This window comes from Thermobia domestica, chromosome 5 (genome assembly GCF_964235325.1).
Source record: "Thermobia domestica chromosome 5, izTheDome1.hap1.1, whole genome shotgun sequence".
Lineage (NCBI taxonomy): Eukaryota > Metazoa > Arthropoda > Insecta > Zygentoma > Lepismatidae > Thermobia > Thermobia domestica.
In genome coordinates this window covers 111,752,981-111,825,069 of record NC_137458.1, presented here as the reverse complement: position 1 = coordinate 111,825,069, position 72,089 = coordinate 111,752,981, and positions in this window count along the sequence as shown.

The following is a 72,089-nucleotide window of genomic DNA, read 5'->3' as shown; positions in this document are numbered from 1 at the left end:
AGAGAAGTAGTAGTAGTACATATCCGTATAAAAATCACTGCCGTGAATAAATTCTGAAATCTGAATACATGCATATTTATAATTAGTATTAGTATGTAGTTTACATCAACAATAATCCACGTTAAAATTGTGGACACTGGTTTTATAGTAATATAAATAATGACTTCCCTAAAACTATGAAGAAAGAATGTTATGTATGACGCAACAATACTCTTATTTGAGCAAAATGATGATAGTCTCAATATCATTACAGGAATCGTTACAGAAATCTGACGCATGTCATATACTCTTTATTTAACAGATGTAACCTTAAGATTACGGAGAAAAATATTCCAGCAATTAAATTCTTTTCTTTGCTTACGAAGCATGAGTAGATGCCTAGGCTGATACTACAAATAGATGAAATGCGCGTTTACTGAAAAGATAGGTTCTACTGACATACTGTAGTCTATATACTCTTCGTGTGCTCGGGCCTAGGAGAGAGGAGGAGATAAGATTTCACATCAGGTTACGTCCGCACAGTCGCACACCTTCATTTTAATTAAAAGGGAAAGGCCAAGAGAAATCAATTTTATCTCACTTTCCTTTGAGGCAGTCGGACACAAATCATCACACTTATATGCAAAAAGCACTTTTCAAATAGGATTATTCGGGGAGTCTCCAGTTCTAAAGGTGGGGGGACATATCTCCCAATTTCCCCGGGATTTTTTGTCCGTACCTACAGCTGAGACAATTTTCCAGAATGAGGAGAGGGGCATATTCTCCTCTGGCATTTATTGAAATTTGTGTCCAAGTAGCGGATGTGGAATTAATACATATTATGAGACTACTAAACGCATTACAGCACGAAGTTAAGTTTGAACTAACAGAATACGATTCTTTCTAGAAAATAAATGTACCGGTAAAAGCCAAGGAAAATCAATTCCATCTCACATTCCTTTATGGCAGACGGACACAAATCATAATACTTATCCCAGAAAGCACTTTTCACGTCAGATTATTGGGGTGACATGTCCCTCTCATCCTCTCGGGATTTGCGCCAGTGCCCAACAATATTTTCTTGAAGTCGGAGCCTATGGTTGGTTATTTCCAATTTGGTATTTATCTGCTGCGTTACTTGTTCCAATCTGCTGTTCTACTTCTTGTGTCACTTGTTCCAATTTGGAATCCAAGTTTTATGTTCTGGTTAAATCTAGAATCCAATTTGGAATCCATCTGCTGTCTATTTGTTTTGCCATTCGTTCCAATCTAGAATCCAAGTATTGTGTTACTTCTTCCAATCTTGAATTCAATGCAGAATCCATTTGCTGTCATATTTGTTGTGCCACTCGTTCCAATTTGGTATCCAATTTGGAATCCATCTGTTGTGTTATGGAATTCGTCTGCTGTCCTAGCTGTCGTAAAAGATTAATTACATCCGTTAAAGTTTCAATTTCTGGAATATCGACATCTTCAACTCCTGCATTGGTATTCATTTTAGGTTTTCGGTATATTTTTCTTTTGTTAGGTAGTAATAGATAATTTGTGATGCTGAGTGAGATAGTTTACTAATATTTCTGTCTAATCTCAAAGTTCCACGGTTTCGGAACCATAAATATATGTAACGTTAATTATATATATATATATCTTCAGTTACGTTACATTCTCTGATTCTAAACGTATATATTGAATATTTAAAGAGATCACGAGATTATCATGAATCACACAACACAGTTATGCACTTTATATATATATATATTCACTTTCAATATATATCGTGTTTGTCACATTAGAAATATACATTCAATCATTACAAGATGGTTCTTCGTTCTATCTATCTTTTTTTAGTTACCACAACGACGACATCAAACAGATAAACAACTTGTCTTAGCAAAGAAATTAAGAAATATCTCAACAGGATGCAAACACTTAAATTATTTCCTTATATTTTTCTTCTTTTCTTAAATGCTTGTGCCTTTAAAATATCACTTTTGCTCGTAAATATTAACATACTTAGTAAGTACATACAAGCATATACATTATCTTTATAAGTGGAAAGATATTGAGTTCTCGGCATACAGAATCTGTTTCAATTTCTTTGCGAGAATGGCAGTGGGATTGCTTTATTTCTGCCAAATAGTATTTTCATTCCTTTACATTCCAAATTATGAACCAACTACACAAAACTTTGTATTTTTAAGAAAAATGGAAAAGTAGAATTATCATTAATTAACATGTGCTATTTTTTACACATAAGTAATGATCGATGTGATGTTTACTTGTGTGTTCAATTATGTTTATTCCCTCTCTTTGCAGATTGGAGGAACACACAGGGAGGGATTAATTGTTTAAATAAAAATCTATCTCCGTTTTGAAGTCATGTTTGTATTTACCAAAAAAATATTTCATGAAACTGCAATTCACGGAGTTCCAGAAATAGTGAAGAAAGGACGCTCAATTTGGGAGAGGTTAGTGAAGTAAATTTATTTTGCCATCTTTTAACTTTATTCTACAAACTAATTATATTCCACAATAGTAGTATTAGTGTGACTTGACTTCACTTCTGTTTACTTGAGTCCCTGGGCAGGAAGCCATGGTCCAGGGGTGCATAAGGTACTCTGGTGTACCTCAAGAAGGGCGTATAGGTCCTCCAGAAGTTCCCTTTTATGGGATTAAAATTGCCAAAAATTTAAATATCTGAGATTATTCACATATTGTATCCTCTTCGATGAGGTTTTATTATTTTATATGGTTATATAATTGAGTACAAGGGCTCAAGGCAGGAGCCCCTTTAAAATTTCGTTAGGAATTATTCTTAAAATTAGAAAGTGTCATATTTTAAAATTTGGTATGGTATTATAGGAAAATGGTACGTACTTCGTGATTCATCTCGTTCTCTTACATGAGTATAAAATTGTCAAAACGGAAGTTTTTTTAACCTTAGGCATCGTCGTCTTTAATGTTAATTTATTAGGTTATGGATGAGTGTACGGATGCATGACAATGTACATTAAATTTCGTGCCCCCTCTTTTAAAATTTCATGAGGAAATATATCGATTCACTCTTAAATTTTTTAAATTACAAGACTTGAAAAATTTGTTAGGTATTACAGGACTACACTATGTATCGCGTGATTCATATTCTTTATATATATATATATATATATATATATATATATATAAAAGTCGAAAGAATATAAATTAGAATTTTTTGACTCAAGGATCCTCTTTAATGATGGTTTATTACATTATGGATTAGTAAATTGTCCCATTTCTTTCATAGAAAATGGGATACATTAATGTGCCGTTTAAAAATTTCGTGGGGTGTATCGGTCCTGCTATTGAATTTCGGAAATTCCCAAATTTTTAAATTTAGAATAGTAGTATAAGACTATAGTATGAAACGCTTTAAGTTTGGTGGTACAACTTATGTTTCATAACTAAATATTGCCGAAAATATAAATCTGGAAGGTTACTAACCTCATGGAGCTTACTCTTTAATAGTGATTTACGTTATGGTGGTGTAGGGGTGCAGGGTATGGGACATATTAACGTACCACTCTAAACTTTGGGGAGGATGACGTGTAGGCTGACATTAAATTTCGCATATTTTAAATCTTAAAAAATGGTGTGGTAGTATAGCACTATACTATGTAAGTTTGAGTGATCCATCTCGTTTCCTTCCATGGGTATAAAATTGTCAAAAATTGGAAGGTTTTTGACCTCATCTAACATCCTTGATGAATATTTGTTAATGTTATGACTGAATACAGGGCTCCATTGCCTTTCATATAATATATTAAATCTCACCTTTGACATTTCAAGAGATGTGCGTAAGAACACTTCCATAATTTTAGAAATTCACAAATTTTTAAAATTTGATGTGATAGTATGGGACTATAGTATGTACCTCCGTAAGTTTTGGTTTTATCAAGTATCCATTTATAGATAAAAATTGCCAAAGATATAAATTCGAAAGGTTATTGACAAAATGAATCATCCTCTTTTATGACTATACGTGTTATGAATGAGTATAGGAATGCCCACTGGACATGAGTACATTATTGCACCTCTTTAAATTTTTGATAGGGGTATAGGTGAGAGGGATACATTGTCACGCACCTTAAATTTATGGAATTGTGATAAAAATCGGTTGGTAAATATTCTGTCGTACTCGAATATATGTTCTTCTAAATTTGATTGTGGAACGTGTTTACCCCTCTAGAATATTTTAACAATAAACTGAGGACAACATAGATCTTGGAGGTGTATATTGTGATTACAAAACAAAATACTATTGTGAAACATTTATTAGTTTTTCGTCAGAACACACCACATAAATTTAAACATGAAATATAGCACACCTTTTTTCTTTAACATTTGACTAAGGTCCCTTTCAATTAACACGCTTATAGCTAAACTAGCCTTTATTGAAAATTAAAGCATTTTTTCAATTTTCATATTTGAGCACTTTTATTTAGAAATAAAGTAGGACCGGTTTGGGTACAAAACCTCGCGGCCAGAACCTCGCGGCGACAACCTCGCGGACCAAAACCTCGCCTGGCCAAAACCTCGCCTCCCAAAACCTCGCGGCCCAAAATCTCGCCAGGCCGAAACCTCGCCTGGCCAAAACCTCGCCGCCCAAAACCTCGCGGGACAAAATCTCGCCGGGCCAAAACCCTGCCTGACCAAAACCTCGCCGCCCAAAACGTTGCGGAGCAAAATCTCGCGGGGCCAAAACCTCGCCTGGCCAAAACCTCGCGCCCCAAAATATCGCCATACCCAAAATCTCGCCTGACCAAAATGTAAATGTTCCAACAGATGATAAGGATGACGGTATAAAAGACGCTGTTTCAGAAGAAGTATCACGGGTATTTGACCAAGTCCCGCGATACCATATGAAAATTCTATTTCTGTATTAGAGGATTTCAATGTGAAGGTAGGGCGACAGGATGTTTTTAAACTGGTTATAGGGAAAGAAAGTCTGCATAAGGAAACTAATGACAACTAACGAGGTTAGTTTCGTGAACTTTGGAACATCCAAAAACTTAAAATTTTAACAAAAATCTAATAATATTTATGAAAATATGAAACAATATATGAGTTTTTACGACGTCCTTTGATTATGTCCTATAGGTTAAAGGAGACGTAGATGACCAGGATGAAGGAAATGATCGAATAAATAAAGTGGGAGGAAACGGGAATAACCCGAGAAAGCCCACGCACACGATGTTTTGTATATTATTATTATTATTATTATTATTATTATTTGTAATGTGGAATTGCATATTAGGAAACACATTGGGTAAATTTTAAAGAAAAGTTTCATTCGCTGCGAGGTTTTGGCACGGGGAGATTTTGGGCGGCGAGGATTTGGCCCAGCGAGATTTTGTCCCGCGAGGTTTTGGGCGGCGAGGTTTTGGCCCAGCGAGATTTTGTCCCGCGAGGTTTTGGGCGGTGAGGTTTTGGCCACCCGAGGTTTTGGGCGGCGAGGTTTTGGCCACGCGAGGTTTTGGCCCGGCGAGATTTTGTCCTGCGAGGTTTTGGGCGGCGAGGTTTTGGCCACGCGAGGTTTTGGCCCGGCGAGATTTTGTCCCGCGAGGTTTTTGGGCGGCGAGGTTTTGGCCACGCGAGGTTTTGGCCCTGCGAGATTTTGTCCCGCGAGGTTTTGGCCGGCGAGATTTTGGGCGGCGATGTTTTGGCCGCGAGATTTTGTCCGTATACCGTAGGACCTCTTGGTAAAGTAAATTTTCCAGGTTAATATTGTTCTTTTAAAGACCAATTTATGAAGAAATTGGCCCTTTTTTATACCGGATTGTACCGGAAACCTTCTTTTACAAGTTTACAGAATATTAAGACATTCTGTTAACATATAGATGAATATTGAAGGCACTTATAAGTTAAGTTATATCTCTTAACCTAACCCTTACTTGCAAGTGTTAGAGTGATTCACATTCGGAATGACTTGCTCAACATCGGTCCTAATTCCTTCCATTGTAAATAAAGGCAGCACCGTTCAGTACAGTTAATGAGATTTTTCTTTCACTCTTCCCAGATGTAAATAATCGTACTCTTAGAAAGTTAACATTAAGAAGTACGATCTTTTTCCATTTATTGCGGATGATACTTTACATAATATAACCTCAACTTAAAATTTTAAACCATACACAAGTAATAGTCCACAGTAAATGAACACATACTGTTGACCATACTAACAGAGATTTTACTTACACTACGTCTGGTTATCTTTAATAAGTAAATAATTTACATCTTTACAAATCCTTGCCATATGCTTCCTTACAACAATATCTAGCAATTGAATACATTTCTCACTGCAAAGGAAAAATATAAAATATAAAAAACTTCTAATCCAACGATATGAGTATATAACATACATGTTTCCTAACTAAGTGGAAGTTACAGTACCATTTTCAACATAGGGCTTTACATGATTAACGTTACGTTTAGTTATAACATTAGGTTGATTACATTTCATCAAGCACAATGTATTTAAAGTAAGTTTATTTATTATTTCAAAGGGTGGATAATATAAACGAGATAATTTTGACGTATAATGTTTTACTAATGAAGCTTTTTCAAATTTCATAACTAAGACATTATCACCTTCAGAATAATTAATGAGTTCTGTGTTTTCATTGTAAGGTTTTTCTATTCTGCACTAGTCTTTATTAATGTTGATGATGACTTTTCATCCTTTCCGTTTTATAGCGAGGTCGTGTTAACTTGTTGAAATATAATTCTCACAGGGCATCAAGTAGCATGTGAAATATTCTACTGAGGCACAACTAAGCTGGTTCATTCCCTGTAGTCTCACTTTTACTTGTACTTAAGGGAACTGTTTCCGTTTCAGTAGGTCAGTCCAAATGTGTTGAGGTTCATTCAGGTATATATGTAGCACGTTTATATAGTCCTATTTACCCGTTCACAAAGATTGCTACTAGGATTATATGGAGCAGTGTTAACATCTTGGATACTAATACTGAATCAGAACTGTTTCGTTTGTTGACTGCAGAATACCTGTACTCGATCGTGAATGACTTTCTGCGGTCGTGCAACCAACAAGAATAATTTGATTAGATGCTTGTAGATAATCTTAAATCTAAGGAATGCAATGGTTGTAATATTAAAAATCTTGTACTAGCATTGGTAATAAAAAGAATATGTGGATACGGTCCACAATTTGACAATTGTTATTTAGGGTTGTTACCTTTCCGGTATAATAAACACCTTGCTTCTTTCTGTTAGAATCGTTACAAAATTGACACTACTGACAATTCCTCAAGTATTCTTTAACGTCACTAAACAAAATTTTCGAGGTACAACTGGAGGTTATCTTAATTGCAGTTCTAGAATAATCCACCCATCTCATCAGTATGGACATATTTCATTATAGGACAACATACCCTTTAGGACGACAATCCCCATCCTTAGTTTCTTTCACTGCCGGTCTTCTTTATTAAGATATTATTGTTAGTAAATTCTCATTCTGTCGTTGTCCTTGTACTCTTTGCATGATAGTTCTAATCTCAGGATCTTCCATTTAATGATTTCAAACGAATACTAAACCACGGTAAATTCAAGAAGTTTGCAAAACTGATATTATCAGGTTTCCCGTCAAACTCACTCAATTCATTTATTGAAAGACCATTGGTATAAAATTTCACCTTATTGGGTGAAATTAAATCTGCAAAAAAAGTTTGTTTACTTCTAAGATGAACTACATTACAGGAATATTTCGACAACTTTTCAATCAATGTTCCATATTTACGCTGACATTTGCGATTCAGTAAATGCCACGTTACTAAGTAATTATCACCGGACATCATTAAGGGTTGTATGAAATCAATTTAAAATTTTTCAAAAGAAAAAAGAAAGCGAATTCAAGTAGGTATATACTTTTAGACCAAATTAGTAAGGAATATTCTATGAAAAAACGACACGGGACATAAGTGACCGTTATCATCATATTGAGTATGACCGATATTTGTTATATGTATTGTCCACATGAATCACAAATGCTTTATTCCTTTTGGTACTTTTAATACATGATCAATTAATCCTTGTTTAATTCTTTATAGGCTTCATCTTGTCTCTGACCATATTAAAATGTTGCCTTACTCGAACGTAACCGGTGAAGAGTTTCCATTATTTCAGCATATTTTCTAAAATAATTAGAATATCCACAAATTCTGTTTATTTCCTTTCAATTTTTAGTTTGGGAAAATGATTGATTGTTTCAATCCCTTCAGGATATATTCGAAACTTTCCAGCCTCAAATTCATCACCAAGAAATTTACCTTAATTAGTTTGGAGTAGCTGTGCTTTTATTTTGCCACAGTAATACCCTTGTAGAATAAGTTCTTTCTGTTAACCTTATCCTTACTGCAAATTTCAAAATGATTTATATTTGGAACGGGTTGGTTAACATCGGTCCTTGTTCTTTCCATAGCCAAAAGGCAAACAGGCAATCAGATTTATCTCTCTTTCTCCTCGGATGTAAATAATCATGCTCATACAAAATTAATATTATAAAATAAGACTTTTCTTCCATTTATTGAAGCTGTTACGTTACATTTGGTACTGCTTGTTATCTTTTATGGGCAAAAATGTCAAAATTCAAACTTTGGAGGCTTCAAACCTATTATATCCTCTTTCATGAGAATTTACTGTATTATATGCTTAATTAATAAGTTGAGTAGTCAATACTCTTTCATAAGATACGGTTACATTGGATCACACAAACTCGCATGGTTACCTTTTAAATTTGGAATTGGTAAAAATATATATTGGTAAATGCTTTCCATATCCCAATTTATGCAAATAAAAGTGTCAAATATAATAGCCAAATGTAACATTTTATATTGGACGGGAACATTTAAATTTTGGTTGGAAAAATGATTTAGCATTATGTAAAGTTTCAATGTTGCCCTTAATGTTCACTAATATAGATTATAACATTATCATATGGATCACACAAACTCGCATGGTATTTTATTAAACATGAGTACCTTGAGACCAAGAGAACTACATTTGATCCACCGTTAAATTTTGGAATTGTCAAAAAAATAAAAAAAAATCGTAATATTGTACTCTAACAGTGGAAAATTTGGATTATATAACTTGCGTTCTTTCTTGGGTAAGAAATTGGTAAAGCTCGAATTTGAAGATGTTGTCCTAATATATCATCACTCTAAAATTTAGGGAAAATTTATAGTCTAAGGTTATTGGTGTAGAAGTTTTAGCTCTTCAAACCTGATAGGTAATTATTAAAATCGATCGATATGAAATTAACAATTTTACATTTTTCACTTTACTTACAACTCATAGTATAAGATCGTTAGTGAAAGTTTTCTTTAGTGGAATCTGATTTGTTAATTTGTACTTGAGACTTTAATCTCTAGACTTGAAACCTGATAGGTAATTATTGTAACCTGTTGATATACATAATAAATTAACACTTTGAACCCTAGAATTGTGAATGCGTTAAGTGATTGTGACTACACCAGTTACTAAATTCATTGGTGTCAAAAACTTAAGATATGATACCTTGTGTGTAATTATTAAAATTGATTGATACGCAACAATAATTTCACACTTGGAGCTTTAGTCACAATTTACAGTTTAATACCAGTAGTGCAAATTTATTCTTATTGCAAACTGATTGCCTGTTCAGTTTAAAGTTACTCTTGAGGCAATTTGTTTGGCTATACACATTCACATATTTGATTCACATATGTATTATTTTAAAAACGAAACTCTTGCTTAATATTTTAGGTCAGTGTTTGATTTTTAAAGTTTTAGTTTTCAACTTTTGTTTGAAAATTATTAGTTTGAAATGTTTGTTTGAAAATTCTTTTTTAAAATTTGTTTAAAATTATTAGTTAGAAACTTTTGGTTTGAAATGTATCAGTTTGAAAATTTTGGTTTAATTTTTATCACAGTTTTATTTTTTGTTTAAAAATGTGTCTAAAATTTTCAAACTTGAAACTTTTTGCACTGGATGAAAAATTTTGATTTAATATTTCAGTAGTTTGAACTTTCAGAATAGTTTCTTCTTGGAATTTTAATTTGAATATTTATCACCACCAGAATATTTGTAAGCAATGAAAAAAAATACAAGTGTAGGGAAATTTTTTCAACAGTTGGGAGTAAATGGCAATACCGTTCACAAGAAATGCATTATCATGATGTAATAGTAATGTAAAAACAAGTTTACGCGACGTTAGCAGAACGCATGACATACATTTATATTGCTTTTTAAATCTTTTGGATCTACATGAAATGAAAAACACAAATAAATTAAATTATAACTTTATTTACAAGTACATACACATTATTTGTTTAACCACTTTCATCCATACCAGGTAAATGGTTCAAATATTGTTGGTACTATTTGTTTTGCATTCCTGCTTTAGTTTGTCCTCAGCATATAATTCGAATTGAAGTTTTCTCAGGTGTATGGCAATACATATAGAGGTGAAAAATCAATGTTAATATCATCACAAATCAATTGCATATCAATGTATGTACGCATCTAGGTAAACTATCGGCAAGGTTCTCATCGTTTACATATAAGTTTTGGGATATGCATTACTCATTTCTCAAAATAATACGTTTTCAAAGTACACTTGTTTTGGACTACAATTCAACAGAATGTTTCTGAAGATTCAATAAATTTTGAAATTCGGTCCATTCAGTTCTGTAACAGTTACTCAATACTGGCAGGGATATGCTATGTAATTTTCTTTTGTACAAGCACCTTTTTCTCATCAAGGATTTACTTATCAAGGTAGTACTACTTCATGATTTGTGCCTACTGGTTTCACAATTGTCATATCCAGTTCACCATGAAAATAATCACTAATATGGTAATGTTTCCCATTCTTTAAAGTCCAATTGCATACCAAACTCTTCTGCTTTGCCAAATCTCATCACAGGTTCAAACGAAGTAGCACTGATACAAATAATCACATGTTTAGTTTTCAATGTATTTAGTGGATAATAATTCACAAACAGAAATACTTTAACGTTAGCACTAGATATCTTTCTAACCAAAGTGCTCTTGCTCGAATGATTTAATAATGATCAATTGGTTATTGTTTAAATGTTAATGGTGCCATGTTGACGTAGTAAAATACATCTTTGAAATGGAATGTTGCTGTTATTGTAAGATCCTTGAATACATACAGATTCACTAAGTATTAAGATAGGATTGTGTACTAAATCGGAATTGATAACTTCCAAATAATCATTTGTTGAGCATGTATACAGATCTAGTGTTTAATAAGGTGGTTACTTCTTCCTATTTGGTGACTCTCATGGATATATGTCTTGCAGGTAAAATAATTATTTTAGCGTTTTCAAGAATCACTAATAATCTTAATTAAAACTTTGTAGGAATAATTTGGCTACATAAGATCCCATAAGTTACATTCTGTTGTAAATTGGTAACCTTAGTAAAAGATTTCACCAGATCACGCGTGTTTAGAAACTGTAAACAAGTAGCTGTGATGGCATTATAATGAATACTATTTCAAACGAATATTATATATGATAATTATGATTACACGTCATAAACGGATGATACAATTCTGCTGATGTTGTATATACTTATTCTGAAATGTACTATTGTATCATGAAGAATTTTTCTATATTTTTAATTATAAACTGTTCCAATTGTTTTCGTACATTTAACATTTTTCAATGCTCAACACATGTTGAAGTTAATTTTTTAAGAAAGGAAGTTTCCTGCAAGTGCCAATAACCAAAATATTTCATAAACATTTTCAACTAGTGCGAATATTTTCAAGTTAAAAAATTTTAGGAATAGGTGCTCAAACAAAAGAGTACATTTAATAAACCAAAATTTTCGAACAAAAAAATGAAGCCAAAATTTTTAAAATAAAGATATTGAAACAAAGTTTTAACAACATTTAAAAAAGAATCAAAACAAGATTTTTCAAACTAAAAATTTTCAAAACAAAAGTTTTAAACTAAAGAATGTGATTGAAAAATATTAATCAAAATATTTGAAACTTTAAGAAATGTAAAGGAAAAATTTGAAAGTAACCAACCAGTCAAACTTCATAGAAATAACTTCCCACTGATCAGCCAATTAAAATGGATTTAGACAATAAATATTAACTGCAAACCTAAGATTGAAAAATTTTAAAACATATCGAAAAAATATGAAAATTTTGAAATGATCAAGCGATCAAATTGCATCAAGAATAAGTATTCAGTATTCGACCAATCAGTTTTCTTCAAGAATATCTTTTGAATTACGATATTAAAATGCGAGTAGTGGCTAAAGTTTAAAGTGTGAAATTGTTGGTGTTCTGTATCAATCGATTATAATAATTACATATCAGGTATCCTGTCTTAAATTTTTGACACCAACGACCTCATCTATTAATCGTAGTTACAATCCTAGGGTTCAAAATGTGAATTTGTTATGTATATTAACCGGTTACAATAATTACCTATCAGGTTTCAAGTCTACCAATAACTTTTACACCAATGATCTTAGACCATGAGTTTTTCTTAAGCTTTAAAATGATAAGATAATATATTGGGTTAACGTCTTGAAATTGAATTTTATAAATTTTTACCCATGATAGAGAACAAATTAGTTCATCCAAATATACCAGATTAATTACGAATTTTTATTTATCTTTTTGACAATACCAAAATTTTAGGATGGAGCAATGTACTTCTCCTGGTCTCAGGGTGCTTATGTTCAATGAAAGACAACAGGACCTTGTATTGATGCATTTGGTTATGTTAGAATTTATCTTAGTGAACATTACCTCATACTAATCCATTTTCCTGCCAGATTTAAAGTGTTATTTTCGGTGATACATGTTTGACAATTTTGTATTCATTAAATAGGGTAAATGCAGAAACAACCACATTTAAGGAAGTACTAGAGAACATTTACCAATATATATATATATATATATATATATATATATATATATATATATATATATATATATATCAATTTCAAAATTTAAAAGGTGAGTCAAGGTATCCCTTCCAAATTAAAAAGGAGTGGGTAACGTAGCAATATGCTATGAAACAGAATTAACCTATGTACTCATGTATTTAGCATATAATACACAGAAACTTCGTGATAGGAGATACACTAGATCAAAAAAATTCAAATCTGAAATTTTGACAATTCTTTACCCATTGAGGGAACAAGAATTCTAGTCTACTACCTTACTATACTACTGGTGGATTGCTTTTCAAACTACGTAAAATGACTTTGTCTCAGCATTACAAGTTCTTAGTCTAACATCTTGGGGCAAGCTTAATTACCTTTCATTTTATACTTGGTGGTAGAAACTTTTCGCTCACCCTGCATATTTCTTTCTTTCTTTTCTCATTGATATTTCATAAGTAACAATTCAACAAAACGAAAATGTGTTAACACAGGCTAATTTTCCAGGTTATTCTGGGTAGTTTGCGTAACATCGTGCATTGGAGTTACGCTCGTAATTATCTTAGAATCTTGGGGAAAATATCAAGACAATCCAACAGTAATAACTATTCAGAGAAACCGACATGAATGGAAATTCAGATACCCTTCTATTATTTTATGCAAAGATCCAGTAACAAGTATGAGAGAAGCCAAGAAATATGTTAAGAAGTAAGTAATAATATACAAAATATGTACTTATATGTAAGTCTTAATTAAATATTTACAATTTTTGGTACATAGAAACTTAAAATTTTTGAATATTACAGTTTGTAAATGTGTTTTCTTGATATGTTTACTTTTCTGTTAATTATTTTTACAAACATACCTGAATTTATGTTGATAGATGATATGAGCATTTTGTTGATAGATGATCTCGTACGTATACGAATTAACAAGTTAATGTTATTTACAAGTCTATCTTCTACAAAATTATATGTGTAAGTTTCTCTATACACATATAAAATGCACAAAACTTTTCCAGCTGGCATACTACATAATGTAAGTGTTTGGCTTCCAGAATGTAGAAGGTTCACTTCGTATGTAATAAAGCCCATTCTATCACATTTATGCATTAGTTGTGTGTATGTATTCTGAAGAACATATAAGGCGTTCAGCGTTGTAAACGTGAATTTAGTAAACCTTATTTTGGAAATAAATGAATTTTACGCTTTGTTCATAAGGCGGAGGTTACAAATCTTTCCTTTATCAATTAATTCTGGGAGCACATCCGATGGCGAGTCATTTGCTTGCAGTGTTCAGAGTGCCAAAGAGAATTTGATCGAGTGTTGCTTTATCAGTGTGACAACGGAATGGGAATGTTGAAGCTCGTGGATTTACGATTAGAAATATCAAAGCAAATAAAGAACAAATTATTAGTAACATTTCCCTTCATTCCATGGCTTCACCTGGTGTTTTATCCAAGTTGTTATCGAGGTCATTACATAAGTTGTATCACATCTATATCAAAGCTATAGGAAGTTATTTAATTATTGTTTATTAGGTTTTAACTTTCAAAAAAAATAACATACGTGATGACAGGACCAAACACTGTTGCAGCAACAAGGCTCGAACAGAGGTCCATATGTATAGACGCATTGCAATAGAAGAATCTTTCGACACGGTGTTGGTTATAAAATTTATCCAAAACTTTCGAATATTTAAATTGGAAAATTAATCGAATATGGACGTCTTATGCTAATGGGAAATGTAAGGGTAAATCTTACGGAAAAGGTAAATGTAGATCACCTCTGGTTCGAGGGATTCTCGGTTCGATCCCTGTCATGACTCTGTGCAACTTTTTACCGGCGACTCTGTTCTTAGAAAGTAAAGTTGCTTAAAGAATAGACTAAAGTCTCACAGTTTTACGGCTCCGGTACCGGGACTGACTCTCCATGATCCTGACGGTACGGATGCAGTTGCACCAGACCAGATACATAAGTCATTATTTATTTTGTTTTATGGAGTGTCCCATTATGCCTTACCGAAAAGAAAAAATAGCAGTAACTACCACGAATTCTGTGGCATGCAATGCTCAGAGCTACTTAAAAAGGAAAACTAACCTCGAGGAACCAAACTGGTATAACGTTTGATTACTAGTAAGTACATTACACGCGACTTTTCCAAGGAACTGAAGTGTAGCAAGAATCCCACCCAAATTTCTTAAATACAAGTCCCATAAGGTATTATCGACTGGTGGTATTATTTGGTTGTAATGATGCCGATAGTTTAACAGCTGCGGAATTGAAATGTTTCTTTATTACAGGGGATATGGGAGAATACTAATACAAATATCATAGGACCCAGGCCTTTGAGGGTCTTTAAAACCTTGTCAAGTTTTATTCATTCAGTTATAAAATGTCTCAAGTTTGAAATTCTCGACAGCTTCGAAATTATTGTAACTTTTCTAAAGTTTAATTACATAAAATATGGACGTAACGACTTCATTAATACACTTTGGTTACAAGAACAAAGTTTAGTTCCCTAATAATATAGGGATTTAGCGACTTCTGAATTGTTACTTGACTATTTTTATAAAAACAAAGTTGGCGAAAGTGGTGACGACCGTTTTACAGATCGCAGAAAATTTCTCGGAGAACCCATATTCCCCAAAGAAACCATTTTGAGAACGCGTCTGATTTTACTACTACAGGAATTAAACAAGAACTACAATTACAAGATAAATAAAGAACGAGTATTATCATTATGACTATTATTATTATTATTATTATTATTATTATTATTATTATTATACACATAAAACCAGACGGAATGTCGACCAGTTCACATCAGGAACGGATTTCTGTGAATGTGTAGGCAGGAACTGTTGATAATCATCTCATCGGACCTTACCTGCTGTTACAACGCTTGACCTGGTGGGAGTATCGCATATTTTTGGAATAATTTCTGCCTCAACTATTAGAAATTGTGCCACTGGCTGTTTGTCGAAACATGTGGTTTATGCACGTTAGTCCTCCATCACTTTCGTTGCGGAGGTAAGAAATTTTCTCAAGGCGTCCTTTCCGAAGAAATGGGTCGGCAGAGAAGGACCAGTATCTCACCAGACCTTAACCATTTCCTTTTTCTGGGATCATATGAAACGACTAGTCTATGCGAAGCCTGTACAATCAGAGGAGGATTTGGTTGCTCGAATTGTTGCTGCTGCCCGGAGCATTAGGGAAACGCCCACAGTATTTCAACACATTATCCGGTCCACTGTAACCTTTACATCCAGGTGAGGGTCGAAACTTTGAACACCTTCTGTAGTGACAGTTCTGACAACAATCCTCTTCCCATTTCAACAAAGTTTCTATTCTGCACTTTACTCACTACAACTCTCTTCAGTATTCAGTCCCGTTATACAATTTGGGACCAGAAAAATCAGCCCTTGTTACAGCAAACATGGCAAGTAGATCGAATGTTTTGTTTAACGTCCGTCAATTTAGAACATTGATAGAAAAGAAGAACGTAGTGTAGTTGCATTTACGTGATGTACTGATCGAAATGAATGTGCTCTGTTATGTGTGTTATTATTATTATTATCATTATTATTACGCATTCTTTATTTGTCTTTTAATAGTAGTTCTTGTTCAATTCCTGTAGTAGTGAAATTAGACGCGTTCTCAAAATGGTTCCGATATTATTAATATGAGCAGAGCAGCAAACGGAATTTATTTTCTATTACCTATCGGCTTGTGTTGTAAGTATTTTTACATTGTAACGACCTGACTTGTACTTTTTGAGGAGGTATGCAACCACACACAGTTATTTTTACCTCATCCGCTATCCTTTAATCTGTGTGTATGAGTTCTGACCTGCCACGTAGTATTATTCCCAGACAGTGAGAAGTCCTTTACATGGTCTTGTCCACTCAAGTTACATCATAAAATGTTCGGAATCCCTAACATCCTTTGGAGAATCCCTTGCGACGCCATTGCACAAATCTGAAAACTGCAAATTTGGATAGAGCAGGTTAGGATCCTTTGACGATACCATGTTGCATCATGACTACCGTCAGTAGTTTGTACAATATTTAACTCTAAAATTTGTTTTCCCACGCTTTCGGCAGCCTATAACACGTAAACGATGAGTTTTCCGCCCTATGTTTATTGCAACCTCTTTTATTTGTTTTAATCTCAGGAATCATTCCTCTGCTTTTGTAAAAAGAATTTGGAATTTGGCACCATACTATATATATATATATATATATATATATATGTGTGTGTGTGTGTGTGTGTGTTTGTGTGTAATAACAAAAATGTCTTGTGAGTTTATTACTTGTACGACACTGGGGGCCGCGGTGGCTCAGTGGTAGAGCGTTCACCTCTGGTGCTTGGGGTCCCGGGTTCGATCCCAGCCCCCGCCAAGTGAACTTTGTGGTGGACAAACACCGTGTGCGTGGGTTTTCTCGGGGTTCTCCCGTTTCCTCCCACTTTCTTCATTCCACCATTTCATTCATTACTCATCATCACCGTCTCCTTTAGCCTAACCGGCATAACTGTGGGACGTAAAACTCAAAGATTTCATTTCATTTCATTTCATTTTGTACGACACTGTGTCAAGTACCGGGCTCAAAGAGTCACTGGCGTCAAATTGTGTACGGAACTTAGCTGATTTAAGAATTTAATAGTAGGCCTATATAGCAAATTGTATTTATCATTATGGCACCTTATTATCAGAACTGGCGCCTAGTTTAGAAGAAAAGTTTCAAGAAGTATTTTAATTCTTTGTGGAATTCCATATGCATTATATATTACAATAGATTGATAGGCAGATAGATAAACAAAGTGCTAGAAGTCATATGTAGTCATATATTAATGATCACTCATTTCATTTCTCGTGTTTCACATGATATGTGAATGTCAGCAACGAGAAGGGATGAAGCATGATATTATTTATTTAATGCTAATAGATTATAAATGTTTCCTACGGAAGAGTTAAATTTAGTTTTCTGCATTTTAATGTTAATAAAGATTTGGGTAAAAACGTCGCAGCCAGAACCACGCGACCACAACCTCGCGGACCAACGCCGTCTGGCCAAAGCCTCGCCGCCTAAAACCTCGCGGCCCAAAATCTCGCTGGGCCGAAACCTTGCCTGGCCAAAACCTCTCCGCCTAAAACCTCGCAGATCAAAATATCGCCAGGCGATAACTTCACCTGTCCAAACCCTCGCCGTCCAAATTATCGCGGTCCATAATCTCGCTAGGCCGAAACCTCGCCTTGACTAAACCTCCGTCCCCCGCGAAAAACTCGCGGTCCTGATCTCTGAACACAGAATCTCGCCTGATCTAAACTACGCGGGACGTAATCTTGCCTGGGAAGAAATGTAGTCAGTATAAAACCTCGTCACGATGATTTTTTCGATGTAGGATGCTCTATATATTGCTATATGTATATATTTTGTAATAACACATAATTGCATTAAAATAATGTGAAGAAAATATTCTAACCCGTGCTTTGAAAATCTGTATCTGTATAATCTGTATCTGTATAAAAATGAAAATTAGTGTGTTTCTGACATCATACCTCTTGAGCCACCCGACCGATCTCCATCAAATTTTCAACATAGATGAGGCTCGGGCGTCGAATGTCTTTTGGAATTTCACTTTGACGGCACAGCGAAGGGGAGGAGAGATATATAAAAATAAATAAAACTTAATAACTCTTGAACTACGAGACCAATCTCGATCCAATTTGCCAGATAGATCAGGTTACTGCCTGGATGGTTTTTATCATTTTACTTTGACGGGAAGACGGAGAGAAAGGGGGAAACATATAGAAATACATAAAAAATAAATTGGCTGCATTTGTAACTCAATAACTCTTGAACCCCCCGATCTGTCTCGATAAAATTTTCAATATAGATGGAGTTTGAGCCTGGGATGAGTTTTATTTCACTTTGACGGTGACCTTAGGAAATTCTAACAAAATCGAATAATATTTATGAAAGTATGAAATGATATGTGATTTTTTACGTCCCTCGATTATGTCCTGTAGGTTAAAGGAGATGTAGATGATCAGGATGAAGGAAATGATGGAATGAAGAAAGTGGGAAAAAACGGGAATATATCAAGAAAGCCCCCACACTCGATGTTTAGTCCATTATTATTATTATTATTATTATTATTATTATTATTATTATTATTATTATTATTATTATTATTATTATTATTATTATTATTATTATTATTATTATTATTATTGTAATATGGAATTCCTTATTAAGAAACTCATTGGATGCATTTTAAGGAAAGATTTCATTTTGTAAATTTTTGGCCAAGCGAGATTTTGGTCCGGGAGGTAGTGAACGGCGAGGTTTTGACCAGGCGAGATTTTGGCTCACGGGGTTTTGAGTGGCAAGGTTTTGGTCACGCGAGATTTTGGGCGGCGAGGTTTTGACCCGCGAGGTTTTGGGCTGCAAGGTTTTGGCCACGCGAGGTTTCGGTACGCGAGGTTCTGGGCGGCGATGTTTAGGCAGCGATATTTTGTCCCTATATTTAGAAAAAGTAAATTATACTTGTTTATAGTCAACTATGAAAGTCAATTCTACACTCTCTGCATATTTATATACTCTTTTATGATTAATAACCGCGCGTGCCCTTTATATGGCAGTCCGCCATTGTGATCATTTGCATCTGTTATTTTTTAAATGTATAAATTTAAGTGATTGCTGATCGTTACAATTATGCTTTGAAATGTTATATGGAGTTAACATTCTTGGGAGCTAAGAGAGTTTCTGTTTGCTAGAGAACTGAAGACAAGCTTTGACATATTTCTAATGCTACACTTTTTATTTTTATAGTGACTTGGAAGTAAGTAAAAATGACGATGCTTCCTCCGAATTGCGCGTGAGAAGAGGCGGAACTAGGGTGATTGACGACGACCCTGCACCAAATATTTGCCTTTCTCAATTTTGAGCATTATTCGTAAATTTACGCAACGACTAGGTTTAGAGGTGTGGGACCGAAGTGATCATCATGATCGAAATAGTATCGTTTTAAATAATCACTTACTCCAAAGACAATTTAGCGAAAATGTTTGCGTAACACTTCCATCATTAACGAAAATAACCCTAATATTCCACGTGAAAATGCTGGAATAATTTAAGAAAATTATTTAAACTCCACACACTAATGATTTCATGCTTAAGAATTACGATGGCAGCTTCCAAAGAGAAAGAAGAGGGGCGCGACATTTTACTGTGCACACAAATCACATCCGCCATTCGAGCTGTTCCCCAATACACGTACTATTATTGTTATAAGAAATATTATTATTATTATTTAATTTTATGTAATTATTATTGTTGTTACTTTGGGTAATAATTAAAATAACGTGAGTTTAAGATCGCTCTTACTGCCCAGATCGGAACATATGTATTCACAGTGGCGTATTTACGATTTTGTTTCGGGAGGGGCTTTGCTAACTTTCGGGGGGGGGGGGGGGCTTTGCCTGGAAATGTGAAAATTCTGCAAGATATTTCATTTACTTTACTATACTAAGTAAGATTTCGGGGGGGCTTAAGCCCGGAAGCCACCCCCCTAAATACGCCACTGTGTATTCATGTCAAGAAGGAATAAGAAATTTAACGTAAAAAATCGGAATTTTCTCACCGGTTTATGCGTAAATGTTGATGACAGTCTTGGTTTGAGGGATTCCTTTAAAACGAAATTATTCTCTGCTTATTGCAAAATCAATTATGGATTAATAGAATTGAACTGTTACTTCAGTTTACGAGCAAAGGGAGTTATTCTTTTGAGGGTAACGTATTATTCCAACTTCAAAGAGAATATTAAACTTCTACAGAATCTCATAAAAGATTTAATTTTAAAATTTTGTGGAGATACTTTGTTCGGTATCGCTTCCGGGCGAGTGTACACGTATCGGGACGAACGGACGAACAGGTATTCAAAAATAATTTCTTCCTTATATAGGGGCCATGAAAAACACAAATCCGTTGAAATCTGGAATTTATTTTCTTTTTCACGGTCACCATACCTTCTTTCGATCACCATACCTTCTCGAAAGCAAAACGGGATTGTTTCTAATTTATTTACTTCATATAGACATCAGAATAATATTAATGTAAACAAAAAGTAATGTTATTGTAACATCAATCAGTATATCACATTTGGTTACATAATTTATCAGATTTTGGTTTTAAAAAATATACTTATTCAGTCATTAACTACTCAGGGAAATTACTGCACTAATGAATGGAAAAGGTACAGGAAGTGAAAAAGATAAGAAATATCTGGTGTAAAAGAGGTAGCCATTTCGAACACGATTTGCGTCTGAATGGTAGGTGTCGCTGTGATTACTGGCACATTCTGGGAGGTATACAACCTGGTCAATCGAACCGATGAGCCAGTTACAGTTCAGCGACCGGTCCGTGGAGGTTATTGTGAATCATGTTTGAGCTATTACAGTTTCAAAGAGGGCAAATTATGGGTGCGCGTATGGTGGAAGCTTCTGTGACGAAAGTAGCGGAAAGGTTTGGTGTATCAAGAGGCACAGTCTTGAAGAACATGACTGCCTATGAGTGTTCCGGAGAAATTGCATGAGCGAAGCACAAGCGTAGACACAAGTGTGTGTTGCGCGATAGAGATAGACGTGCATTAGGTAGCATTGTGACCAAGCAGACGATCACTACGGCGCCAAACGTCACAGCTGAGCTGGATACAATGCTTACAAACCCACTTAGCGTGAAAACAGTCAGAAGAGAATTCTACAAGCAAAGTAGTTATTGTAGCTTTGTAATTTCGAAACCATTCATGACTGTTTATCATGCTGCTATACGGAGATATTGGTGCAATGCCCATATAGCATGGACAATGAAGTGAAAGATTGTAATCTGGTCTGACGAGTCTTCCTTTACATTGTTTTCAACTTCTGAACGAGTCTACGTGTGGAGAACTCGAGAACCAGTCCAAACGTACGATACTGACTGTTTGTTGCCAAGAGTGAATCATAGCGATGGTTCAGTAATGATTTCGGTAGCCATATCATGGTATCCTGCCGGATCCATCACCACCCTGCATGGACATGTCACTGCAAAGGACTACGTAATAATTCTTAGTGACTAGTTGCATTCCATGGTGCAAACTTTGTTCCCGGATGGTAATGCCGTGTTTGAAGATTACGAGTCCCTGTTCACACAGCACATATCGTCCAAAACTGGTTTGATAAATACGAAGATGAAGGATCACATCTGCCATGGCCTTCACAATCATCAGCCTTCAATGTGATTGAGTCCTTGTGGTACGTTTTGGAGACCAAAGTGCGACCCCTCTACCCACCACCGTCGTCTCTACAACAACTTGCAGCTGCTTTGGCGGAAGAAAGACACAGCATCCTTTCGACAACCATACATGACTTGTTTCTCCATTCCTCGTCGACTGCAGGCCGTTATGCGTGCCAAAGGTGGTCCTACGCGCTACTAATAAAGGTAATGGGGAATGTTTCAGATGTTTCCGTATTGTATGAAAACACGGTTACATGTTTTTGTTTTTAACAAAATATAAGGCAATAATGAGATGAAAGAACTGATAATATAGATTGTGGAATGAAGAGAGAACAACGGACCCAATTTTGTTCAACATAATTTCACACATTGTAGAACTAAATCAGAACGTTTTCGATTAACTCCTCCCACCAATAATAAAAGTGCTATTTTTAAAAAAAAAATCTTTGGCGTATAATGTATGTTCGAAAACAAATCGACTTAGTATAAGAAATTTAGCAGTTTAATAAAATTTGGTATGTAATAAAACACAAATGCAAAGGGATAGTTTGTTTTAATTGTTAGTGGTGCGTACTAAGATATCGAATTAAAGAATATAATATACAGCATATTTTAGTTTTACTTTTACATAATGTTATTTAGTTATTCTTTGGTATTAGTAATAATATTAATACTTTTTTCAGAGTGTACGGAAAACTACCGAAAGCTAACGCAACCATTTATTTGGATTATGTAGAAAGAATTGGGAATCTGAATATCACCAATCTGAAAGAATTTAAGAGATTCAAACATATGAAATTTGCCAGTAATGACACATTAAATGAGATTCGTCTTCAGGTGAGAGATTTTGTGCTGATTTTATCAAGATAATTCATAGAAATACTATATTAGTAACTATACCTCTACCTATAATATGACTATGCACTTATCTGCTACATTCTCTGCTAACAGTATCAACGAAATAAAAATATTCGTAAGGACTACCAACTGTAAGTATAATAAGACAGGCTATATGTTTCTCACATTAACCAGGAAAGTACTGGAAGTGGTACGCGGGGATCTGCATGTGTTATATATCGTTGAGTACACCTCATATGTGAAATATCTCGCTTGAATGGGGCCTGTAGGAGGCGTGGCGAACATGTGAATATCAAAATAGGCCAAGCTCCGAAATGCCAGAATAAATGGACGAAATAGGAAGGTATGATGTAATTGTTTTGAGACGTTGTGTATACAGATTTAAAGGTAGCTGAATACAAATCTGACACCAATTGTTTACAAATCAAAATGGCGGATAAAAAATGACGGACACAAATTACAAAAGAACAAGCTATGGATCTGAAATTGGGTATATAGAGATATTCGACGTCGCTATGTATGAATCGGATTTCAAAAATGTAAAATTCAAAATGACGGATCCAATATGGCAGACAAAATGCACAACACCGCTATGGAACTGAAAGCAGGTCCTTAGAGGTTTTCGTGGTCGCTGAGACGAATTTAGTGTTAAAAGTGCAAAATGCAATATGGCGGATCCCATACGGCGGACAAAAAGTACAACGGCACAGAATGTACTGTACGTATCGAGACGAGCCTGAACTCCGTCTCGATCTAGTTTCGATTTGGAAAAGCACATCTCGGTTTGAAATTAGAGACGAGACCGAGACGAGATAGAGACTAGTCTCGATGTCGGTACCATCCTACCCATGAGAGTAGATAATTGTCATATATATGAGTTACGAGTGTACACTCATGCCCAAAATTAATGTCGCATGCCTATAAATATATTCTTGTAGGAATATAATTTGATAACGAATTCACCCGGTATTTCTTATAATATTAGTATGTGCATAATATGGTGGGTCGAAAAAAAAACGATTTTTTTTTTCAAATCGAATTCTAATAGTGCGGAAATTTTGGACCATCTATCGAAACGTCTAAGTGTATTTTTTCAAATCGCACAACATCTTCAGTTCGCTCATTCAGGTTAAAGTTTTACCAAAATTGTCAAAAATCGTACCTTTTAGAAACATCCTGTATTCAACACAAGTTGCTTCTGATAGTTGTAATAGAGCGTTAATTCTCAAGTAGGCACGTAACAATACACAGAAGAAAAGAAAATCAACACCGGATAATATCTTCAGTTCTTGCTCTAAGGTAAAAATCTCGTGAAATTGTAAAAAAAAAAAATCGTACGTTTTTGGAACACCCTGTATAATATAGTTTATGTTGTTATAGTCCTAATAGGAGTGTGATTTTCTTCAAGCATGTAGCAACAGGCACACGAAAAATAGAAATTCCACAGTGTTTCATATCGCCATTTGTAAAATGTATATTTTTTCTTCATAAATCAGTTTATTTCTGCTTACTAATCTGTAATGGAAATGATTGCATTACCCTGGATTTTAAAACGCGATTTTGATTAATAGTACAAGATCATTTGACACTTTTGGCGCAAAGTTAATTTATTTGTCGCGACAGTACGGCGCGTGAACCGGTGTCAATGTTTTGAAGTCTCATCGGTGTTGCCACACACACAAAAAAAAAAAAAAAAAATCAGCGCTTTTTGTCATTTATCGGCACGTTGGCACCACGCTGGCATTTTCAGCCCTTTTTGTGAAAAAGTGGGTACAATTCTACTCAATTCAGCACCAGTTAACATATACTTGTCACATTTTCAAAAGTGTCAGTAAGACTTTTCTAACATCTTATGTTACTCATGCCATTGTCACTTAAAATTATTAATAATGAGTTGTGATGTCTTTCAGGGCAGGTTCTAGGAGCTTGAACCAGTTTTACATTTTCTACAAATGTCAGTTACTTACCTTATATTCTCCTCACAGTCTATTATCCTCCTTCGGTAGTGAAATAAGCAGCAATAAGGTGCAATAATTATATTTTATTATTTTATATTAACGTACTGTTTACATACAAATTCGGAGATGATTGATTTGTTCCTTGTTTTATATATATTTTTTTCACTTATGGCCAGAATGCCGTTTTGGTTTATTTCACTTTGAAATAAACGAGCTTTTGATTTTCTTACAATACATACCGAAGATAATCACCGTTTTCCCAGTGGCGAATCTAGCCCACTAGCGGATCCAGAAGGATTGTTTGGGGGGGGCGGTTCACTTCCTGAAAGATGGGCGTAGCCTCAAGGTGACCAGAATTTTACTTTGAAAAAATCGGACGCATATGAATGCGGGACTTGAGGAGGGGGGGGTATCTAAACCTGATTTAGCTAAATCTGATTCCCAGATTCCATTTTGAGACCCGATTTTTTTTTTTTTTTTAATGAAAGTATTCTGAAGATTTAAATTAAATACGCACTTACATTTCGGAGACATGGTGTCATGATTTACTAATCATCGCAATATATCAGATGCGCTGTCTTGCACAGTACTTGCACAAAAGAAAATACTGTATTGACTATGGCATTCATTTTAGCGGACATGTTTACCATTTGCTCTAATCATTTACGTATATTTTGAATAACAATTGCGGAACAGCAGTTGAAAAAAAAACATTCGGTGTAAAAAAATCAATATCAAATGTATACATGCATAAAGAATAATACAAAATGTCAACAAATAACAAAATACATTATGATATTTCTGTACACGTTTCTTGGTAGCTTAAAAAAATACATTAATTATAAAGTGATGTTTAATAGTATATAGCACACAGTGTTCAAATGGGCCAAAATATAGGGGAGCAATCTTTATTTCTACATATTGCTTTCATTTCTGTTTATATCAGATATAATTCAGCAAATCGAAAATTGAAAAGAAAGAAATATAATATTCAAAGTGAACTTCAAGGATGTTTAGTGGCTCCGTGATTATACCTCGTAGTAGTGATTGCCCGAACTTGAATTTCGTGGCTTTCCCCCGAAATATAAGGATGTTATGGCTTTTGCCTTAAAAGAACCATGGCCTGCGCTTTCAAGGGCACAGATCAAGTACAGGAGAATGAAATATATACACTTTCTAATACATAATACTCATCATAGCTGCATTTAAGCATTGTATTGTACTACTAACATGAATCCAGAGCGACGATTTGAAGTTAACCTACAGCATTAACATACAAAGAAATGAATTGTGAAGATATATCCTACATATATATAATATATTGCACTACTCCTTAACCATATAAATCATTACGAAGGTAAACGCACAATTTATTCAGTAAAATACTGCAAATAATGTAATAACAAAGATATCAATACTAAACTTTCTCTTACACAAACTCAACAGAAATTTTGTCGGATCTAGCACGAAATGTGTATAAATTTTACACGAATTAAAATTATATAGAATTACAATATAAGCTATTATAATGTATAACTAGTAAAAAAAAAAAAAAACTGAAAGATTAGCAAAGTCTACAACAAAATGAACGAAAGAAGATCAGAAATGTAAAACCACAGTGGTGTTTCCGTTCATTACAGCACACAAGCTATATTTCCTAAAACATACCGACTGGCGATATTATTTGACAATATCAGATATATATATTTTTTAATGCAAATTAAAATTTAATTTTGAAAAAAAATTATCACCTTTAAACGAAATTACCAAAAGAGAATAAAATACGTATAATTTGTTTTTCTTTCATCTCAGATATAATATGGACCCCGTTTGGTCTAATGGCTAACACGCTTGCCTTTTGTGCGCGTGATCCCGGATTCGATTCCCGGTGGGGGTACAGTTGAACGAAAAAGTGGTTCGGATTCCACTATAATCAGTTGGTCCACGTCTCCTTTAGCCGTTCTGGCACACACGTGGGACGTTAAATAAACAAATATCATATATATAATATATAACTGTTTATTAAAAATATAATATAGTCTATATACCGGTACACATCTTTTACGATTGTGGTTGTACCCTTTTGTTTCAGTTAAAGATTTAAAAAAAAAGCAATTTCAGAAACTTTTTCGAGTTTGTTCATCTTTCTTGATTTTGTTTGCGATTCACATACATTCAAGGAGTTCAACTTATACTCAGGCTCATGACTTTTGTGGAGTACCCACGAGTTGAAAATAATTACGAGCAAACACCACGACGGCCGAAAACCAAACAACAGCCTTAGTCACCTTGCAGTGCATCTCTGTGAAAGTTACAGCACAAACTCAAATCTACGCCCTATCTTGTTCCTGGCAAATCTGTCGATGACACGAGCGTAATCTACGTTTGTCTTGGTGCGTATATAGTAGTGCCAGGTTGCTAAGTCGATCTGCACCCATCCAGGACCGTAGCCATGTCTTCAGCCTCTTTAGTGTTGAAATGTTCTTTCGGCTGATGCTTTGTATAGGGTATTTTGTACGAATACACCCCCTCTTTTGCAGTGGTATAATTGAGTATGTAAAGAAAAAAAAAGCATTATACCAGAGTAGGAATACGGGATTGGAAATTGGCTCTATTAGGTAATTTCTTAAATGCAGTTGTTAGAAACATAATATAATTATAGCTATGCTTACAACAATAAAATTATATTATACTAGCCTTCGCCTAGGTAGGGCTTCGTCCCCAGACCCCCAATTTGCTCTGCATACGGCCTAACACAGTATAGCAAATGCTCCTACGTTTTACCGTGGCACAATTTTCGCGTTCTTCCTTCTATGTATCTCTTTCATATAGCATTGGATTGAGGTAAAACTCTGTCACGAAATTCAAAAACCTCGTAAGGCATTTTAGTGAACCACCCCCACCTCTTTTCCTTCTCTTCTACGTTAAGTGGCAAAAAAAAAAAAAAACGCTCAAATATGTTTATTTTAAATGAAAAATTAAACTACCAACTTTCATGTCTCTAACCGTAAAGGATCCCGAGATAACAACAACAACAACAACAACAATAATAATAATAATAATAATAATAATAATAATAATAATAATAATAATAATAATAATAATAATAATAATAATAATAATAATAATAATAATAATAACGTCCCTTTTCTTTCCTTCTAGGTAAAATATCAAAAACGCTGAAATACATATTGAATTATTTTGAGTGAGAAGTCCATACACCAAATTTCATGTTTCTAACCTTCAAAGATTCTTAGATGTTGATATTTTTATAATTGCAAACCCCGCCCCGTTTTCTTCACCTACCTTTTTTCCACATTTTACTAAAGTATCAAAAAACGTTGAAACGCGTGTAAAATTATTTAAAATGAGAAATCGAAATACCAAATTTCAAGTCTTCGTCCTTAAGGGATTCGGAGAGATGGCCACACCTTCCCTTCGAATTTCCAAGAAATCCTTCCCTAGTGATATCCTACGTCAGAAAACTTATCTACAGTCCGAATTCCAAGTTTCTAGCTTGAGCGGTTTGGTCTGTGCGATCAGTTACTCACTCAGGACTTCGTCTTTTATATAACAGCTTGTGTTATTTCCCAAGAAAAGATGAAATGCCATTAAAAGTCACAATAAATCCCTGGTCCCTTCCTAATGTTTCCGTGTTTGAACCCCAAGTCACGGCTCTCTTCGTTGATCTAGTAGCTAGCGAACGTATCTTTGATCTTTGATGCATGAGGTTCTGTGATTTGATTCCCGGTGAATAAGCATAGAACGCATTATAGTGGTTCAGATCCAACTTTAAGCTAGTTCTCGTTCTGTAAAGCATCGCTTTTGAGAAACGAAGTAAATACATATCAATCAATCAACCAACCGAAAAATCTCAGATTCAGAGAGCTTTTAGGTAAGATTCTATATTTCCCTTTATTCAAGGTACAGGTACTTGAAATTTCGGGATATGAATTCCATTTCCATATCCTTTTTCTAGGACACAACTTTAAAATATATATATATATATATATATATATATATATATATATATATATATATATATATATATATATATATATTTAGTTCAAAGATTGAGGCGTCTTACCCTCCTTCCTACAGCTGTTCGTCCAACGAATGAATCATATTCTCACTCCTTTGGGGCTTATGGTGACCGCCTCAAGGAACTAGGGATATAAGTACTCACACTTCAAATTTGTCTGTATTAAGTACTATTAAGTACCACACATTTTGATTAGACTCTGCTAGGATTGTCACACAGATTGAATCGGTCGGGGAAAGACCATATTTGTATTTTTCAACGATAAATGCTGGAAGTAAAATCGAGACCTTTGGGGGGGGCGGTCGCCCCCTCCGCCCCCCCCTTGGATCCGCCAGTGATCTAGCCTGGGGCCAGGGAGCCTAGGCTCCCCACTTTTTTAGGTGACAAAAATAATTTAAGCTATTACCTATACGTATATTGTTGAAAGTTTATAGTAAACTCATGATATAACTACTTATCATAGCCTGGGTTCTGCCTGGGCCCTGTTTTTACCTTCTAGATCCGCCATTGCGTTTCCCTTTTAATTTGCGGCCTCTTTATATATCCTACATGTGAGAAAAGTTTCATTTACTTCCACGGATTTTCGGGTCCCTGCTTTTTGGATGTCTTTGAAAAGTAATTTTTAAAAAGAGTAGTTTCTTGATTTGTACTCTTGGAAGAGGGGGGGGGAGGTGTTCTAGAACTTTACCTCTTTTAGTTTCTTGTTATACAGCCATGTATTACACTGGTATAAAATAATGAATTCAGCCCTTTTTGTTCCAATTTGGTAATATATTTCAGCCCGCTCCAGAGCTAGGACTGTGGCAACACTGAGTCTCATTCACGCAATTCTTGTCGAGTTGTTTGAACGTTTGGTTTGTGCTTATAGAAATGGGTGTGTTTAGTATTAGTATTTAGTAGTGCGGAAAAAAACTTGCTAACAAGACAATCTCATAGTTGTCCTATATTTGGATTGCCTAAAAATCTGAGGGAAAATAGTTTACCAACTTATGCAGATGTGTTAAGGTCGTGTTTTGAAGAATCGTATAAAGTATCTGTAGCTTCTGCGTCGGAAAAAAGTGTTCTTTCTCCACAGTTTGTGAAGCTGCTGCTACGCAAATTGAACTATTATACAAGAAGGCGTCTATTCCAACTGTGACACATACGTGAGTGGTTCAAGTGATAAAATCTTACCACGATAAATACTACGCCTACAATCCTGATATAGGGAAATTTTCGTTTAGAAATAAAGTAGAAAAGTTCACCATTCATGCAAACAGTCATCTATTTGATATATCTTCCTGCAAATGCGATATGACGTTAAAGTGCTCTTGTAACAGAAGAAAAAGCCTCTACATATGCCCAACTGTGATGAACTGTAATTGCAAGAAGGAAAATAAGATCCCAGTTATCGAACGAAAATTTCTTCATGATCAAAGAACGCAAAGAGTTTGTTCCATCGGTAACGTCGACTGGAAGGAAACTACAAGAATTAGGAAGAAGGAAGAGACAAAGGAACACGACGCTGCAATTGCTACTGTTCAGGATCAAGAGGACACTTCGTCTTCTGAGATTTGTTTGCACGAGGAGAATATGGAGACAGTGAAACATAACAGTGAAGAAAGTATGCAGGCAGAATATTACCAAGCACAACAGCAGATGCGATTGAAACTGACTGCTACAACCTTAGCAAGTGATCGATTCGGTTTATCGGACAGAGCGACCGCAGCAATTGCTTCTAGTGTTCTACAAGACGTTGGTTTAGTTACAGAATGCGACAAGTCCTTGGTTATAGATAAAAGTAAAATTAGACGAGAAAAGCAGCAAATTAGAAGCGCATTACAAAATAGAGATCGAATGTGCCCTAAAGCTATATACTTTGATGATAGGAAGGATGAAACTCTGGTAAAGAAAAGATAAGCAATAAAATGTATCGCAGAATAAGAAAAGAAGATCATATATCCTTACTTCAGGAGCCTGATAGTCAGTTCATTGGCCATATAACGCCTAGAACTGCATCTGCAAAGGATATATCTGAGAGTATACTTTCTTATTTAAGTGACAAAGACGTGTACTTAAATGATCTTGTTGCTATCGGCTGTGATGGGACAGTGGCTAATACTGGATGGAAAAGTGAGATTATTCATAATATTAAGGTCAAACTTGGAAGACCACTCCAGTGGTTCATTTGTTTATTACATTTTAATGAGTTACCTTTCAGACATCTTTTCGACTACCTAGATGGTGACACTTCAAGCCCCAAATCATTTTCTGGAACTATCGGCAAACAACTGAAACACTGTGAGCAGCTTCCTGTTGTTGGTTATGAGAATATTCAGACCGAAGATATCTCCGTAAAAGAAAATGACCTGAGCAAAGACCAAAAATATCTTCTTGATATTGTTAGAGCCATGAACAGCGGCAAGTGTCCAAGTGATCTTGCAGTAAAGGATCCAGGCCCAATAAGTCATTCAAGGTGGCTTACTATAGCGAATCGTATTTTAATGTTATATATCTCGACGGAAGATTCTGCATTTGAGCTGAATACATTGGCGACTTACATTGTAAAAACATATGCACCAGCTTGGTTTGCTATTAAACAAAATTCGTCTGTAAAAGATGGTGCAAAACATTTGTTTAAATTGATTCAGACATCACGATATCTACCGGAAAGTTTACTAGAAATTATCGATCCTGTAATACAGCGAAACGCTTTTTTTTGCGCACCCTGAAAACCTTATTTTGGCCATGGCGATGGATGAACGGAAACACATAAGAGAATTAGCTTTCAGAAGATTGTTGAAATCGAGGAATCAGCCACCATCAGGTAAAAGTGTGAGAAATTTTTTACCACCTGATCTTAATTTTGAAGCAACTGACTATACCGAATTGATAGATTGGTCAACGGGTAAACTTTCATCACCACCAATAATGACCCATATAAGAACAGCAAGTATTTTGTCATTTCTAAAGACAAAAGAACTACCAGAGTTTGACAACGTAAAATTTCCATGTCACACGCAGTCCATAGACAGATGTGTTAAACTTGTAACAGACGCTGCTACAAAAGTGTGTGGCTCCTTAAACAGAGATGGTTTTATTCGGACCACACTTTTGTCACTCTCTATAATCCCAGAGTTTAGTAAGAAATCTGATTTTAAAGTTATGCTCGAAATACAAAAGAAATAAATTTGAACCTTCTATAATGGCAGGGTGGTTGGGAAAGGTGTGAGTGGAACTGGAATTTCGCGATCAGAAATGGGCGAAGAGCTGCACGCTCAGATCGAAAACAGAAAATGATTTCTTTCGTAAACTTTTCGATTTTAAGTTCCAATACACGAACTGAAGATAGTACCCAATTTCTATTTTCTTTTTTCTGAATATTCCCACATGATTGGGAAACATATAAAAGCCCTATTAGGGCTATAACAACATAAACTATTTTATACAGGGTGTTCCAAGAACGTACGATTTTTTAATTTTCACGAGATTTTGACCTTAGAGCAAGAACTGAAGATATTATCCGATGTTGATGTCCTTTTCTTCTGTGTATTGTTACATGCTTACTTGAGAATTAGAGCTCTATTACAACTATCAGAAGCAACCTGTGTTTTATACAAGGTGTTCCAAAAAATACGATTTTTGACAATTTGGTAAAACTTTAACCTGAATGCGCGAACTGAAGGTATTACTCGATTTCAAAGAAAAAAAAAATACACTTAGACTTTTCGATAGATGATCCAACTTTTCCGCACTATTAGAATTCGATTTGAAAGAAATCGTTTTTTTTTTACCCACCCTAGTGCATAATCTGGTAAAACATGTATGTGGCAAATTCATGCCGAAAGAGCAGTCAATAAGAACAATAAAACTTTTTTGTCCATTTAGCATCATTTTGTTTTACTCATTCTAATTTTCATATTCATAATTCTTTTCCTATGAAATTTGACTGAAATATACATTTCCCAATTATATACATAGTATCAGTATTAAAAGTACTTTGCAAAATCATTATCAAATTATATTCTTCGAATCATTTAGGACATGAGTGTGCATTGCATACTGTGAAACAGGAAAAACAGTTATGGAAGCTTAACGATGTTTCAAACAACACTTTTCACTGCCATTCGGATCTTCAAATGATATCTGCAAATTATCGCAAAGTACCTTGCAGACTCATTTCAAGCGAGATGTTACAATTGTCAAGTGTACCCGGTGCGAAGTTTTCAAAGATGTTGATCCCCGCGTATCTCGTCGGCGGAGAGTGTTGGTAGTAATATAAGTATTGTCAATGTTTGGAATTTGTTCGTATCATAAAACAGTCATGTTCTGCATTCCGTGCCTCAATTTTGTGAAATAATTTAGTTTCCGGGGGTGGGGTATAATCAGCAACGAAACATATACATATACTATATGAATCGATTCAGCTTGACAAAACAAATCGATCGATACGAATTTGAACTACTTCCGATTAGCCACTTCCCGTTTACTGAGTCTAATTTAGTTTCCGGAGGTGGAGTATAATCAGCAACGAAACATATACAATATATATATATATATATATATATATATATATATATATATATATATATATATATATATATATATATATATATATATATATATATATATATATATATATATATATATATATATATCAATCGATTCAGATTCACAAAGCAAATCGATCGATACCAATTTTAATTACTTCCGGTTAACTGAGACTAATTTAGTTTCAAGTCGTGGGGTATAATCAGCAACGGAACATATACACATCAATCGACTCAGCTTGACAGATGAAATCGATCGATACCAATTTTAAGTACTTCTGGTTAACCACTTCCGGTTTACTCAGCATAATTTACGTTCCGGAGGTGAGGAATAATCAACAACGAAACATATACAATCTATATGTCAATCGAATCAGTTTGACAAAAGATATCGATCGACACCAATTTTAACTACTTCCGGTTTACTGAGCCTAAGTTAGTTTCCGGTGGTTGGGTATAATCAGAAACGAAACATACACAATCAAATTATCACTCGATTCAGCCTGACGAAACAAATTCATCGATATCAATTTCAAATACTTCCGGTATACCACTTCCGGTTTACTGAGCTTAATTTAGTTTCCATGGATGGGGTATAATCAGCAACGAAACAATTACAATTTATATATCAATCGACTCAGCTTGACAGAACAAATCGATCGATATCAATTTTAACTACTTGCGGATAACTACTTTTGGTTGAACGTAATTTAGTTTCCTGAGATGGGATATAATCAGCAACGAAACATATAGAATCTATATATCAATCGTTTAAGCTTGACAAAACAAATTGATCGATACCAATGTTAAATACTTCCGTTTAACCACTTCCGGTTTACTGAGCCTAATTTAGTTTCCGTGGGTGGGGCATAATCAGCAACGAGACATAAATCTACATATGAAATAATTAGGCTTGACAAACCAATCGATTGATACCAATTTGAACTACTTCCGGTTAACAACTTCCGGTTTACTAAGCCTAATTTAGTTTCCTGAGATGGAATATAATCAGCAACGAAACATAAACAATCTATATATCAATCGATTTAGCTTGACAAAACAAATTGATCGAAACCAAGTTTAACTACTTCCGTTTAACCACTTCCGGTTTACTGAGTCTAATTTAGTTTAATGGGGTGGGGTATAATCATCAACGAAAAATTTCCATTTATATATCAATCGATTCAGCTTGAGAAAACAATCATCGACACTATCTTTAACTACTTCCGGTTTACTGAGCCTAATTTAGTTTCCGACGGTGGGGTATAATCAGCAACGAAACATATACAATCTATGTATCAATCGATTCAGCTTGACAACATAAATCGATCGATACCAATTTTAACTAGTTCCGGTTAATCATTTAAGGTTTACTGAGCCTAATTTTGTTTCCGGGGTGGGGTATAATCATTAACCAAACCTAAATAATCAATGAATTCAGCTTAGCAAAAGAATTCAATCGATAACAATTTTAACTACTTCCAGTTTACTGAGAGTATTTTAGTTTCCAGGGGTGAGGTATAATAGGCAACGAAACATATACAATCTATATATCAATCGATTCAGCTTGAAAAAACAAATTGATCGATACCAATTTTAACTAGTTCTGGTTAATGATTTAAGGTTTACTGAGCCTAATTTAGTTTAATGGGGTGGGGTATAATCATCAACGAAACATAAACAATCTATATATCAATCGATTCAGCTTGAGAAAAAAAATCCATCGACACCCTCTTTAACTACTTCCAGTTTACTGAGAGTATTTTAGTTTCCGGGGGTGAGGTATAATCAGCAACGAAACATATACAATCTATACATCAATCGATTCAGCTTGACAGAGCAAATCGATCTTTACTAATTTTAACTACTTCTGGACAACCACTTCCGGTTTACTAAGCCTAATTTAGTTTCCATGGGTGGGGTGAAATCAGGAATCAAACTTAGACAGTCTATACATTTATCGATTCAGTTTGACAAAATAAATCAATCAATACCAATTTTAACTAGTTCCGTTTAACCACTTCCGGTTTTCTGAGTTTAATTTAGTTTCCAGGGTGGGATATAATCATCAAAGAAACATAAAAAATCTATATTATCAATTGATTCAGCTTGTCAAAACAAATAGACCGATACCAATTTTAACTACTTCCGGTTTACTGAACTTAATTTAATTTCCGGGGGTAGGATATAATCATCAACGAAATATACACAATCTATGCATCAATCGATTCAGCTAGAAAAACAAATCGATCGATACCAATTTTAACTATATCCGGATAACTATTTCTGGTTTCCTGAACGTAATTTAGTTTCCTGGGATGGGATATAATCATCAACAAAACATACACAATCTATATATCAATCAATTCAACTTGACGAAACAAATCGATCGATAGCAATTTTAAGTACTTCCGGTTTACTGAGCATAATTTAGTTTCCGGAGGTGGGGTATAATCTGGAACGAAACATACATATCAACCGATTCAGCTTGACAAAACAAATTGATCGGTACGAATTTTAACTACTTCCTGTTAACCACTTCCGGTTTTCTGACAAGGGACATCACCCAATTGTCCGGCTCCGATTTCAATGAAATTTTTATTGCTGATAGAGGACATGTATTCATTACTTGTCATGACAGAAATTTTTGCCATGGTGCATGTTTTCTATTTTTTAATAATTTTTAAATGTTATGATGTGGTTAATAGAGATTACTGCAGAAGTCACTTAATATCCTTTGTAAACGGAGTGTTAATGAAAGAACAACCATGTAGATACGTATAGAGCATAGGGGGAAGTCGTATGGTACGTATGACCTTGACGGCAGCCATCTTAAAATCCGCCATTTTGAATTAAGGTCAAGTTTTTTAAATGGGAATAGGGTAATATGATACATAATTTCGAGCTAGAATTTAATCAGGAAGACAATGGAAAAGTTAGTTTTAAGATGCGCCCATTTGGGGAAAAGTTACAGGCATATTAATTGTTTATACTTACTATGTGCATAAGTCCCTTACCTCCGCTTCTAACCCGCGTATTAATGATAATAAGTGGATAAAGGTTTCGGTAATACATATTATGGCTAGAGGGAAGTGATACGATAACGGTATCATTGACGGCAGCCATCTTGAAATCCGCCATTTTGAATTAAAGTGAAGTTTTGAAAAATGAAAACCATAGCATGTGGTACCTAATTTTAATAGTAAATTTTCCCCAAAAGCCAATGGTATGCTTATTTTTGTTCTATAGTTAACCACTATGAATTTAGGATTCTTCTAATGTGCACGAAACGTCCATTATTCTTCAAATTGGCTAATTTTCACCGCATGTTTTAAGATTCCAACTGGCACTTTGCAATTGTTGCCATGGCTCATGGTTTCTCAATTTATTACATTTTTTTAAGAGTTGCGATTTGTCATTTCATGAATAGCGTTGGGATAAGCATCCAGCAATCTTTCTGAATTTTGAAGACTTGCCATGTAATTATTAATTTCCTAGGCAATGTAATTATTTATTTCCTATACATGCACTTCAAAAACTCGTTTACTGACATGAATCATCACACATCGAAAGAACTCCAACTTTGCATTCAGGTAATACCAAAGACGTAGCTCGTAATGGATAGTAGATGAGACGAGAAATCAAATGAAAATGCATTTTAAAAAAGAAAAAGGAATATGATTGTTGTGTAAATCAATGGTCTTTTGTTTTGTTTTATATTTATTTGTTTATTGTATATTTATTTATTTTCTATGGCAATATATTAGCTAGTCAGACAAAAAGTCATTCGTTTTCTAGCGATTGTTGTCGATGGTTCATGTTTGTAAAATTTATAATCAGCATTGATCGGGAACTCAATTAAGTTACACCTCTTTATAAACAAGTTACCTGTTTTCATATTTTGTTCATGGTACAAACAGTGTGTTGGGAACAGTCATATTATGTCTCTTTGTTATTTTCTACCATTGCTGCTCTTCCTTTAAAGTTGTGAAGTTGTATTTATTTAAAAAATATTGTTTATCGTTTGCGCAACATGTAGGCTACATTTCATGATAATTTTGAGTTCGTGTAACACCAATTTGTTATAATTTTATTTGTATTTCTTTACGTCACATAGGTCCATAGGTTCCTCATGTACTCTGGGTTAAAATAAATGATTACACTGTCTAGGAAATAATAATAATTACATGGCAAGTCTTCAAAATTCAGAAAGATTGCTGGATACTTATCCCAACACTATTCATGAAATGACAAATCGCAACTCTTAAAAAAATGTAATAAATTTAGAAAACATGAGCCATGGCAACAATTGCAAAGTGCCAGTTGGAATCTTAAAACATGCGGTGAAAATTAGCCAATTTGAAGAATAATGGACGTTTCGTGCACATTAGAAGAATCCTAAATTCATAGTGGTTAACTATAGAACAAAAATAAGCATACCATTGGCTTTTGGGGAAAATTTACTATTAAAATTAGGTACCACATGCTATGGTTTTCATTTTTCAAAACTTCACTTTAATTCGAAATGGCGGATTTCAAGATGGCTGCCGTCAATGATACCGTTATCGTATCACTTCCCTCTAGCCATAATGTGTATTACCGAAACCTTTATCCACTTATTATCATTAATACGCGGGTTAGAAGCGGAGGTAAGGGACTTATGCACATAGTAAGTATAAACAATTAATATGCCTGTAACTTTTCCCCAAATGGGCGCATCTTAAAACTAACTTTACCATTGTCTTCCTGATTAAATTCTAGCCCGAAATTATGTATCATATTACCCTATTCCTATTTAAAAAACTTGACCTTAATTCAAAATGGCGGATTTCAAGATGGCTGCCGTCAAGGTCATACGTACCATACGACTTCCCCTTATGCTCTATACGTATCTACATGGTTGTTCTTTCATTAACACTCCGTTTACAAAGGATATTAAGTGACTTCTGCAGTAATCTCTATTAACCACATCATAACTTTTAAAAATTATTAAAAAATAGAAAACATGCACCATGACAACCACTTCTGGTTTACTGTGTCTAATTTAGTTTCCAGGATTGGGGTATACTCAGCAACAAAATATATAAATTGATTCAGCCTCACGAAACAAATCGATCGATACCAATTTTAGCTACTTCTTTTTCCCTGAGCCTAATTTAGTTTATGGGGGTGGGGTAAATATGCAACGAAATGCATACAATCTGTATATCAATCGTGTCGGCTTGACAAAACGGATCGATCGATACCAATTTTAACTACTTCCCATTAAGCACTTCCAGTTTATTGAGTCTAATTTATTTTCCGCAGGTGGGTTATAATCTGCAACGAACAATCCGTATATCAATTGACTCAGCTTGACCAAACAAATCGATTGATAAAGATTTTAACTTCTTCCGGTTAGCTTTATTTCTTTTGTCTTTTTCTTTTTTATCTCATTTTTATAATACTTTTTGTCAAAAATCCTTTTAAATAAATATAAATCTAGTAAACTTAACTAAGAAAGTCGTGTGCGTTCAAAGAAACAAATGTTTTGGGGACAACTGTTAAACAATAATATGAGTACCTTCTTGGCAACGTCAACATTTATGAATTATTTTATCTATTGTTTTTATTGAAATTAAAAATTTCAAAAATCGGTGTGATTTGCCTTACCCAAGTTTATTTTTAAATAAAATTTAAGATTTTTTTGAAATAAAATAGTTTCTCTTGAAGCCACTCAATAAGAAAGGAAAAATAAACCATTTGGTTGAGTTTTGAATCGAAATTTAAAAGCAGAAAAAGTAGTGTGAAGACCAGTGTGAAGTTGAAGTAGTAATCGCCCCACTTGGTCTCACTTTGGACTTTGACCCCGACCTTTGTGACGTCATAGGTCAAAGGTCAATGACCTTGGCCCAGGGTCAATGACCTAGGGGTACCTAGGACCACCCCCTCTAAATTTTGGCAGGGGTACCTTGGCCCACCCCCTAAATTTTGGCAGGGGTACATAGGACCACCCCCCTTAAATTTCGGAAATTGCCAAATCTAAAAATTTGGTATGGTAGCCTAGGACCATAGCATGTACCGCTATTAGTATTGGGTGTCTATGTCGTTCCCTTTTATGGGTAAAAAATTGCCAAAAATTCAAATTTCGGAGGTTTTTGACCTAATTTATCCCCTTGGATGAGGTGTTATTACCCTATATAGTTATATGGGCGTATACAGGGGTCCATTCCCTTTCATAGCATATGGGTATATTAATGCACCCCTTGAAATTTTTGGGAGGGGTACCTTGGCCCACCCCTTCAATTTTGGAAATTGCCCAATTTAAACATTGGGTATTATAGTATAGGACCCTAATATCTATTATGATAAATTTGGGTGGTCCACCTCATTCCCTTTTAGGGGTACAAAATTGCCAAAACTATAAACGTAAGCAATACGTTATACCACGTGTTTGGTTTTTGGCTCAATTTATCCCCTTTGATGAGGTGTTATTACCTTATATGGTTATATGGTCATGTATAGGGGTCCATTCCCTTTTATAAGATGTGGGTATATTTGTGCACCCCTTGAAAAATTTGGGAGGGGCACCTTGGCCCACCCCTTAAATTTTGGAAATTGACCAATTTAAACATTTGGTATTATAGTACTGCACCCTAACATGTATTATGATAAATTTGGGTGGTCCACCTTGTTCCCTTCTAGGGGTACAAATTTGCCAAAATTTTAGTACAACCACGTGTTTGGTATTTTGGCCCAATTTATTTCCTTGGATGAAGTCCTATTACCTTATATGGTTATGTATAGGGGTCTATTCCCTATCATAAGACATAGGTACATTGGTGCACCCCCAGGAGGGGTACCTTGGCCCACCCCTTAAATTTTGGAAATTGCCCAATTTAAACATTTGGTATTATAGTACAGGTCCTCAATATGTATCATGATAAATTTGGATGGTCTACATCGTTCCCTTTTAGGGGTACAAAAATTGCCAAAATATAAACGTTGTACCACGTGTTTGTTTTTTTGGTCCATTTTATCCCCTTTGATGAGATCCTATGATTACAAGGGGTCCATATCCTATCATAAGACATGGGTATATTGTTGCACCCTTCTTAAATTTTGGCAATGGGGGTCCACTGAAATTGTCCAATTGAAGCATAGTACAGGACCTCAATATGTTTCGGTGGTCCTATTTTCAAATTTTTAAGTACAACCACGTGTTCGGTTACTGACTCAATTTATCCTATTTGATAAGGTATGGACGGGTATCCCCTTTCAATTTGGTAGTACCCTTCGGGTGTAGTACGGTCACGTGATCAATGATTTGGTTTTGATGCGCGACGAGGTCCCTGGTCAATGTTCTCTAGGAATTAGGTGGAAACTTTGTCCAGGGTTCTCGTCTTATATCGCACAGTTCTTTAGGAGAATCTGATAACGTTGTATGTGGAATGAACAATAAAAACACATAAATAAGTATAAATTGTATTTTATTCATATTTCTGGTTTCTTCTTTTTCTTTCTTATTGACAATGTTTGTATATTGAGCTGGGTTTCTTCATTAGACCGCCTCCTCTTCTTGATTGTAATGATTTGTTTCCATGTTTTGCAGCATAGCACCCGTTTGCAAAGCTTCGTATTGTGAATTCTGTAAAAAAGAACGAGGAAAAAAGATGATTAGTATAGAAATAGATGATGATTAAACAAATACACTTACAATGATAAATATGATAAAATTACCTGGAAGGTATATTGCAGCAGTCTACGATCATTAACCGTGGGTACTGTTGTGAACAAGTATTGAATTTCACGCAGAGATTTTCTTTGGGCTTTACAGCACAAATAAAAATAAGCATAATAGCCACATACGGATGAACCAAGACTTTGCATTTGGCTATTATTATATTTATAGTACATACAATGAAGTTTTAAAAATGCAACATGTTGTGGTACATAAGGAGGAAGGCCATAGTTGTCAAAATATTCTCCAACACTGCAATGATCAATATAAATTGCAATCCAATGACTTCCTAGTTTTGTAGATGGATCTGTATTTACAATCATTGCCAGAGGAAGAGAAATCCGTGAGGGCAACTCATCGCTTGCAAATACCCCGGTAAAATGATTTCTGAACAATGGACTACCGTGTAAAGCACTAGCTAATTGTAATGTATTCAACATTGTGAATGGAAATGATACATAACGTATACGTACCTTGTAATTTAAAAGTCCAGGATAATGTTGCGCTGGTGGTCGATCTCTAGGAGTGAGGAAAACTCTCCATACACAATACAGTTTGCAGGTGCTGCTAATTTCTCTTGGAAATGAACTTCCAATCGGATGGCTCCATGTCGTTGTAAATTCCAATAGTGACAATCTCCAGCAGAAGAATCGGGAGTTAGGTCAAATACAAACAGTGTATATCCATTCTTGTAGTCGGCTCTTGAAATTGTATTTCCAGTATTGGTAAAATGTATGCCAGAGCCTGAGAACAATGTGTGGTACGATGAAATGTAGAGATTTTCTTCAAAGTTGGGTTGCAATGGTTTTGAAGGTACAGCTTTTCCATCCACGTACAGTGTAAAGAAATTAATGTTTAGATGTTGAAATTCAAATGGATTGGTGGTAATAGTTCCACTGGATGCTTCATTCGATGTAAATCCTACAATAATACGATTTGGCAATGTTCCCATAAACAGGTTATCAATAGTTTTGGATTGTATATCCTTCGGGATGGTAAATGATTTCATTTGAACCCTTGTCAGAGGATACTTTGCCGGTGTAGATTGTAAAATTTTATTGTGTGCCAATTTAACACTAGGGCTAATGTTGACTTTTTTTCACCTGCAACGATGCATCTAGAATATTGATTTTTGCACTGACACCACTTTCACCGGCCATGAGACAAAAGTTTGGTTTTGCAGGAATAAGTTTCACACGTAATTCCACTCCATGAATTAAAAATTTATCTTGATTAAAAATGTCACAATGAAGATGTCCAATCATATCGAATTTCATACTTTGTTTTGTCAGTTCATAGCGTTGTTGAAATCCTTTGTTCTCACTTGTGGTTGCGTTCATATGACCAGCCGTATCTTGAAACCACATTGCTGTTTGTAAATGTGTATTTTTAGCTCCATCACTATAATTGAGCAGTTTTTCCATGTACGAACGATATGGATGATTATGTGACGGAAATGAAATCAGTTTATTGTTCAAGTAGATTTGTACTTCACTAAACATAGCATTTAGAAAATCATTGACAGGTGCAATTGCTTTATCCGTATTGATGAAGGAGGAACCATCTGGTTTCACAATTTGTGCTTGGATGTACAATAAGGTTTGTGGCAAATCAATATATTCATCACTGCTACCACTCACTACAAATTCTATTGGTGAATTTTCAGCTATTGAACTAATTGGTTTGTAGCCTATAATACGATTGTCCAGAACACTGGTTTGCGTGGGCAACGTTGAAAAAATGTCCAATTCACTTTTTACACATTCACAGGATTGATGATGTAAGAAAGCCATCGTTGAATTAATCAAAAATATCTGGTGACGATGCCAATGATCTCTTCTTCTTCTTCTTATGTGATAATTTACGTCTCTTTGTAGGATTGATGGTGTTGTTGATCGTTGGAAGGTCAATCTCAAACTGAGAGCAGTCATCCCATTTTCGTTTATGATATCCACTTCCCAGCATAGTTTTCAACTTATTTTTAGCTTTTTCTTGTAAATTTGATTTTGCCTCTTGCATACGTTGATGAAACGATTCTTCCAGCGGTTGATTCGAGATCACAACATCATTAATCATATTGGCACCTGATTTTAATAATTCTTTTCCCACAGTTTTAGCGCCTTGCTTCACAAGTGGTAACACTGAACGAAATAAGCCACCAAGGAAACTTCCAATGCCATGTCCTGCTTGATAGGGACTTCCCACATAGACGTTGCCGATACCGGACAACGCTTGTTTTTGGTAGTATTGCAAATACGGATCAGTCATGACGACGACGACGGAAATGTAGTTTTGTACACACCGTTCCAAAGGTGAATGGCATACGATGACCTGTGCTATCCCTTATATCGATTTGTATTTGCTCAAAATTCATTTTTTCCACCGGAACATAATGTGCAGGATTAAAGATTTGTACTGCATGACTTCCAAAAGTATGATTCACAGGATCCATGTTGACAATTCGTAGCAAGGGTACCATTGTATCTCCAACAATGACAGATTCAATAATGTCACAATAGACGTACATTTGTGATGGTAAGCCTAATCGTACATCCGGTGTATATTGTCCCTTTTCCATATCTTTTAAATCACTTTTCGGTTCAAATCCAAGCATTAAACTAACACTTGGTGAGATTTGTACAGAAGTATGGATTTCCTTTTTGGGATGTCTTATGAGGCATATATTATTAGTTGCGTCATGAGATATAAATAAATTGGTTTCTTTATGATGTATATTAATTGCATGAATAAGATCCCGTATATTGTTATAATAGCGTACAGGGATCGTTACAACCTTCCACGGTTCTTGATCATTACTACTTGATGATTTGTAATATATTTTATTGTTTTCACTGTTAATGTTCAGCAAAGAATGTGGATAATGAATCTCTACAATTGCCACATCCCATTTCTGGCGAAACTCTACACGTCGTTGTAATTTCGTAATATATGAAGTCAATGTATTTTCTGGAAAATAATCCATGGAACTATTACTGGGAAGTGTAACGTAAAAATCTTGATCAGGTTCCATTCTTCTTCTTCTTCAATGAAGTTGCAGGTATCCACGAATTGAATGAGGAAGGATATCCTTTCCACTGGACGAGATACTCCTTTCTGCGACCATTTGTTCTTGTACGTAATATTTTATCGATGAGGAACGTCGAAGGGAGCGGTACTGGTTGTAATTCTTCTCTGTAGAAAACACCATCGATAAGTTGATGATTTAAATCCTCTAGTCGATACACTGGTGGGTTTCTTGGTACAATGGCTTTTACTTTGAATATTTCCCAAGTCCAGTTCTCGAGGTAACCCTTGTCAAAGATACGTTTTGTTTTACTTATACGAACAGTATCACCAACAGATAAATCCGTATCTTGTTTTGAACGTTGTAGCTTTTTGTCGTATAAGTTATGCCACACCTCCAGTAAATTGTCCTGAGAAACGTTTGCAGGTGCCATTTTAATACTGGAATGCCGACTTTCATTGTATGCTTTTACAAGTAAAGGCAATACTTTGATGTAATTGTATGTTTGATATTTGGTAAAGTATTTCCACATACGATGTTTCAATGTCTGATTAAATCTTTCTGCGATGCTGGCTTTAATATCTGGATCCTTTGTTGTAACATGTTGCACGTTGTGTTTCCTGAGAAACTTTTGTACTGTCTTGTTGGTAAATTCAGTTCCTTGATCACTACGTAGCACAATTGGTTTCCTCTCCTGGAAAATCATTTCAAATGCATTCACTATATCCTCGGCACTTTTTGATTTTAGTGGTACAGCCCACCCGTACCGACTAAACACATCAATCACTGTAAGAATATAGCGGTAATTGTCATTATAGTTTTGAAGTGATTGTAAATCATTTAAATCACATTCCCATTGATCATCAATATTGTTGACAAGATAAAAATCTCTACGGAAACGACGACGTACAGGACGATGTAACGTGTAGGTAGGTTGTTTGTTTAACCAAAGTTTTATTTTGGCTAGAGGTATAGATTTTCCTGTGGCTTGCCATAATTTCTTTGCAGTAGAAAATGATGCAGGATGTGCTGGATTGTAATAAATGGATTTCAACTTTTTGTTCATGGTTTGTACGTTGACCATTGTGGAATGATACGTTTTCTTTTTGGTCGGACTTCCAAAACATCATCATCATCTTCTTCTTCTTCTTCTGCTTCTCCGGAAGAAAATAATTCAGGTGCCGGTTTTGGTGGTGCAGATCCTTCAGATGCTGTTGTACTATTATGCTTGACAATATAGTTTAATCTCCGTGGATTACCGATCAATTCTTGAGGTGTGTTTGACGATGCAAGGTAGTTGCAAAACAATTCCCAGCCTTGAGGATTAGAATGTTTCCTCGGTCGAGTCACATCGCACATTAAATCTACAATATTGGATCCATGTAGTTTATTATCGTTGATGTACACTGTTCCTTTATGATCCCACGTAATTGCGTCATCTTGTTTTAAACGACGGAATAGTAGTTCGGCTTTCTTACGATACATTTGTGGTATTGCGGCTAAAATTTCTTGTTTCGTGCTATCGCCAACATTCGGGACGTCACCATCAGGTTTCATTGATGTAATTGTAAGTGGTATTGGTTCTTCTTGTTTACGTATCACATAAAGATATTTCTGTAATATTCTATTGTACTGATTCCATTTTTCTTCATCACTTGGATACGATGTATTCAATATAGATTGCATTTCACGATCGAGATTAGATTCTCGATTTTCACTCACACGGGATGATGATGCATGCATTCGTTGAAGCATTTCTGGTGGCACTAAAACCATCTTCTTGCTATGTTCCATGATGTTTATTGTTTAAACAAAATACTGGATAACACACTTCCTACAATAGGTGCAAGTAATGCAGGTAAGAATCCTCCTTGTTGTACGGCTAAATGTTTCTTCTTTTTATCCAATGATTTTGTATTGTCCACCAGATAGCGGAGCGTGTTCTTGTAACGCTTTAATCTTGACTTCTGCGCACTTGTCAGTGGAACATTGCCTTTTAAGACATTATAACAACATTCACAAATACTATGAATTAATGAAGCGTCTGCGTTGGCAATAATAGCTTTACGCAATCTTGGTTTAGCTTTGTGCAGAGCACGTAGCAGATCAGCGTGTTTCACTGTAGGAGACATCGTGACAGACTAAATCATTCTTTTCACATGCACAATAATTTAAACATGTTTTGTTGGTACGTAAACATAATGATGCAAATCGTCGGGAAAAATATTTGTACGAAATCGCATTTCATCGGGTGTATCTTGTTTAAGATCCATCAGTAAATAACCATGTGGATTTCTTGTTGCGTCTGCATAACTTTCTTGTAGAAACAGTGGATGCTCAGGCATGATTTGATAACTCATATGCTTGATTTGTGACTTGTCACGTGGATTTTTAAACAACACCAAATACGAACAATTTAAACTCATATTTCTATTTGCTTTACTTTGATGAAATACATTTTGTGTTATAAAAATCACACTAATATTTCGATGATGTGATCCTTTTGTGAACATATCAACAATATCACTATTCACTTCTCGCATATGGTCATCAATAATAATCAAATGTGGTCCATCTTGAGGCTGAAAATCTTTCATTCGTGGAAGTCCTTCGTGAAATTCTACTGGAACTGGCATTGTTGCATACACGTCTTGCCATTCTGCATAATACCAGTATATCTTACGAAATTTTGCATTGATCATGGTTGGGAGATGTGACAGTAATCGCTTCACAAAATACGTTTTTCCACACCCACTAGGCCCTGCGAGAATACAGGTAAATGGATGTTTCCACTGTGTATCCATGATGAACACTAACACCTTGTTTCAAAAATGATGCGTATTTAAAGCGAGTACAAATTTTTTTGTTTTAGTTTGTAAATTCTTGCACTCACTGGTGTGAAAAGGAAAGAAACAGTTCATCTGTTTATCGAGTAGTTGAAAACCGTTTATTTGTTAATCGAATAGTTGAAAACCGTTTATTTGTTAATCGAATAGTTAAAAACCGGATAAAGTTTAACGGTTAACCGTGAAAGCTGATCACTGTTTGATTTAAATTCTATTTGAAAATTTTTCGTTTCAAATTTGTTTTGAAATTTTTGTTTCAAAAATTTTGTTGAAAATTTTTTTTCAAATTTTTTTCAAATTTTTGTTTGAAATTTTTTGTTTGTAAATTTATTCTTTCAAAATTTTTTGTTTGAAAATGTTTCGTTTCAATTTTTTTTTCGTTTCCAAATTTTTTGTTTGAAATTTTTTGTTTCAAAATTTTGTTTGAAATTTTTTTCGTTTGAAAATTTTTAATTTTTTTGTTGCAAAATTTTTTGTTTAAATTTTTTTTTGTTCGAAATTTTTGTTTTGAAATTTTTCGTTTCCAATTTTTTTTGTTTAAAATTTTTTTGTTTCAAACTAAAAAAACTTTTTGTTTGAAATTTAAGTTTAAAAAATGTTCGAATTTTTTGTTTAAAATTTTTGTTTGAACATTTTTGTTTCGAAATTTTTTCGTTTCAATTTTTGTTTTCATTTTTTTTAGTTTGAAAAGTTGAAAAAAAAAAGTTTTAAATGCCAAGAATCTTTCCTAGAGAACATTGACCAGGGACCTCGTCGCGCATCAAAAACCAAATCATTGATCACGTGACCGTACTACACCCGAAGGGTACTACCAAATTGAAAGGAGATACCGTCCATACCTTATCAAAGAGGATACATTGAGTCAGTAACCGAACACATGGTTGTACTTAAAAATTTGAAAATAGGACCACCGAAACATATTGAGGTCCTGTACTATGCTTCAATTGGACAATTTCAGTGGACCCCCATTGCCAAAATTTAAGAAGGGTGCAACAATATACCCATGTCTTATGATAGGATATGGACCGCTTGTAATCATAGGATCTCATCAAAGGGTATAAAATGGACCAAAAAAACAAACACGTGGTACAACGTTTATATTTTGGCAATTTTTGTACCCCTAAAAGGGAACGATGTAGACCATCCAAATTTATCATGATACATATTGAGGACCTGTACTATAATACCAAATGTTTAAATTGGGCAATTTCCAAAATTTAAGGGGTGGGCCAAGGTGCCCCTCCCAAATTTTTCAAGGGGTGCACAAATATACCCACATCTTATAAAAGGGAATGGACCCCTATACATGACCATATAACCATATAAGGTAATAACACCTCATCAAAGGGGATAAATTGAGCCAAAAACCAAACACGTGGTATAACGTATTGCTTACGTTTATAGTTTTGGCAATTTTGTACCCCTAGAAGGGAATGAGGTGGACTACCCAAATTTATCATAATAGATATTAGGGTCCTATACTATAATACCCAATGTTTAAATTGGGCAATTTCCAAAATTGAAGGGGTGGGCCAAGGTACCCCTCCCAAAAATTTCAAGGGGTGCATTAATATACCCATATGCTATGAAAGGGAATGGACCCCTGTATACGCCCATATAACCATATAGGGTAATAACACCTCATCAAAGGGGATAAATTAGGTCAAAAACCCCCGAAATTTGACTTTTTGGCAATTTTTTACCCATAAAAGGGAACGACATAGACACGCAATACTGTTAGAGGTACATACTGTGGTCCTAGGCTACCATACCAAATTTTTAGATTTGGCAATTTCCAAAATTTAAGGGGGTGGTCCTAGGTACCCCTGCCAAAATTTAGGGGGTGGGCCAAGGTACCCCTGCCAAAATTTAGAGGGGGTGGTCCTAGGTACCCCTAGGTCATTGACCCTGGGCCAAGGTCATTGACCTTTGACCTATGACGTCACAAAGGTCGGGGTCAAAGTCCAAAGTGAGACCAAGTGGGGCGATTACTACTGTTGACCACCAAATATATCTTCAAACATATCTTCTTGTATTTTGAAAAAGGGGAGTTTTATCTTCAAAACAATCAACAACACATAAGAATCTCTCTTTCTATTTTTCAGAACACACACACACACACACACACACACACACAAAAGAATTTTCTGTTCAAAATATCCAATAACAAATAATTAGCTTGTGCTTTGATTCGAAATATGACGGTGTTACCAGTGTGAAGTTTCATCACCCATTTCTTTTGTAAACACTTTTTATGTTTCTTGAAAACTGTTTTTCCTTCAAAATAATCAACAATCGCACATCACACAATTGATTTTGGTTTTCAATCGAAATTTGTAAGTGTAGGGACCTGGCTAAATTTGGCCACATCTCAATTTTATTTTGTAAATATCTTCTTACTGTTTTCGAAACAAGCTAAATTTTTCTACAAATCATTAATACGAAACAGAAAACAAATGATTGTCTTTACTTTTAAAGTAAAATTTGAAAGTGTTGGGGAGGCCACTGTGAAGTTGCCTCGGAACTCCCTCGATTATTGGATAAATATCTCATTACGTTTTTCGAAACAAACTATTTTTACTTCAAAACAATCAATAACAAACGAAAAATTAACTTCGTTTTCGAATCAAAATTTGAAAGTAGGAGGGGCCAGTGTGAAGTTGCTCCCCAACTGTATTTTGTAACCCTTATGTTTTTTCTTTTTTTGTTTTTTTGAATTTTTTTTTTCTTCAAAGCAATCAATATCAAACGAAATACGAATGATTGGCTTCGATTTCGAATCGATATTTAAAAGTACAGGGCCAGTGTAAAGTTCCCACTTCCCACTCAACTTAATTGTTAAATATCTATTTTTTCCGAAACAAACGAGTTTTTCTTTAAAAGAATCAATAACGAAAGATTTTGGTATCGAATCGAAATTTGAAAGCGAGGGCTAACTTCAAATAGATGTAACTACATAACCGAAATAAAAACATCGAAATTCTTAATGTTCTCTGTTCATGTAATTGCTTTTTCATGTTTGTTTTGTTCTTAAGCAAAAAGGCTTGCTAACTAACTAACTTTATGGACTATAGAGGCTGGAGGTTCATTCTACTTTATACTCCAATTTCTGCGAGATCCCTCTTAATACTGTACTCCCATCTTTTCCTAGCATCTTCCTATTGGTCTTTCTGCAATTGGATTTCCAGTTAAAACTTTCAAACCACTCCTACTTTCTTCCATTCTGGCTACATGACCTGCCCACTTACCTAGATTTCATAACCTTACCAATGTTTGGTAAACCATATAAGTTATGCAGTTCCTCCTTATAAAATCTCCGCCATTTCCCATTCCTGTCGTTCTTGGGCCGAAATATTCACCTAGGGATTTTATTCTCCAATACTCTCAGTCTGTGTTCTTCTCTCAGAGTAAGCGACCAGTTTAAAAACATTACAGTACCACAGGGATGATTATCGTTTTGTAGATGTTGAGCTTCTCAAAATCTACGATAGAATTCTCAAAGATAAACGATTTTTATCTGAACAATAACACGAATTCCCTGCTTTCAGTCGAGATCTTATTTCTTCGTAGACATCGTTGTGGCCTGTTAATATTGATCTTACCCTAACAGCACAACTAAATAGCAGGCATATGCCTATCATGTTCCTTCAGGTACATGGAAATGTGCCCAGTATGTGCCTTATGTACCTGTGAGAGAGAAACCACATGGATGGCAAGTGATAGTCACAGTCTATGTCCGCCTCTAGGCACATGCTTGATATGTACCTGGGAAACTTACCTAAAATGTTCCAAGTAGGTTCTCCATGCCGTAAGCATCAACAAACCACATAATCACTCCCTCAAAATATGTTAAATCGCCTATATGCGTAATATGTTTACATTAAGATGAGTCCAAAAACACTTAAAACAAGTAAAAAAAATGTGCCTCAGGGTGGGCGTGAAACACCAACCCTTTAATTACTAGGTGCGTTCTCTTCCGACATGGCCACGACGTTGATGGGGAAATGTTGCTTGTAGAGGGATAAATCCTTGAGGTCTTTTTAGTTTGGCTAGTCAGAGTGCTATTGTAACCCTGTATATTCGACGATAACCGCTTGGGATCAGATAAAATCAGCTCGCCATGTAATTTTATTACAAAATGATAGGCTTCTCTTTACTTTATTTCATGGTTATTCCATTTTCACTTTCAAATGATCGGCGACAGTTGGCATCTAAAAAAATACAATCTTTGTTTTTATCCCTAACTACGTAAATAATTAACTGTTCACATGTATGAAAGATTCATTTTAATTTTTATACATCAGTTATTTTATTTCTTTCTTCTATATTAATCTCCTAAATTTCATTCATTTGTTGCTTCTTTTTTCTAAGCGATTGTGTACTAGGAGGACAGAAAGTGGAGCAGAAAGCGCGAGAAACCGTTGCATGTTCCTGCGCATGAGCAAATGCAAAGAGCTGTCATTCGTGCGTTGCTGCAGATATGAATTACGTCATAAGTATCTGAAAAAGTATGCACCTAAAATAAGTACCTCGAACATGAAAGATATATGTCCCAAGTGAGGATATAACAACAACCGATTATCACAGTGCTAAACTGAGCCAGATATATAAATGCTACATTTGTGGTACATAGTCATAAACATCAATTAGGTGTAACTAGCACCTAAAACTTTAGCTAGCTGAAGTACATACTTAACACATGAATACCATATGTACCAAGAGTCTAGTACCTAAAAAAGTAGCTGACACACCTAAATGCCACATGCATAGCACAACTTATGCTGCTACGGTACATATTTGAAAGTGTTCACATTATTGAAAGAATTTTGAAATTTCCATAACCCGACCCCGAAAACTAAATTAGCCTTAGTAAACCGAAACTGGTTAACAGGGAGTAGTTAAAATTAGTATTGATAGATTTGTTTGGACAAGCTGAATCGATTTATATAGATTGTACCTTCCTGATTACACAACACCCCCGAAAACTAAATTAGGGTCACTAAACCGGAAGTGGTTAACCGGAAGTAGTTCCAATTGGGATCGATCGATTTGTTTTGTTAAGCTGAATTGATTGATATATATATTGTATATGTTTCGTTGGTGATTAGACCCCACCCCCGAAAAATAAATTAGACTTAGTAAACCGGAAGTGGTTAAACGGAAGTAGTTAAAATTGGTGTCGATCGATTTGTTTGTCAAGCTGAATCGATTGATATATAGTTTGCATATGTTTGGTTGATGATTATACTCCTCCCCCGAAAACTAAATTAGACTCAGGAAAACGGAAGTGGTTAAACGGGAGTAGTTCAAATTGGTATCGATCGATTTGTTTTGTCAAGCTGAATTGATTGATATATAGATTCTATATGTTTCATTGCTGATTATACCCCAACCCCAAAAATAAATTAGACTCAGTAAACCGGTAGTGGTTAACCGGAAGTAGTTAAAATTGGTGTCGATCTATTTGTTTTGGCAAGCTGAATTGATTGATATATTTATTTTATATGTTTTGTTACTGATTATACCCCACCCTCGAAAAGTAAATTAAGCTCAGTAAAGCGGAAGTAGTTAAAATTGGTATCGATCTATTTGTTTGACAAGCTGAATCAATTGATATATAGTTTTTTTATGTTTTGTTGATGATTATATCCTACCCCCGGAAACTAAATTAGGCTTAGTAAACCGGAAGTGGTTATTCGAAAGTAGTTAAAATTAGTATAGATCGATTTGTATGGTCAAGCTGAATCGATTGATGTATAGATTGTATATGTTTCGTTGGTGTTTATACCCCACCCCCGGAAACTCGTATATTAGGCTCAGAAAACCGGAAGTGGTTAAACGGAACTAGTTAAAATTGGTATTGATCGATTTATTTTGTCAAACTGAATCGATTGATATTTAGACTGTTCATTTTTCATTGCTGATTTTACCCCACCCACGGAAACTAAATTAGGCTTAGTAAACCGGAAGTGGTTGTTCGAAAGTAGTTAAAATTAGTATAGATCGATTTGTATGGTCAAGCTGAATCGATTGATGTATAGATTGTATATGTTTCGTTGGTGTTTATACCCCACCCCCGGAAACTAAATTAGGCTCAGTAAATCGGAAGTGGTTAACCGAGAGTATTGTATAGCAAAATATGCTCACTGTTTATTGTAAAATATCAAGTGTCCCTATTGGTCCCTTCTGTACTATAGGTACTTCCCTACTACTTATGTAAGAATAATATAATTTCGTTTTGTACATTTGTTTGCATTTTTGGTCCGCCATATTGCATTTTGCAATTTTTACATTGATTTCGTCTCAGCGAGCACGAAAACCTCTACTTACCTGCTTTCAGTTCCATAGTGATGTTGTGCATTTTGTCCCCTATTTGGATCCGTCATTTTCAATTTTACACTTTTGGTATCTGGTTCATACATAATGACGCCGAAATCTCCATATGCCCAATTTCAGATCCATGGCATGTTTTTTGTAATTTGTATCCGCCATTTTGATTTGTAAACATTTGATGTAAGATTGGTATTCAGGTATCCTTTTAAACAATTTATATGGAGGAAATTGGTGAGTACTGACGCTATAAATATTGTTATGTGTGTATCTTAGGAATTTGAAACATGTATTTTTGGATAGAGCACATATTAGTTCCTTAGTAAAGTATTGACCCGACTACGGTTGGTCCCATAGTCTTGGAGCTATGAACTTTTAAAGTTCATTTTTTAATGTTTTTGGCAGTCTATAACTCCGAAAGGAAGCATTTGTGCACCCAGGTTGGTCTATCCTTTTTGTCTTATCTTGGTGTCAGGTATCACCTCCCAAAAGTTGTCGGTGTTGCTTTGAAACACCCTGTATATCTTTGTTTCATCGGAAATACTGTAATACTACTTCTGTGACAGAAGGTACAACTTGTTGTATTGTAATTTACTATTAAAACACTTATTGAATTACAATATATATTACTTTTACTGTATCAGTTATGGGACAGCATCTCTTTGTAATGAAACATGTGTAGAGGATGTAAAAGTCAGTATTTGCCTTTTATAACACTTTAAAAACATCTTTAACTAAAAGTAAAGCTACTGTATGTACCTAGGTATATCAAGTTTCGTCTCTAAATATGATATTAGAAACCACTAAAAATAAGTCAAAAACGGTCTCTCGCGATAATAAAATATATTGTGAGGTGTATGTTATATAAGTGTGTGTTCCCCAGTCGCAAATACCGATTTTCCTTTGTACAACGCCGGTTGAGTCGGTCAAATGTGTAAACAGTATTTACGGCCTGAGTGGCTCGATTTCGCGTTCGGGGTGAAGCTGGTTACTGCGCAATTAACCTTTATGGGCCAGGAGGCGTTACTATGATGGTGTATCGCAAGCTGATTTCCCGAATAGTTTCGAATGCTGCAATCAGCTACGTTTGCTTTTCATAATCTTCTCGAATATTATATATTATTCATGACATTAAAGTTTAAACTCATTCTGTAGGGTGAACGGTACATTTCAGTGTGCTATATTGAATTAGGACTCGACTGGTGAAACTTTTAGTATATGGCTGAGGTAATAGGAAAGATATTAAGACTGATTTTGATAGAGAGAACTGGACATAATCTGTAACCGGAAACAAAGTTACATTGTTTATTTATAGAATAGGTTTGGAGATATGTGTAATATTGTGAGTAGGGATAGCGTTCTCATTTTCGCTTTGGCTTTTATTTATAGGAGTGTACACTTAAGATTTTCTCATCGCGTGCATCAAAGAAAACCCGTTATGTGTTTTTCATTCTTTTACGTTTCTCGTGTAATATCTGACGAATGAATAATTGTATTTGTGGGAAAATTTGCATGATTATTATTATTGAACCTTTATAGAAGTATGCAAACTATCATTTTTCTATGTTCATTCGTATGCAAATAATTTTGAATCCTTTTATATCACATACATTATTTCATAGACTACATCTTTTTTACACATTGGAAATGTTATTCTAATGATTATAGTGTTAAAATATTATTTGCATTAGGAATACGTACTGGTACTGGTCAGCGATATCTAGTCGAGTCAGCAAAATTTAGTCGTTGGGCCGTGGTCAGTGATCTACTGGTACCTTGGACCACATCATCTAAATTTTGGGAGAGGTATCTAGAACAATCCCATTAAATTCTGGATAATGCCACATTCAAAAATTTGGTATGGTAGCATAGAGGACTGGCGTATATAGCTCTAAGTTTCAGATGAATTTTGGAGGCATAAACCAACTAAACTATGCTGGGGTACCGTAACATAGCGACACTCGTGTCATTTTTGATTAGCGTGTGTCAGAAGTAAATGCGCAAGAAAAACTAGAATAGACATCCATCCAACGATATATTATATACTATCCGTATGCTCAACGAGAGCCAGACACTTTCTGAGCACTTCTTAGTGCCCTGTGTCTTCTCTCAGAAACATGTTTCCTGTTTGAGTACTATGCCTCCTATTATGCATATCGCCTACCCCAACCAATTCTGGGGAAAATTCATCTTTTGTGAACCCCACTATATTGTCATGCTCGAAGTCACTCAATTCCCCAACATATAATAATTCCAGTTGAATATTAACTGCAGGATAGTTTAAAGATGCTGTGACTTCTCCAAACTGCATATATCTCAATTATCGCTAAAAATGTATTATTGTCTTTATAAAATAACAAAATTACAGGGTATGATTTACAAAATTTATTCTCTTGATAATCAAAACTCATGTTTGTCACTAAATCCCATTCTTATCATGGCACTGTAAGATAAAATATTTATGAATTTTCACTTTAAATGCAGAAGAATTATAGCAGCTCCGTAACAATATGTAATCACTACATAAATTTATTAGAAATTCACTCAATATAGACGCATCAATGATTTCTAGAGGAGTGAGAGGGCTTAAATTAAGCTATACCATTACACACATTAGGTATTATTGTAAGCGCGGCACGAGGACTTTCAAACACACAAGATGAAATTTGGAGAGGATAATTTAGATTTTATACCCTGATATCATTATGTTGTTATTATATTTCCTTTTGTTCAAATTTTGCCTTAGTGTGTCTTTAGCCCTTATGAGAGGAACTTGAGCGCAATTACTTGTTTCTGTGGGTACTCATTGTTATTACAAACAATCCTGAATTCTTTTTATATCATCCGCAGATAATTTTACTATTTAGGATTATACTCAATACATTTTAAATTTTATGTTTTCTTTTATTTAGAAAAAAAGATATGCGGAAAAATAACCTTAGATTAGGCGCGTGGGTGATAGGTGTCCCCCAGTGATTTTTGTCTCAAACTTACAACACTGTGTCTTGGTGTTCGGAGTCGCGTCTTTCAGTAGATGAACGTTAATTATTGGTGTTTGTTGTTGCGGCAGTAGTACACTTCTGTTTCGCGTCTACAGTTTGTAAGAAATAAATTTTCTGTGTAGCAGCGTGTTTGGGTGACAATTGTCAATCATGCGCCTATATACGTAATAAGTAAAATGTCAAAACAGCGAAAAACAGACACAACAAAAGATAAGAATGATGTTCTGTAGTGGCTTGAGGAGGAAAAAGAGGAGTCGAAGCTGTGTTCTAATAAAAGTGATTATGAAATTGATCACGTGAGTGCAAGTGATAACAACATCGAATCGGAACAAGATGGCCTATGGTGTACTTTTTTTTATTACCAGTTCATCTCTAATGTCACGAAGAAGGTTTTTGGAGGGCATCGCCTGGGAAATGATTAAACCTTAGATAAAACGCCAATGCTCTATTTCCCAAGTTCTAGTTGAAATAAGGAAGAGTAGCCGACTATAACTTGGTGTCGAGGAAAAGAGAATGGTCGATCTTAGAAAGTCATCACGCTTTAGAGGACGTTATCATTCTTGTGGAAGAGGAACAGGCAAACTACAAGGACGGAAAGCTTGAAATGTAAGAGATAGATGGGTGAACAAGATCTAAAAGACATTTGCGAACATGCTTGGAATCAGTCAAGTAGTCATGAAAAAGGTCCGTTATATTCAGTAGAATATGTGTACAGCCAAAACTATAACTAGCAATTAACATTTTATGAAATAAATGAAAGAACCGCCATTTAAAGGTGATTTTACTTATTCTAAATACATCTTAATAGGTGGGCGATACCTGTTACCCACGCGCCTAATTGTACAATTCAAAAGTACGCGCCAAACGCAAGATTAATGGTGTTATTAGTAGTCTATATAATCTGCTAAGATAGGTTGTTAAGTTAAATAGTAAATCTGAATAGCGAGATCTACTGATTCTTAATTGACAATTCTTTTATTCATCGAAATTATGTACTAAAGTAATGTATACCGTTTATTTAGGTCAAGGATAATTTGAAAGTCCCAATACTTGGAGATGTCAGTAAGGACACTTATGTCAAGTATCCGATGAGAACTGAGTATGGAATGTGCTTAGCAATTAATTCTGAGCTTATTGATCTTCAAAGGTAAATTGGAATCATTCTTCAATTTAACTTGAATGTTTCTTGTTTGCTTACATTGTTGAGTATTCTAACCTTTTGACCTGAAATTCTGTTGATAAGTAAGTACTTTTATCCCAATGATTGAGGGTCAATTAATAGGTCATTACGCACCACTTCTTTTATAAGTAATCTTCAATGCACGGATCCAAATTAACCTGTTTTTATGTATAAAGATTATGAAATTTTGATTATTTCCGCAAAGCTTTTAACCGTTCCTAATAATGGCAAGAAACAAAGCTGTTTCGTTTGAAAACAAACATTAGAGAAGAGAAATCGTTCTTTTAGTTTGATAGAACCTCTATTTTTGCAACTCTTACTGAATTCTTCTTACATTAGCAATTACCTGGAGGATTTTCAAATGGACAATATACATTTACATTTCGCATGTGAGATAGTGGATATGTCCTATGTTGATATTTTGATCCTAGAAATATTCCTTCGTTTTTATTTATTAGCCTTAATGTTAGAAGAGAGTCTCATGATCCGCCGTGTATATATAGAAGAGCTGTACGAAATCCGGGCCCGGGTTCATAAAGTGGGTTCCCTCAATTGCTACTCCGGATATTAGCGTAGAACGCTAGAAATAATTTGAGTTATAGTTTACCGTAACTGCGGCATGCAGCGCTAGTTCCTGTGTTGATCAGTTAATCCTTTGTTCTGTAGTCAGCACGTGACTAGTTTTCATGCAGTGAAAAGTTTTTGAGCTCCGACCAGCAAGTGTTATTTTCCATAGTTAGTAAAGAGATAAGTGAGTCACCTATTTATTTATTTAATCGTAATGGTAAGAGGTATGTTCTTACGTAATTAACTAGTAATTTGGACGTAGGGGTGACAAATAATTTGCAGCGAAAGTAAGAATACGTATGGTCGTAAAGTGGACCCCTTGTCAGTCCTAAAGCGAGCCCTCTACTATGTTGGGCAACAAGTGAAAAATATGTTTCGTACTAAATTATCATGACTCGTGCAATTTATTTACAGTTTTCAAGGAGACCATAATGCCCAAAAGATGTACAAAAATGAGAATGTGCAATCAAAATAACATGGCCAAGGCCATAGATGCCAAAAGAAAGAAAATTATTGGTTGGAAAAAAACTAGCAAAATATTTCAAGTTCCCAGAGCAACTCTTCAAAGGTTATCCAAAGGAAAATATGGAAATCCACTGATGGCGCTACGACAAAACTAGGTCGACCAAGAATTCTTGGTCTTGAAACAGAAAAAAAGCTTGTAAATACTGTTTAGCCATGGAAGCTGCATATGTTGGGCTGAACCGTGAAGATCTCGCGCGTATGGCTCTGCAATTAGCGGAAAGAAAGAGCCTGATACATCCTTTTTGAAAACGATGGTTGGAAGAAAATAGGTAAAAATCTTCCTGAAACAATGCAAGAAAACACTGGCTGAAAGGAAACCTACAGGGTCGTCTTATATTAGGACACTGGGTTTCAGTAAAAACAACACGAAGAAAATTTTATGAACTTCTCAAAGATGTGTATGCGAAAGCACATTATACGCCGGACAGAATATAGAACGTCGATGATACAATTGTACAATCTAAGATACCGAAAGTTATTGGCTTATGCGGTAAAAGACAAGTAGCATATCTTAGCTCCGCAGAGCGTGGGCTTCTTATTACGATTGTTGTCGCAATGAATTGCAGCAGGGTCATATGTTCCACCAATGGTTATCTCCCTCGCAAAAATATGAACAGTCAGCTTGAGAGGGGTACTCCGCCAGAAACAATTGTGACAATACATTCATGAGGATAGATACAAGCCGATCTATTCACGAATTTTTTCCAACATTTCATCGGCACAGTGAAACCTACGAAAGAGAAACCTATAGTTCTGATTTTGGATGGCCACTACAGCCACACCCACAATATTGATATCATTGACTTGGCTGTTAAACACCACACCACGATTGTTTCCCCTCCACCCCATTCTACACACAAGCTACAACACCTAGATAGCACGTTTATGTGTCTATTGAAAGTGCATTACAACCAAGAAATCAGACGGTGGTTAAAACACAGTAATAAACCTATTAATGCAAATGATGTGATGGAGCTGTTTGGAAAGCCTACATCAAATGTCAGACGGCTAAACGAGCCATCAATGGGTTTCGAGTAACGGGGATACAGGGGAGAGCGGGGCACGTTTTCTATAGGGGAACGTTTTCCAACTGGCTTTAGTTCTGAATAGATCCGGTAGATCCCTCCTGCGGGTGGACTGGCTGTAGCATCAATGCTTGGCACGTCATCTACGCAAATTTCAGTTGAGTAGCTGTGTTAAAACTTAAAATAAATGTACTAGTGTTAAACGTACTGCTTTGACAGTGCATGTACTAAAGATAGTAATCTTCCTTTATGTAATGATGTGTTTGTTTTGCAAATAATATACACCATTACTCGTCAAGGTTATGTTGAAGTTCAAAAATGGCGATGCGGTACGTTTACCAACAATATACGGGGCACGTATTCCAATATTTTTTGTTCTCAGTCAGTTTCTCTAATTATAGTAGGACTATAGCAAGTGCATAAAGGGCCTACTGTGTAAAAATATCTTCGAAATAATGTATGGTACAAAATACGTAGCTCTTGATTAGGCACGCAGCCAGGGGGGTGTAGAAAAAGGTAATGTCATTCTATGCTGACACTTCTTCTTCTTCTTCTTCTCTTTTTGCAAAAATGACGTCCGAACAACCCCCTCGAAATATCAAAACCTGCTGTGGCCCTATTCCTACCCCCAAAATTACGGAATACGTGCTTGTGATTGACCACATAGTCTTTTGTGTAACAAACTTTAATTCGAGTGATGAAGACGATGAAAAAATGAAATGAAATCTTTAACGTCCCACGCTTATGCCGGTTAGGCTAAAGGAGACGGTGGAATGAAGAAAGTGGGAGGAAACGGCAGAACCCCAAGAAAACCCACGAGCATGGTGTTTGTCCACCACAAAGTTCACAGGGCGAGAGCTGGTATCGAACCAGGGACCCCAAGCACCAGAGGTTAACGCTCTACCACTGAGCCAACACGCCCCCAGAAGATGATGATTGTTTATGCATTTATTGCTTTGGACTTTCCTCCACCTCTCACGCAATGGAAAAGTGGGAAAAGTGCACAAAATGCAACAACTGGGCACACGAAAACTGTACAAAGGGAGACTTATTTTTTGTTCGCGTTCATTGTGATACAGACAATGATGACTTTTGTTAACTTGTTGATTAGGTCTACCATAATCTCACTTCTGTATACTGTCCAAGCAATAGACAAAAGATACATTTTCAGTATAAGCTACTATGTATTACATGCGTTTTAGCATGTGAAGTAGTTGGAACACTTGCCCCTGTATAGTTTTAGTAGGTTGGCCAACTTGCCCCGCATACGGGACACATTTTCCAACGTCACATGACCACACTTGACCATTGGTAATGACAATCAATATTCATTTCGTGAAAATGTACGTGTTCCACTTCGTTCATAAAGGTATAAATAATATAATGATATCCTGTTTATATGTAAATATGTTTGAGATAAAATACCGCACACGTAATTAAAATAAAAAATGGGAAGTGTGCCCCTGTCTTCCCTACCCAATGAATAGGGATATATTCACTAACACAGACTTCTTAGAAGAGTCTCAAAGTAAGGGCATGCTTCCCTACTACGATTTGCCGGGTGAAAGAGAAGTAGAATCCAATGATGGTGGGAACAGTTTCTCTACACAGGACTGTCATCACAATGATCGCCATAAATCGCCACTTATACAACCATCGACTCCATTATCTTCTCACACCAGTAATCAATCTACAACTTCTGCTCCAGAAACGTCTGGGACAAATCAAACTCCAAGTTCCTGTTCTACATCACAAGAAGAACAAACAACTGTTCAGCCATTCCAAACTAGCCCTTTCCATATCTGTCCAGTGCCGCGACTAGGAAGAGAACATCTAGAAGAGGACGTAAGGCATGCAGCACCGCGTTTCTAACCTCGTCAACTACGAATTGAAGAAAGCGATGGAAACACGTCAACGAGCGAAACAGAAAAAGTCACCAATAACACACTGTCGAGGCCGAGGGCCAGAAAAAGGAAACACACCGTTGAAGTTGAAAGGAGGAGCCAAGGATGACGATTCTGATTGTGACTCAATCTCTAATATAAGTGAAGGATCAACAATATACTCAACATTAAACATTCTACTAAAAAAAAAAAACGTCCACAGATGACGATGCTACGTGCATGTTATGCATGGAATTTTTTTTCGAGTAATACGAGAGGTGAACTCTGGGTCCAATGTGCCATGTGCTCTTACTTTGACCATGTATATGCTTGGACTGACAAAGTGATTTGTATTTGTGACTTTTGTCAGTAGCAAACTTAACTATGAGAAACATTTTATTTATCAGATTTCAATTTAGAACTTTCGGTTCTGAAGTTTGAGAGTTCTATTTTTGCGACAAATGAGCAGCTCGAAGAAAGAGAGATGAGTATGTTCTATTTCTACCAGTAGAATATTGAATATTTTAGTTTAGATAGTTTGTTTTCAAGTTTAGTCTAATTGAAAAATTGTGCTCTAGTTAAAGAAAAAAGACTATTAGATTTGTTATTTCCACTAGTAAAATGTGTAATATTTAATTTCAGACATTTTCAGTTTACAAGTTTAATCTGTTTATAAAGATTGTGCTGGCGTTAAAAAGTTTCCTTTGCATTTCGGTCAGTAGAATGTGGAATATTTAAGTTTTGAATTTACTTTTAATTTGTTCTTTACATTTAGGAATTTGTTTCAATTCTTCCAATAAAGTCTTTTAAACATTCCTATTTCGTTTTATATGAATCTACAGTGTTTAGAATATTGTTTTTGGCTTAAATACGTTATTCATTTAAAGCAATACTGTTTTGGCTTTGTGTAATTTATCTAAATTTAAAGGGGCCCACTTTTGGAACACTTTTCTTGAATTCAGAAAATGCAGTTCGTATGAAAATTTATTTTTTCTGTATTCTTGAAAGACGTTATATGAGTACACTTATTGTCTCATTTTAATCTCATAATATTTTCCAAAAATAAATTAATAGAAAAATACCATTGCAGTAAAAATCATACAATTGCTAATAAATGTAATATAGTGTCAAATAAATGGGTTGCAAGGAGGAATTCATAACAATATTAGAAGTGTCTTGCTTGTGATAAGATCCTTATTCCATTTTGTATTTAAAGTTGTTTTCAAATTTACAAAATTAAGGAGATGAGCTTAACAGTAAGTAGCACTTTGTACACAGTAACTACCTCTCAGTTACTTGAACAATTTCTATAATAAACTTTTATATTATCACTCACAATTTTTCTATGCTTTGAAATACCTAATATTGCTTCTTTGCTTTTCAATATCATTTATAAATAATTCTTTTGAAAAACATGTATTTCAAAATCATACATTTTTGTTTATTTATTTCAGTCTCATAGAAGAGGAACAACAGAAATACACGATACCTTACTACGACATGAGCAATGAAAAAATATTTTTTATTATGTTGTACTTAAAACCAAACATAAGGGTAATATTTATCTTCATTATTATTTATGTAAGATGTGTGTTATTTAACTATTTTACTAAATAATAGATTTATAGTTTCTGGTACTAAATTCTTCTCTTACTTATCCTACACAAATTATACTTTATTCTCAATAAATAGTTGAAGGACGTATTCCATTCTGTGATTAAAGTAAGTCTCTGTAAGGATTTAGTCTCTGTCAAAATGGTTTATTTGTAGGCCATCGATGTAACAAAGATAGAGATAGCAGAGATAACAAAGATAGCAGAGATGGTCTTAGTCTTTGCGATGCCTAGAGCAAGGAGACTATTACATTACACAATATTAAAGATGAAAGTTACACTGAATACCACTTGTTAAGGCATCGCAAAATTCTCGATTTCAACAGTGAATTTTCTATTTACAAAGGAATTTATTTGATGTGTAATGAATATATAAGTTAGCTCTTCCCATTTAAAAAATATAAAAATATTTCTTTAAATGCCACAGCTTAAAAAATAATATTTAATATTTTTTCCCGAGAGAGTGATCTTTATTCTTATTGTTCGTCATTTGGCATAAGCTTGCATCAAATCTTACAATTTATTTGAGTAAATATTAAAAAAGGTATTAGTATAATTTAAAAGCATTTTCAGCTTACCCCATTTGGATAAGTAATTTCATGTATGCATATCACTTAAACGAAACCTATAAAGAAAGATTTACTCAAATTCGCAATTATTATATAATATTGATTAAGATACGACTCAGTATAATATTTTATGATGGAACGGTCTTGGAACAATAATTCTATATTTTGTTCCTTTCCCGTGGTTGTTAATAAATATCACTTGAACCAGAATATATATAAAAGAATATTAAAACGTAAATATTATTTATTTTTACCTTCGTTTAGTGTTCAGGATACAAACTTATAATTCCTTTAACATCAATTGTTCTGAGAACTTCCTAATCTTCAATCTATCATCCTTCTATTTATGTTATTCAAGACCGTAACTAAGGAACAATAATACTCATTACAATTTCCTTTTTTTCCTTTTACAAAATCTGCTCCATTATTGCACCTCTGATCTTATTCCTAAGACCAGTTCAGATAGATAATAGTACAACATAATAATGAAATATACAACATACAACACACCGTTGTATATGGCGTCACGAACATGGATTTCATTTAATGATTAACAATAAATGAAAATAATTCTGGACCGTAAGAGAATACACATTTTGAACGACCCTTGTATATATCTAAGATTACATTTTACATCACTATCACATATATTAATCTCTAAATTAAGCATAATCTTTAGCCTTACGTTATAATATTGATAACAAGGTGCATCTACAGAAAAATGAGAATAATAATACGGTCCACAATGATTTTTACATTCATTGGGATATATTTACTATAATGTATGTAGTTTAATTCATGAAATTGAGTATAATTACAAAGAGTTAAATATAAACATATTCTCTATTAAAATTGGTCCATTTTATCATTAGGATGTAAACACGGAATAAACATACTACACGGATATACATATAGAACACATAAAGTGATTATGGAGTAATTGTAGTGTTATGAACGCAATAAAACAATATAGTACAGTTTAACATTGAAAGAAATAATTGCCATACTAGATAAATAGTTAAAGATAAAAGAATATAAAGAAAAATACAATAACTAAGTCATATAACTATGAAATACGGCATTTATCTCATTTGAGATTAAGTTCCCTCTTTATGACATTATTTATATTAACTTTACTTATAATCTCAGGAGGGACTACAGTTTTGACTAAGTTCATCCATCTCTTTTTAGTACTTTCGGTAGGCTGCCAAAAATTTATTTCATCGACATTTCGTAATCCTAAAATTTTCCCTGTTTTCATGTCCATTAGTTCAAATACTTCAGGGTTAATTTGTTTCATACACAAATATGGTCCAGCATAACAGTCACAGATTTTATAGATTCTTTTTAATGAAGCGTCACTTTGTAGATGTAATCTCCTAAATACCAAATCATTAGACTTAATTTTAACTTTACCTTTCTGTTGTTCTTCGGTTTTCTGATTTCGAGAATTGAATTTTCGAATCCTACGAAAGTGAATCATACTCACAAGATGAGAATAATCTACTTCCAGTCCAGTCGAATTCCTAAATGCCGTTCTATTGGCGAAATAAAATCAGTTCCGTTATGGATATTAGCGGGTGCTACTCCTAATGTACCCGACACTGAATAGTCTAAGAAATATGTAATTTCCGTAACGTATTTGATCCATTCATTATGTTTGTTACGACAGCAATGTCGAAATAACATCCCAAGGTTATGATGGATATTTTCCACTATTGAACTGCTGGGGTGATACGGGGTTTCAAAATGAACCTTAATATTGGCGTTATTCATGGCACGAAGAAACACATCACTCCGAAATTGTGCACCGTTATCACACAAGATATGTTCTACAGGCCGGCAGTGTGGTATATATATATTTAGGATACGATGAACTATTGCTGATAAAGTGGCTTTACGTAGCGGGTAGGCTACTACATATCGCGTAAAAATATCCAATACTGTAAGAAGATATGTTTCACCAGATGCTGCTCTCGGAAATGGCCCATACAGATCTATAGAAATGAAGGAGTGTGGACGCTCCGGTATTACTGACAACATAGGTTTATAGATAGCTCGATAATTATGTTTAATTCTCATACATTCCTCGCAATCTTTAATATAATTTTTAATTTGAGATCAAAGCGGTTTCCAATAAAACGATTTGTTAATCAATGAATACACTTTTGAATATCCAAAGTATCCAAAATTATCGTGATAAGCTTTTAATATTAAAGGAACCAATTTTGGAGGTACACAAAGTTTAGTTCTATGATCATATTTGAAGTCTTTAATTACCAACACATTATTAGACATTCGATACAACGTATCCCATGAATGGGGACAATCACATCCTTTCAAACATGTTGTCAAATGCTGTATAATCGTTGCATAAGGTTCGTGATTCCGTTGAGATTTTTGTAAATCATCCAATGAAATATTAGAAATTTCTTCCTGTAAAACCTTAAAAGCATTTATTGTTAATACATGATGTTTTTCATTAGGGAATAGTCTAGATAATGTATCTACTGGAATGTTCTCTCTTCCTTTTATATGTTTAACTTCAAAGTCGAAAGGTTGTAACTCCAGGGACCATCTTAATAAGCGACTATTATAGCCTTGTATTTTCCTTAATGGCATAATGAACTATGGTCGGTAAGGATTGTAAACTGACATCCAGTCAGTTAAGGTGCAAAATTCTGTAATGAAAACCTCACAGCAAGAAGTTCAATTTCAGTGATCGTATATCCCTTTTCCGAATTTTTCAGAGTACGGCTCACACAATGAATTACCATTGGTTCACTAGAATCAACTGCTGGCTGCCAAAGGATTCCCGAAATTCCAGAGAGAGCGCCATCACACTGAACGAAGAAAAGACGTTCATAGTCGGGATGATTTAAACGTATATTTTTCATTATACACATTTTCAGACGTTGAAAACTTTGTTCTTGAGAATCCCCCCAATGCCATAAAATTCCCTTCTTCGTTATCGAAAATAAAGGATCAGCTATTTCTGCAAATTTAGGAGTTGATCTTCTGAACCAATTAAAGAGTCTGAGCACTTGCCGAGTTTCCTTTAAAGTAGTTGGGGTTGGTAAATCTCGAATCGCTTGAACTTTGGCTTCACTGTAGCACATACCATTAGCATCGATAGAGTACCCCAAAAATTCAATTGATCTTCTGAAAAAACTTTGATTTTTTGATATTTATTGTAAGACTTGCTTTCTCCAGACGTTCAAGCACAATGTCTAAATTTTTTAGATAATCCTCCGGAGTTTTTCCCATGATTAGAATGTCATCAGCATAATAGACTACATTGCTTCGTAAGTCTTGGCCCAATACACGATATAATCAAGACGCTAATGCGGTACTACCATTAATCAATCCGAAAACAACACTATTATATTCATATAATTGTCCTTCGAATAAGAAAGCTGTGAAAGGTCTCGAATTTTCATCCAACAAGATTTGGTTGTAGGCCATGACTAGATCCAAATTTCCAAATATCGTATGTCCTTGTAAAGATCCCAGAATTTCATAGACAGGAAGATATCGCACTTGTTGTAATTTTATATGTGAGTTTAATTTACGAAGATCCAGGACCAATCTCAGATGTTTACCGTCGTTCTTGGGCACAACATGCAAAGGGTTAAGATGAACACTTTGGGACGGTCGTATTATTCCTTGATTTAGCATTTCTGCTATTTGCTGACGTACGTTTTTTCTAAAACGATACGGAATAATGCATGGTTTAGACACTATAGGATATTTACAGTCTACTTCTATGGTATATACGAAATCTTTACAACATCCGGGATTAGATGAAAAAGCCTTTCTATGTCTATAAATATCTTTGAATAATGATGTTGCATTTTTATCCATAAAATCCAAAGAATCTACAATATTATCCACGCATTTTGAGAAAGAAAAATCTTCACTACTGTTTGAAATTATTTCGTTTGCCATTTCTATCATATTAACTTCTTCCACTTTACGAAAATTAATTTCTGAAACATTGTCCACAAAAGGCTGACAGGCTATATCATCTTTGGCAGGTATTAATTTTTGAACCACTGCATCATCTATAGTACGCACGGTAAATGTTTTATTTTCAAAATCCAGGGTAGTGCGTAGCTGTGTTAGAAAGTCCATTCCGATTAAAACCTTTGCATTGAGTTCATTTATAACTAAGATAGGAATATTAATTTTACAACCTTGCATATCAATTTCAACTTGTGTCTTCCCCATGACCCTCTTTTTGTGCTTACCAGTATAATCAATCAATACTAAATTATCCACCTTTTGTAACCTGGGACTAGAATAATCCTTAGTAATTTCCTGCCAAAAAGTATATGATAAAAGTGAAACTGTAGACCCTGTATCAATTAAGGCATAGATAGGTATATGGTTAATTTTTATAGTAATTCGTGCCGTGCAAAAGGTTTTCAAGAAAACAAAATCCTTTTCACTATTATCTTTTGCTTCCATTTCATCATCAAATCGCCAAAAACAGTTAGCAATAGGTATATATTGACACGCAGTATTAGTATACAAACATTTTAATTTAGTTTCCTTATCAGATAATTGATTAGATTAACTTAACGCTGACATGGGTTTAACCCCTTCCATATCAGCACCATCTAGTTTAAATTATGATGATTAAATGGTTCTATTAACTCACATTATATTCCGCATTTTTGAGTACAATCGGATCGGTTACATGTAAACACAGAATTTGGATTTCTGTTATTAGAAATAGTACCACCTATGAATCGATTTTGTGCAAAATTACGATAATTGTTATTTCGATTATAATTTCGGTGATTATTTCTGAAATTCCTATTATTATTTCTATCATTAAGTTGAGTTGAATTACCGGTACTATTTAGGCTAGTCGCTCGGTCATTAAAACGACAATTGCCATATCCTTGTGAGTGAGAGCTATTTCCATTCTGTACACTTAGATTGCGAATATATGCATAATTAATAGGATTGCGGCTAAGACTACCCTGACCTCTATTGGGATTTTTATTGTTCTTCTGCATTAAATATTGACTTTCAAAGTTCTGCACTAGCATGACCATATGACTAAAATTGACACATTGAGCAGACATTAGCATTTGTTGCAATCGGAACGGCAATAGGATGCGAATAGAAGCAATTATACGCGATTCAGGATGATTAGGATTTAGAGCTTTTAATTCATTATACGTCGATACTACAAATTCCGTGACATTCTTGTGGCTTCACAGATCGAAGACCTTGGTACGTAATAAAGCATCTCTGTTGGCAAGCATAAAGTCATTTTCATAATTGGATAATAAAGCAGCCTTAAAATGCTAATAAGCATGAAGATTTTCTCGGATTGCTTTGAACCACGTTAAACATGGTGGCTGTAGGACGTGCGGAAGGATCTTCAAGACTTTTGACTCCTTTATTCGTATTAATTCACATTCGTCCTCAAACTTTTCGATAAATATCCGTGCAGGTATATCATCGGGCCCACCACAAAATTCTGTCAATGATTTTACCTCGCTAAATCGCAAAGGTCTGTCATTATTATGGGATTTTAAATATTTAAATTTACCATTATATTTAAGATTCCTACATGATGAATGTTTATTTCTTCTTCCATCTTCAGTACTTCCTTCGTTATATTCCTACGACTCACTGTCCTCAAAAACTTGATGAGGTGTTACTGGATCTGGGTCCTTAAAAAGAGGCTGATTTCTATATCCACCGTCGTGAGGGATTACTGTTTCTGAAGCCTGGTTTCTATGTCCACCGTGGGACTGATGTCTATGTCCACTGTCGTGCTCTCCCTTAGTAGAATTGTACCAGTCTTGAAAACAATTCATATCCTCTCTTAGTTCTTGGATGTGAAAAGTGGATGTTCTTGGATGTGGATGTTCATTAATCACTGATTCCATTACTTTAACTACATCCTGTATTTCAGTATAATTTTGGAACACTCGTTCCATCTTTTGATCATACTGCTTGAATCTCGTAGAAATTTGCTCCTCCACTTGACCTTCTATTTTGCATTGTAATTGGTCCATTTTATCTTCAAGTCGTTCCTCAATTTTAAGTTGCATTTGCTTTATTGAGTCCTCAAATTGTTGATGAGTTACCTGCTGGAATTCCTCAAACTGCTGATGAGTTACCTGCTGGAATTCCTCAAACTGCTGATGAGTTACCATTTTCTGCTGTAATTCTTCAAATTGCTGATGAGTTACCATTTTCTGCTGGAGTTGATTCATTTGACAAGATATCTGCTTTAAGAGATCTGTCATACTTTCAGGAGCAGGAATATCCGATTGCACAAGTCTGTCTTGGACACCTTCTGTTTCCGACATACCTCTGTGTATTTGTTTACCACTTCTTAGAACGGGAACATAAATATTGGGCTCAATCGTGTTCGATGTTACTCTGCTTCGGAACGATACACTAATTCCCGGTGTGAAGGCACCATTTAATTATGGAACAATAATTCTATATTTTGTTCCTTTTCCGTGGTTGTTAATAAATATCACTTGAGCCACAATATATATAAAAGAATATTAAAACGTAAATGTTATTTATTTTTACCTTCGTTTAGTGTTCAGGATACAAACTTATAATTCCTTTAACATCGATTGTTCTTCGAACTTCTTAATCTTCAATCTATCATTCTTCTATTTATTTTATTCAAGACCGTAACTAAGGACAATAATACTAATTACAATTTCCTTTTCTTCCTTTTACAAAATCTGCTCCATTATTGCACCTCTGATCTTATTCCTAAGACCAGTTCAGATAGATAATAGTACAACATAATAATGAAATATACAACATACAACATACCGTTGTAGTCTGTATATATTAGTTTTTTATTAGCACATAACTATTTGAGCAGGTTATTTACTATTTGTACATGATATAAGAGTAATGATTATACCAAAGTTTCTAAAGCACTTTAAGGTAATAGATGATAGAACAGTGGGCGTGTGAAACGTTGGCGCCTCTACCAGTTAATAGATGAGAGGAAGGGTGTAAGGCACCTTCCACCCGTAAATAGATGATAGAGATACTGGGTTGTGTCGAACGCCGGCGTCTCTATCAGTTAAGATGTTAGTATTGGTGGGGAAGAGCCGTTGAGATATCTTCACCAATCTCTGAGATTCTTAGTTCGTTCGAAATTGAAACATAATAGCTTATTGGTTTGACAATTAAGTCATTGGCTAATTCCTAGTACCAGGAACCAGTCTTTTAGGATCATGCTTATATTTGCATCTCTTTCTTTAACTTACAGACATACAGAAATCTTGCTTCGGTGAACCTAGGAAAAGAAACGTCAGTTATCTGGACACATTTGTGAAAAACACTTCATAGTAACCTGGGCTAGGTACTTATGAATGGTTTTGCTTGAACAGACTTGCAAGACTGAATTCAAATATTAATATTTTTATTATAATCTTATTGGAATTTCATACACATAACTCAACAATGATTTCTATATGTTAGGCATTATTCTCTGATTTGTCTTAATCCTGAATTACGAAATTTGATTCTAAAGTCAATTTCCTGGCTTAGTAAAACGCTTTATCTTAGCTTATAATTTATCATCAACAACCAAGTAAACACATTGTGCATATCTGAACTCTGAGTGAATCTACGTGTTAAATTGCTTTCATTTCTAACGAAAAGTAAGAAACAAATTAAAATTAGATGATTTCAAGCCAAATTCATGTAATCTATCAAATCCGTCTGTAATAAAATTAATATCAAATATGCGAACACTGTAGGTATTTTGAAATTATTAGTGTAAAATACTTACGAAATGAATTTTATTATTGAAGATAATGTCACTTTGAGGCCCGAAGCTAGGGTTCGTAGGAGTTGGATCACAGCCTAATGTTGAAACTGAACTAACATAATGGTCTCCGAACTAATTTTTAATCACATCCAATCGGAGATTGGCTCCATGTACCGAGGGTGCTCGCATTAGTCTCTAGATCAGAGAGGAGGCCTGTTGCGAAAATATTCACTGAGAACACATCTATCGAAAAAAATTCTTACTCCTGTTACAGGTCATTGGATGGATTTTAGTGAATTGTGGTAAATAAGTATTTAAATATTTGATGCTTTTAATTTTCTCTATATCAACGTAACTTAATCATTGTAACTTGTATTGTAAAATAAACATATTAGTTTAATTTCACGGTCCCGT